This window comes from Pipistrellus hanaki (genome assembly GCF_964339955.1).
Source record: "Pipistrellus hanaki genome assembly, chromosome: 1".
NCBI classification, from domain to species: domain Eukaryota; kingdom Metazoa; phylum Chordata; class Mammalia; order Chiroptera; family Vespertilionidae; genus Pipistrellus; species Pipistrellus hanaki.
In genome coordinates, this window is record NC_140503.1 from 25,194,578 (window position 1) to 25,252,717 (window position 58,140).

General features: G+C 40.5%; 2 protein-coding genes across 2 annotated transcripts; one reads left to right on the plus strand and one right to left on the minus strand.

Moving 5' to 3' along the window:
• Positions 1 to 6,391: 6,391 nt before the first annotated feature.
• Positions 6,392 to 46,698, minus strand: SLC39A9 (solute carrier family 39 member 9). The gene is made up of 7 exons (XM_084867148.1): positions 45,869 to 46,698; positions 37,977 to 38,085; positions 27,012 to 27,212; positions 21,224 to 21,292; positions 19,373 to 19,458; positions 18,248 to 18,382; positions 6,392 to 10,310 (listed from the first exon to the last, which is right to left on the minus strand). The coding sequence occupies exons 1-7, from the start codon at positions 45,962 to 45,964 to the stop codon at positions 10,080 to 10,082; spliced, it is 927 nt and encodes a 308-aa protein (XP_084723274.1). The 5' UTR covers positions 45,965 to 46,698; the 3' UTR covers positions 6,392 to 10,079.
• Positions 46,699 to 47,074: 376 nt separating this feature from the next.
• ERH (ERH mRNA splicing and mitosis factor) lies at positions 47,075 to 57,867 on the plus strand. Its single transcript, XM_084874035.1, has 4 exons — positions 47,075 to 47,184; positions 50,205 to 50,292; positions 53,223 to 53,343; positions 57,377 to 57,867. The coding sequence occupies exons 1-4, from the start codon at positions 47,182 to 47,184 to the stop codon at positions 57,477 to 57,479; spliced, it is 315 nt and encodes a 104-aa protein (XP_084730161.1). The 5' UTR covers positions 47,075 to 47,181; the 3' UTR covers positions 57,480 to 57,867.
• The last annotated feature ends 273 nt before the right edge of the window (positions 57,868 to 58,140 follow it).

Sequence of the window (58,140 nt, forward strand, 5' to 3'; positions counted from 1 at the left end):
AGATCAGGAGCTCCAGGACTGTACCAACTCAGTTTAAAGTTGCAGGTGACAAATATGAGGAAAAACCATGCCCAGGCAAAAGTTTTCTTGGGGGGAGGCAGTACTAAAGGCATCTGACTTGCTTTGGGGGCCAGCTGTGGCTGCAAGGTTGTGTTCCCAAATGCAGCAAGCAGCGTGTGCATTGACTGCAGTAGCAACCTCCAGTAGGTGGGCTCCTGGCTGCACACAAATGGCAGCTCTAGTGCTCTGTGATGGCAGTGGCATGGTTTTGGGTAGCATTCCTGGAAGCTTCCCCTTTGGTCAGGCACCTGGTTCTCTAGCCCTGCTAATAGCCTATATAATAAAGAGGTGATATGCAAATTAACCCTCACACCCTCACAAGATGGCTGCCTATGACCAGGCCAGCAGGAGGGTTAGTGAGGGACAACCAAATGACTGAACAGCAGGCTGTGTGGGGCAACCAGGTTGGCGGGTGGGCCCTGAGGGGCCACCAGGCTGGCAGCGGGACAGTTGAGGGCAACCAGGCTGGTGGGGGTGTGTGTGCAGTTGGGGGCAATCAGGCCAGTGGGGGGGGGTACAGTTGGGGGCAACCAGGTCAGCAGAGGGGTCAGTTAGGAGTGACCAGGCTGGCAGAGGGGAGCAGTTGGGGGCGACCTGGCCAGCAAGGGGGGCTGTTAGGGGTGACCAGGCAGGCAGGCAGGTGAGCAATTAGGAGCCTGTGGTCCAGGATTGTGAGAGGGATCTGGATTGGAGAGGGTTCAGGCTGGGCTGAGAGGACACCCCTCCCTCCCCAATGCATGAATTTAATGCATTGGGCCTCTAGTCCTTTTAATAAATTAATTCCCTTTCTGCTTAATCAGGTCAATACCAGCTTTGCTGCTTGGGATGTAGGGTTAGGGATGAGCTCATGAGCCATAGATGGGAGAAAGGTAGGATACTGGGAAAAACCATTTCCCAAGCAGAAGTGAGCCCAGATGGTTCCTATAAAAGATTCAGTGTCTTCAATAGAGAAGAAATAGAGCACAAGTTTCTTCAGTGGCAAAGAGAAACCAAGCTTGCCCATCTCCACTGCATACAGAAGAATATCTGAACTGACCTTAACTAATGGCAGGTAAGGCCGGTGGGAAGACTGCTCTGAGGCAGACAGCATGGGTGTGAAGGAACACTAGATACTTAAGTGGTTTCTGCTTTGCTCAACTAATCAACCCGGCGATACCAACGCAGGCCTGGGAGACACTGCCTCTGCTTCCATGTGCTCTCTGGCCCAGCTGGTGGGAGCGCCAAATGCCTGGCATAGTTCTGGAAAGACAAAACAAGCTGGGTGCCAGTCCAGTGCCTCAGACCAAGTGGGGGCCAGGGCTGCCTTATCTTTTTTTTTCTTCTTTTTTAAAAAAATATATTTTATTGATTTTTTACAGAGAGGAAGGGAGAGAGATAGAGAGCTAGAAACGTTGATGAGAGAATAACATTGACCAGCTACCTCTTGCACACCCCCTACCAGGGATGTGCCCACAACCAAGGTACATGCCCTTAACCGGAATCAAACCATCAAACCCGGGACCATTCAGTCCGCCAAACCGGTTTCGGCATGGGCTGCCTTATCCTATTGGGAATTAGATGAGACCACAGGGATGGAAACTCAGGGTCCTGAGAGCCCTACAGGCTCAGACACAGAGCTGATGTTGTATATATTATTTACATCTTGTTTCTTGAGATATGTATTACTTTTACTTTTTCCAGATGAGAGAAATGAAGTTCAAAAAGGTTGTCAGGTCACCACTCAGCTCGTCATTTCCTGGAACATGACAGACAGGCCCTCAAGTGTGTTGAATGAGGGAAAGTGGCAGGATCAAGATAGTTACTTGATTTGGTCTGAATCCTAAACCCATGCCCATCAAGCTGCATCATAGTGCCATGTGAAGAGCAGTCTAGGAAAATGCTAGACCGCTTTCAGACTTTCCCTTCTTTTCTAGTAATTTCTCTCACCTAAGATTCAAAGTTTCTGCAGAACTGAAGATGCAATTCTATTTGCACCAGGACATTTCAGCCTCTCAGCTACTTAAGGATAGACTCCTAATAATGAACACACATTTTCTTTTTCTTATAGTCTTTATTTCCCCCACCTTTATTAAGGTATGATTGAAAATAAAAATTGTATATATTTAGGTTGTACAACATGATTTTTAAAAGGTATATAATGTGATGATTTAATATACATATACATTGGGAAATGCTTACCACAATCAAATAGTTAACACATCCTCATTACTTATTTTTGGTGCATGTTGGGAACACTTAAGATGTATTCTCTTAGCAAATTTCAGGTATACAATACAGTATTAACTGCACATTAGATCTCCAGAACTTATAACTGCAAGTTTGTACCCTTTGACCAATATCCCCTTATCATCTCTCCACCCCAACCCCTCACAACCACCTTTCTACTCTCTGGTTTTGAGTTTGATTTTTTTAGATTCCACGTGTGACATCATATAGTATTTGACTTGCTGTCTGACTTTTTTCACTTAGCTTGTGTTTATGTACTCTCCAGATTGAGCTCCTTGAGGAGAGTGTCCAGGGCATGTAGTAGCTGCTCAACAAATGCTTAACCAAACTGTCTTCACTGGGCCCTGTTCAGGTGTTGCAGTTTCTTGTTTCAGTTTGCAAACCCATGGAGACTGCCCTCTCAGGCCCTCAGCTTCCCTCATCTATAAAACAGAACCTGTGAGGTGGCTGCGAACTTACGTGAAGGCAATCTTTAGATGGTTGACTTGTCACTGCTTTTCATGTTAGGATAGGTTTAAGTCCAGGCTCTGCCATTAACTGTGTGAACTCAAGACAATCACTGAACTTGTCTGAGCCTTCCAACTTGCTTCATGTATTCCTCTTCTGCTTCCCAGATGCCTCTCCCATCTATCTACAGCAGGATCCACCAAGAAATCCTTGCTCCCCACCATCACTCATGTGATCTTTTCAAGACCCACACATGATGTGTGCTTCCTATTTAAAACCTTTATCTAGTCCTCCACTCCTTGACTCCAGAGTCCAACTACTGACCTTTGCCACACCCTCGACAATCTGGTCATGACCTATTGCTGGGGCTCTCTCCTGTTGCTCCCCATCCACTCCAGCCATGCTGGATCTAATATTTTGAGAAGCCACCATGTTCAAACAGCTGCATTTCCCAAGGCCAGGGTAGGCCTTAGGCTCCTTTAACTGTTGCAGAGCCTGGCTGCACCCAGGGCACCCTGAGAGGGAGAGGAAGTGAGGTAGAGGACATCATATGCAGGTTTGAAGCCAGTAGGCTAAAGGATGAAGGAGGTGGAGGGTCAAAGGAGAGCATGTCCCCTAAATAAAGGAGAACAGAGGATACAGGGAGAAGCAAAGGATAGAAGGGGAAAGTGGACATCCCTCCCAGGCCAAGGCTGAACCTCTGTATACAACTGCAACACAGATGTTCAGACGTAGAATAAAGGGAGTCCTTGGGCCCCAGCCAGGAAGTGAGGAAGAGAAGGAGGGGTAAGGGACGAAGTCACTAAGCTCCACCTTGAGGTGCCAGAGAAGCCACTGGTGCAAGGATCTGGAAACTGACCTACCATGTCCATGAGTCATCCACGTGGTGACAGGACCTCAGAGGTCAGTCAAGACTACACTTGAGAAGGGGATCCAGTGGGGTTGAGTCAGGAATTACAAAGACCCTTATTAGGCCCAATTCTCTGTTGATCTACAATTTTAAATCTGGAAACTTAGACATCATCCAGGGAACTGACAAATCTTATTCACCTCTTCCCTCCCCTCTCCCTCAGCCATAGGCACTTTTATGCAGAATCCACATTCTTGTGTCACCAGGCCTCAGCCCACAGGGGTTCTCTTGGTCGGAAAAACCTTCTTACCTTCTTCATTAGTTCATTCTACTCAGCCTTTGAATTTAGCTCTGGTCTCATCTCCCTCCTCTCCCTGAAGACCCCACTCTGTGTTTCTTGCCCCCACATGTTCTCTGAGCACCCTATGCTTTCTTGTCTCCAGTCCTTACCTATTGGCCACTGTGCTCTCTTGTTTGAATCCTTCAAGAATCACAAGCTCTTTAAGGACTGGCACTAACCCCCACTCCCTATAGAAGTGCCTGGCCCATAGGAAGGGCTCAATTAACTGAGTAAGAGGTGAACAATAGTAAGTGGAGGAGATGGCGCTCAATGTACTTCACATTCTATCCTCTGGAGAATATAGCATCTATGCTCTCCTGTACCTGACAGACATTGAGTATCTGATGACAGTTATCAAATTCTGCCCCCAAGAGCCTTCCAGTTATAGGTAAACTGTCCAGTTCCTTCCAGGCCTCCTCAAGGTCCTAGTTTCCATCTCCTCCCACTGGGCTTCCTTCTCTGGTGAGTCCTGAATATCAGGATCCCTCTATAAATGAGGCAACCAGAGTGGGACATATGCTTTCACTCACATTCCTATGCAATATTTATAAAACTGAGCAATGGCTAACACTGCAACAGAAATCAGTAGCTGAACCAAGAATGGGATCCAGATTTCCCGGACCCTAAATCAGTCACACAGGACTTTACTAAAATTAGATAGAACTGGATTAGAAACCTGAACACTCAATCCCATTTGTTTTCTGACTCCAACCTCCTTGTTAATACCCTCACTGTATGAGACAAAGGTGGAGATACCACTAATGCCAGCAGCTGGTTCTGCCAGAGATCAGGGCAGCAGCTGGTGGAGTGTGGGAGCATAGATTAGAAAAAAAAAAAAAAAAGTGCCTCCTCAGGGCAGACCCATTAACATACTTAAAATATATATATATATATATATATATATATATATATATATATATATATATATATATATAAATTGATTTCAGAGAGGCAGAGAGATACAAACATCAATAATGAGAATCATTGATTGGCTGCCTCCTGCACGCCCCATGCTAGAGGGTATGGAGTCCTCAACCCCCAGCACGTGCCCTTGGCCCAAACCAGACCGGGGCCCTTTAGTTCACATGCTGACGCTCTATCCACTGAGGCAAACCAGCTAGGGCAACATAGATTTTTGAGAACTAGCTTCCAGGAGCTCATATTTTATCAAGATAGAGGGACAACGAGTATTTATAAAGCAGATTAAAAAGCCATTAGCGCTATTGAAACACAAATAGAACAGGGTGAGGGGCATTGGGGTGGGAGTGGAGCAGATTAAAATTTTTAAAAAGGCAGGCATGGGGGCCTAACAGAAGACGACTTTGTATCCAGACCTAAAAGAGGGGAAGGAGCCAGGGGAAGGGCATTCTAGACACAGAAATAAGACACGAGGTCATTTGTTACTTACATTATAGAAGCCACACTGTTATGATGGCTCTAGCTTAGAAGAATTAGAAACGAAACCAAACAGAATAAGGATTGCTGGCTATTTGGGCTAAACCTACATACTGTATATACATTTAAAAATATATTTTTATTTCTTTCAGAGAGGAAGAGTGAGATAAAAACATAGAAATAAATAAAAAAATATATATTTTTAACCCAGGACCCTTCAGTCCACAGGCCGATGGTCTATCCACTGAGCCAAACCAGCTAGGGCCTGTATTTACATTTTGACCTCAAGGCAGCAGGACAAAAGGGCCATTATTTAATGTTGACTCTCTAGATTTCAAAGGCACAGGAGGTACTAGGCACTTTCCCCAAAGGCTTGCATTCATAGTGCAGGTCCTCTTCGCCTATTCATGAGGAGAGGTTCTAGAAAACGTACCTCTGGGCACAATCTTTGTAACTTACTGTAGCACACGTGATATATCAAGAAAACCAGCACAAAGTGGACAGTAATAAATGATGGAATCTAATGACTAAACATACAAACTGCATATTTAGGAGATACATTGCTGTATATAATGCTAATCTGTTTATGAATTAAAAAATAAGCTTCAGTACTAGAGCCCACAGAGAAAGAAAACATCGTTTACAGATTGCACTACTACATAACCTCTGCTCCCAGGGTCAGTTGTTCACAGCCCCCATGTCCTCAGGGAGCATATCTTTACCCTTTGAAATGAGCCCCTGTGATTGGGACTTGTTGCCTGCTTTTCCTTTCTGGGGGTAGATAACTACCTTCATAAATAATATTTGCTAACAATAGCAAAGCCAAAAAAAAAAAAAAAGAAAGAAAACTGCCAATGAATTGGTATGTTTGGGGGCAGATGGTGTATGGAATCCTTAGTGTCCCCTCCCCCTTTCCTTCCCTCCTTCTCTAAAGAAGATGCACATAGTGAGTACATCTTTCCTCTGCCCTTCAAAGCTCTCCATTACCTTTTCTGCTGTTCAAATGTGGGTCAAGTCTGGTCATCAAACAGAAAAAACAAACTGCAGAATTAATGAGTTACTCACATAAGGTATGCACTAATAAAATTTTAATATCAGAAAACAGCAAAAAAAAATTTTAACCATTCACAATTAAAGTGGAAAGAGACAAAATTATAAGGCAGCCATACATGGAATGATTTCATGTTTACAAAGGACCCAGAAAATGGGACATTTAGAATCACTCTTCTGGCCACTGCACCAGGGGAATTGCAGTATAGCTCACGAGTTTCCCAACTTGCTAGAAGATGCTATCACAAAAAAGATGAAAGCCACGCTCCTTACGTTAGGCTGAGCATATCCCTAATGGTTGTTCTGTCCTTTCCTACAAGTCACAAGTTTCCCTCAGGTCTCTGGAGATGAATCTAGATGTCTCAGGTAAGGGGCCTCAGAATTGGTTTTAATTTCAGAAGGTTTTAATTTCATAGCATCTCCAACAGTGCTCTCTGGGTGATGCGAACCATTCTGTAGTGAGCAGAAATTCCCCTGCAGAACATCCACAGGGTTCTCACCTGGCACTGTAGCAGTTTTGGATGAATCATTATTCTCCATCTATCAAGGGGCCCTGGGGCCCCATATGCAAAAACATTCTTTGGGGTCTTGTGCTGTTGACATACAGTTCCCATGTTTAGTACTAGCTACCATGTGTCTAAGGGGCTTAATACACTCGATGCTGGTGTGTCCTCCTAGTTCTAATCCTTGAAAAGGAGAAAAACCAGGCAATGACACTTCATAGTAGGCCGATAAGAAACGCAATTACATTTTCTTTTTTGTATAAAAATCTGACCACTCAAAATGGCCACCTCTTTTTTCTAAAGATGATTCAAAATATAGGAACAGGGGTGACTCAGCTGATTTGAACAGGGAAAAATAGAGGTGATTTGGGGTGGGGTGGGAAGAGAGAACACAGTCTCTGTAGATGGTACCATTTCTAACCCTACACTCCAGTGAAAAACCTAAAGAAAAGAAATCGGGCACTAGTGTGCACAGGAAAGCCACCAGACCTGGAACATTGCTGCTTGGAGAACTAGGGCCTGAGAAGCAATTCACTGGAGAACAAGTGACGGGAATGGATCAGTAGTATTTTTTCAATTTAATTTGCCAATTAAAAGGGTATGTAGAATCTGAAGAAAGTCTATCCCTACCAAGGAAAGGGAGTCAAATTGCAATTAAGATTAACTTTGGTTATGAGGAAGGACTACACTTTTCATCATCAATTGCATCTTTGGTAGCCAATAATTCCATCTGTGATCATGGCAGCCACTTAAGTATCGCAAATGTTTTCAAATGTGTGAGAACATTAAGGCATCCACATCTAAGGAAGCAGTTTAAACAAGACAGAAACGGAACTGAAATGTGTCAGTAAGTGATCATCAATGTGGCCTCTCCTGAGATACTGCCCCCATGAACAAGTTCCTCCCCCGGGAAGGGAGGCCTCGGCCGCGCTGCTCGGTTCCGTGCTGCCGGAAGATGCATTTGAGCCCTGTAAGGTTAGTATGGCTATTTCTGTCTGCTGACCAGGAGAGAAATGAGTAGTTCCTGAGGCAGCAGCTTTAAAATCCGGGAAAGCCCACAGGTTCGGAGAGCTGATAGGCCTTGAAAGGTTTGCCTGTTAATGTGAGGTCCAGCGAGGAAGGCAAATTTGGAAGTTAGATGGTTCAATCCTTGCCAGAGTTCAAGGCCTTAACCAGCAAGATATTCTAGCCAAACTTCGAAGTGTGATGGCAAGGCACTGCTGAAAGAAGCTTTGGCCAGCAGAACACATTTCTCATCACTGCACACCAAAATATGATAGAAAGTGCTACCATCCAAACCAGACACTAAAATACCCTACTCATTTAACAAAGTAAGTATCCAGGGAGAATCAAGGCGACCATGTCATTCTGAAGGACCAGGTGAAACCCCATGACTCTCATAAGTCACTGGTATCAGGAAAGTCACTTAGACTTTCCATACCGTGCCTTCTGTTGGTTTTACGATTGTATGCAATGGTTGCCAGCCACTATACAAAACCTAATCGTATTTATACTACTTTGGTCTACAGCCAGCAGAGGGCTCACAAGTTCTACAGCTGCTGACCCAGTGACAAATCTAGGAAGGAAAAAAATCATAGGCATGCTGGCATATGCGTCATATAAAACATTTTACAAACTCCTAAATCCATTGCCCTGAAGAAAATAGTATGGTTCCCTCTTTATGCAATGTGTTTTGAAATGGTATAGAAAATCAAAATAAATAATATAATATTATTATACACTTGTTTGCTAACATAAGGTTTACAGGGATATTGGCAAAGACAAAAAAAAAAAAAAATCATCCTACTTTGTTAAACATTTTTACTATCTCAATTGTTTAAGTCACCAGAATAGTGATTGTGTCATCTCATCCAAGAGAAAGTGCTATTTTAAGGGTTTAACAAAACTGCATTTGACACAAAGGAACTTCATTGAAGGGAGTTAAGAATAGAGACAATATCATCTTCATTATCACAGCTCGAGAAGTGGTTGTCCTTTTGAGAACTGAACTCACACAAACACTAACATCGCCACCACCAGTAAGCAGCAAATTGTAGGGAGGAGGGACTGGAGGGGAAAGTTAAGAGGAGAAAAATATGGAAAAGATGAAGAGACAAAAGACATTATTTCAATAAGTTTTAAATGAACGGGCAAACATTTCTGTTTGTGATACACCCTGACTTTCTTCACTGCCGCAGGTGCTGAGGTGACACTGACTGAGCAACCCCAAGAGAAACCCAGTATTTTGCCAGAGGGACTGCTGGTCTGCTAAGATCAATATTAAAAAAGAGAAAAAAGGACAACTTAGATTTTGATAATCTTACTTTTAAAAAGGTTGTTACTATCCAAATTCATTTAAAATTTAACACCACTTAATTTCCAAAGATACTTTGGGATCTGACTGTTCTGGAAGGAAAGCCTCAGCCTGAACCTGCTAGAACTTGGCTCCTCAGAAGAATGTGTTGGAGGCAGGTGTTCTGCAAAGGAGAACTTGAAAAGAAATGCTACTAAATACGAGTTACCTCTTTAGAAGCCAGTCCACTGCTGTTGCTCTACGGCAGGCTCTCTTCAAAGAGGCATGTGTAAAGGAAGTTAAAAGTCTTCTAGACATTCCCTTTGCAGGAGATAGCTCTTGAGTATAAAGTTAATTTTCAATGTGTCTTGCCATCATTTTTTTGACTTGAGCCCCAAATTAACTGCAGTTATCTTTAGCATCTAAGACAACAGGCATTATGACCTTCTATCAAGGCATGTGGCAGAGATGCTAAAGCACCAGTTTTGCACGGTGAGACCCATCTTAAAAATCAATGCATAAAGTGGCAGAGCCTCCAACTTAAGATTTTGCTTAATTACAGAACACTGTACTGTCATAATTACTATTTCATTGTGAGTATGAAGTTCTCCACTTTTCCTTAGAACTGCATTCCATCTTCCCTGAGAATAGGGTTAAGAGAAACATCAAAACTCAAAATGCCCAGGGCCTTTTAAAAGACAACACAATGGAATGTCTATATCCACTTGCAATGTGTTGTTTCTACTCTAAAAGCTTTCCTTTACTCCAGGTTTTAATCTCACCTCCTTCCAGACTCTAGGAATACAGGTGGAGAAGGGCAAGGTGAGACAAGAGACTGAGAAAGTGAGCAGCTGTCGTGTCGGCTGTTCTCACTGGACGGCAAACAGCCATGGACTGAGGCTGGGACCTGAACATTTAATGCTGGTGTCCTATTGACAGGATGAGCGGGATGATGCAACCCAGAACCAGGGCTGCCACCTCCAGGCGGCTGAGGCCTCTCCCTCCAGTGGCATCGGATTTGTGACTGTGTCCCATTCCTCCCACCTCAGGGAGGACATGTACTGTGGCAACATAAAGAAATGTCCCGGCAGAGAAAAGCATGGCCACTCCAGTGGCATTGACTTCTGAAAGGGCTTCTTTACTGCTCTGTGAATTCAGAAAGAGAAAGAAGAAAAAATTAGTCAAGTATAGCTCAGGGTCAGGAAGAAGTCCCAATGAAAAACCATTCAATATTCACATCATCTTGAGATGAGATGCAATTTTACGTTATTTATGGGAAGCTTCCAAAGACGGTTTTAAAGCTATAGGTGATGTACACACTTCAAGCCTGGTTGAACATGGTTAGTCTGTATTATTCATAAGATGAAATCAACAGTATTAATGCTGATATTAAATTTCATACACTCAATTCATTTACTAATATTTAACAAACTAGTGGCCCAGTGCACGAAATGTGTGCAGGGGAGAGGTTGTCCCTCAGCCTTGCCTGCATCCTCTCCAATCTGGGACCCCTCGGGAGATAACCAGTAGTCAGACATCTCTCTCACAATCCAGAACTGCTGGCTCCTAACAGCTCCCCTGCTGGCTTGATTGCCCATAACCACCTATGCCTTGGCCCTGCACCTGGGACGCAGGATTCCCTCCTCCAGCAGACCACAGGCGCCTAGGATCCGTGCTTCCTTTCCTCTGGTTAGCCATAGGCACCTTGGCTGACTGCAGCCACAGGGGATGGTGGGCAGGTGGCTTCACCTGGGCTGCAGCCAAAAGTGCTGGCACCTGGGACCACGGGATGGTCAGCTTCTCCATCTACCAGGCTTAGCCAGCCTTAGGTGCTGGCAGCCATTTTCTCCACCTCCCCCAGGAAGTGAGGCAGGCAGAAGTGAGGCTTCTGCAGCTGGCTGCGGCCTGGGATCACAGGGCAAGAGGCTTCTTTGTCTCCCAGGCCACACCCAGCCTCAGGCGCAGGGGGCATTTCTGTCTCCCCCAGGACACGGGGCGGGCAGATGTGGGGCGGACGGCTTCTGTGGCCTGGGATCATGGGGCAGGCGGCTTCTTGGTCTCCCTGGCCACAACCATCTTCAGGCACTGGCCGTGACTTCTCCAACTCCCACAGGCCCGTAGCGGCTGGGGGGTGGGGCTGCCTCCATTTTTGTCAGGTTAATTTGCATATTCACTCCTGACTGGCTGGTGGGCATAGCAGAGGTATGGTCAATTTGCACACTTCTCTTTTACTATTGTAGATATTGCCTATGTACTGGGCAGTAGGCCAGATGCTTGAGATACAGTGGCAATCAAGATGCGTACCTGCCCTCACAGAACCTAGAAACATCTCATAAACTAATTTTAGCTTTTCTATTTCAAAAGTGGACCTATGGGAGAATCCAAGATGGCTGCTCGGGTAGGCAACTAGCCGCAGCCGCACACAACAATTTTAATAAAATACAACTAAAATATAAAATGGACATTACCCAGAACTACAGGAAAGTCGACTGACTGGAAATCCTACAACAAGAAGCAAGGAGAAAACCAGAAGGAAGCACGGAGGAGCTGTAAAAGACGGAGACACGCGGCGCACGCGAAGAGGTCGGAGCCGGAGAGGAGGGAGGCCGAGTGCCTGGCGGGCGTTCCCTAGCGGAAAGGAGATAAAACTCCGACTGTGCTGGGCCTCCGACTGCTCTGAACCCCAGTTCCCCAGACCCCGGGGAACCAGGCTCAGCCATAGGGAGCCGGGCTGTAAGTCGGAACCCCGGGGTAGCGGAGAAAGGAGGTCCCGGAGGCGCGCACACTGCCCCCAGAGAAGGGACGGTCGGCTGTGCCGCGGGATTGCCCTGACGGGAAGGAGACTGGGGCTCCAGACTGCTCTGAACGCCACCTCCAACTCCACTTCCAACTGAACTGAACCCCAATACCGGGCTCATTGTGGGAGAGCATAGACTGTTTGGCAGCAGGCGAAAATCGAGGGCACCTTTCTCTCAGAGGCGCTGGCAGCGAGCACTGAAGGACCCGCATAGGGCGGGGCTGACGGAAGCCAAAGCTGCAGGCTCCACCCTGAAACCCCGTCCCATCTGTAACGGCGAAATGCGACAACAAAATAGATCACAAACGAAAGAAATGGAGGACAAAAAGTGTCTGGATATAGAGTTCAAATCTACGCTTATAAGGTTTTTCAAGAATTTCCTAGAAAAGATGGATAAGGCCTATGAGGATATGAAAAGAGATCAACAAGAAATGATCAGGGATCAACAAGAAATAAAGAATACATTGTCTGAAATAAAAAATATTCTACAGAGTCCTAAAAACAGAAGGGAAGATCGCAAGAATCAAGTCAAAGATTTGGAACATAAAGAGCCAGAAGACACTCCTCCACAGAAGCTAGAAGGCAAGAGAATCCAGAAAATTGAAGATAATGTAAGAAACCTCTGGGACAACTTCAAGCGAACCAACATCAGAATCATGGGGGTCCCAGAAGATGAGAGAGAGCAAGATATCGAAAACATACTGAAAGAAATAGTGACAGAAAACTTCCCCCACCTGGTGAAAGAATTTGACTTACAAGTCCAGGAAGCGCACAGAACTCCAAACAAAAGGAATCTAAAGAGGACCACACCGAGACACATCATTATTAAAATTCCAAGAGCAAAAGATAAAGAGAGAATACTAAAAGAAGCAAGAGCAAAGAAGGTAGTAACTTATAAAGGAGCACCTATACGATTGTCAGCTGACTTCTCAACAGAAACCATGCAGGCCAGAAGGGAATGGCAAGAAATATTCAAGGTGATGAATAGCAAGAACCTACAGCCAAAAATAAGCTACCCAGCAAAGCTATCACTCAGAATCGAAGGCCAGATAAAGAGCTTCACTAATAAAAAAAAGCTAAAGGAGTTCATCACCACCAAACTAGAATTATATGAATTGCTGAAGGGGGTTCTTTCAGAAGAGAAAGTAAACAAAGATAAAAATTATGAACAACAAATACGTAATTATCAACAAGTGAATCTAAAAACCAAGGAAATTAAAAAAATCTGATGAACAATATTAACTGTTGAATATAATAGAATCAGAGGTATGGAAGGGGAGTGAACTGACGATTCTTGGGGGAAAAGGGGAGAGGGGGGAGTGGGAAGAGACTGAACATAAACTGTGCACCTATGGATGAGTACAATGGGGAGAGGGGAAAGGGCAGAGGGTGGGGTGGGAACCTGGTGGAGGAGAGCAATGGTGGGGGGGGGGGGAAGGAACATTTGTAATAGTATGAAAAATAAAAACTTATTAAATAAAAAAAAAAAAAAAAAAAAGTGGACCTATGGACTGAGACAATTAATTAAAATTTTAAGAAAAGATCATGCCATAAATACAACTCCATGCCTCCAGAATTATCCTACATTTCTGTCAGAAGTTCTAAAAACTTACACTGATCAATTAAGTGACAAATAGGGTACCATTTTAAAAGAAACTATATATTGTTTACGGGCTGAAAAAGGCTCTTCAGGTGAACTGAAAGGGGTTTTATAGCATCTCATTTGATGGCACACCATCCAGACCAACAAATTCTTGATTAACAGAGCTTAACCACTCTTTAACCATCTCATTTCTCATGTTCCTCTTAATACAAGTTTTACTATATCAAGTATGAACTGAATGATACTCAGAAGACTCAATGACCTTCAGAGAGTACATGGGAGAAAGTAGTTACCATGAGCCAGCCGTAAGTCAATTTGGTTCTAAAATTTTCTCCTATTGTCTGTCAGTTGACATTTCAGTAAAAAGGGGAAGGTTGCTACTAATAACTACATCCCTAATAGACAGGATTATAAAACATGGGAAGGTCCATCTTGAACAACAGAGTCTGAGCTGACAAATGACTCATGCCACTTCAGGTGATAAAAAACTGGATATTTATTTATTTACTAGAGGCTCAGTGCACAAATTTGTCACAGGTGGGGTCCGGCCAGCCTGACCTGATCAAGGCCAGATCAGGGCCAGATGGGTCTGGCTGGGCTGGGGGAGACAGGGGACGCAGGAGGTTGGCTGGCTGGCCCCTCCCCTTGGTTAAACTCGGGGACAAACTCCTAGTAGAGGGGGAAATTTGTATATTACCCTTTTATTATATAGGATTATGTATCATTGGTGTCTAATATTGTGTTAGTTTCAGATGTACAATATAGTGATTCAATATTTATATACTTTACAAATGTGATTGCCTCACCAAGTCTAGTAATCATCTGTCACCATGCAAACTGATCACATTATTATTGACTTTATATTCTCTGTCACTTTTTCCAACCATCCCCCCACTCTCCTCCTCTCTGGCATCCATCAGTTTGAGCTGTTTCAATGAGTCTGTTTTTATCTTGTTTGTTCACTTGGTTTCTAAGATCCCAAGGAACTGGATATTTAATATTCAGTTGTATGAGAACTGGGAGTAGAAGAATCTGAATCTTAGCTAAATGTGGATATCTCTGCTCATCTCCTACTCTTCTCAAAGCTGCTGCATGCTTATCACTCACACTTCATGTGCCTACTTAAACATTAAATATGCATTGTGATTTATTATGTATCTGTCAAATAAAATTAGCATATTTGGTTAAGTTTAAGTTATATTATTATTATTATTATTTTAAATCTTTATTGTTCATATTATTACAGATGTTCCTCTCCCCCCCCCCCATTGCTCCCCTCCACCAGGTTCCCATCCCACCCTCTGCCCTTTCCCCACCCATCATTGTCCTCATCCATAGGTGCACAGTTTATGTTCAGTACCTTCCCATATCCCCATTTCCCCTTTTCCCCGAGAATTGTCAGTACACTACCCTTCCATACCTCTGATTCTATTATATTCACCAGTTAATATTGTTCATCAGATTAAAAAAAAATTTTTTTTTGGTTTTCAGATTCACTTGTTGATAGTTACATATTTGTTGTTCAGTTTTTTTTTAATATATTTTATTGATTTTTTACAGAGAGGAAGAGAGAGGGATAGAGAGTTAGAAACATCGATGAGAGAGAATCATCGATCAGCTGCCTCTTGCACACCCCTTACTGGGGATGTGCCCCCAATCAAGGTACATGCCCTTGACCGGAATCGAACCTAGGACCTTTCAGTCCCCAGGCCGACACTATATCCACTGAGCCAAACCGGTACCGGCTGTTGTTCATGGTTTTTATCTTTATTTACTTTCTCTTCCAAAAGAACCCCCTTCAGCAATTCATATAATTCTGGTTTGGTGGTGATGAATTCCTTTAGCTTTTTTTTTTATTGGTGAAGCTCTTTATCTGGCCTTCGATTCTGAGTGATAGCTTTGCTGGGTAGATTATGTTTGGCTGTAGGTTCTTACTATTCATCACCTTGAATATTTCTTGCCATTCCCATCTGGCCTGCATGGTTTCTGTTGAGAAATCAGCTGACAATCGTATAGGTGCTCCTTTATAGGTAACTACCTGCTTTGCTCTTGCTGCTTTTAATATTCTCTCTTTGTCTTTTGCTCTTGGAATTTTAATTATGATTTGTCTTGGTGTGGTCCTCTTTGGATTCCTTTTGTTTGGAGTTCTGTGGGCTTCCTGGACTTGTAAGTCTAATTCTTTCACCAGGTGGGGGAAGTTTTCTGTCACTATTTCTTTCAGTATGTTTTCGATATCTTGCTCTCTCTCATCTTCTGGGACCCCCATAATTCTGATGTTGGTTCGCTTGAAGTTGTCCCAGAGTTTTCTTACATTATCTTCAACTTTCTGGATTCTCTTGCCTTCTTGCTTCTGCAGAGGAGTGTCTTCTGGCTCTTTATGTTCCAAATCTTTGACTTGATTCTTGAGATCTTCCATTCTGTTTTTAGGACTCTGTATAATATTTTTTATTTCAGACAATGTATTTTTTATTTCTTGTTGATCCCTTATCATTTCTAGTTGATCCCTTTTCATATCCTCATAGGTCTCGTTTATTTTATCGGCCTTTTCTAGGAGATTCTTTTTTTTAAAAAATATATTCTATTGATTTTATACAGAGAGGAAGGGAGAGAGATAGTTAGAAACATCGATGAGAGAGAGTCATCAATCAGCTGCCTCTTGCACACCCTCTACTGGGGATATGCCCACAACCAAGATACATGCCCTTGACCGGAATCGAACCCGGGACCTTTCAGTCCCCAAGCCGATGCTCTATCCATTGAGCCAAACCGTTTTCGGCTCTAGGAGATTCTTGAACAACCTTATAAGTGTGGTTTTGAACTCTATATCCAATCGCTTTTTGTCCTCCATTTCTTTTGTTTGTGATCTACTTCGTTGTCTGGGCATTTTCGCAGCTTCCCTGTTGGGGAGGAGTTTCAGGGTGGAGCCGACAGCCTTGGCTTCAGTCAGCCCTGCCCTATGTGGCTCCTGAGTCTCAGTATTCCTTCAGGGTCCTTCAGTACTCCCTGCAAGCACCTCTGAGAGTGAGGTGCCTCGAGTTTCGCCTGCTACCAAAGAGTCTAGTCTCTCCCCCAATGGGCCTGAAACTGGGGTTCAGTTCAGTTGGAAGTGGGATTGGAGGTGGCGTTCAGAGCAGTATGGAGCCCCTGTCTCCTTCCCGCCAGGGCAATCCCATGGCACAGCCAACCGTTCCTTCTCTGCGCGCAATGTGCGTACCTCTGGGGGTTCTGTCTTTCGCCGCTCCCCCGGTGTTCCGCCTTACAGCCCAGCTCCCTCTGGATGAGCCTGGGTCCCCGGGGATTGGCCTAGAACTGGGGTTCAGAGCAGTTGGAACTGGGGCTCAGCACAGTCCGGAGCTTTGGTCTCCTTCCCGCTAGGGCAATGTAGCAGCAGAATCAACAGTCCGTCTTCTGCACGCAATGTGCGTGCCTCTGGGGCTCTGCCTTTTGCCGCTCCCCCGGGGTTCCACCTCAGCCCCGGCTCCCGCTGTACGAGCCTGGGTCCCCAGGGTCTGGCCTAGAACTGGGGTTCAGAGCAGTCGGAACTGGGGCTCAGCACAGTCCGGAGCTTTTATCTCCTTCCCACTAGGGAATGCCAGCCAGGCACTCAGCCTCCCCCTCCTCTCCGGCTCTGTCCTCTCCGCGCGCGCTGCGTGTCTCTGTACCTTAGGCTTTTACAGCTCCTCCGCTCTTCCTTCTGGTTTACTCCTTGCTTCTCGTTGTAGAATTTCCAGTCAGTCGACTTTCCTGTGATTCTGGGTAATGTCCATTTTATATTTTAGTTGTATTTTATTGAAATTGTTGTGTGCGGCTGCGGTTAGGTGTTTACCTGTGCAGCCATCTTGGATCCTCTCTATTATTATTATTTTTATTTTATTATTATTATTTTTTTCTATGTGATTTTTCTTTTATTGGGACTTAGGGGGTGGGTAACTTGGTGGTTATACCCCATCAGGGTTCTGTCCATTCTAATCCTCCTGGGCCAGCTTTAGCTTTTTCTTTTTCTTTGAGCTCTTATTATTATTTTAAAAAATATATATTTTATTGATATTTTACAGAAAGGAAGGAAGAGAGGTAGAGAGCTAGAAACGTCAATGAGAGAGAAACATCGACCAGCTGCCTCTTGCACACCGCCTATTGGGGATGTGCCCACAACCAATGTACATGCCCTTGGCCGGAATCAAACCCGGGACCTTTCAGTCCACAGACCGACGCTCTACCACTGAGCCAAACCGGTTTCGGCTTAAGTTATATTATTTTAAAGGTCATATATTTGTGTAAATATTTTTGGAACTAATGGGGAAAATGTTTTAAAATTAAATGAATTAAGGCAATGCTCTAAATTTATGAAGAGACTTGGAATTAAGACATTTACCTTGTACAGGTTTTTACTTCTAATTTTATCTTTCTTTCTTCCTTTTATTAATTTTGTAAAGAGAGATAGGGAGAGAGAGGGGGAAACATCTATTGGTTGCTTCCCATATGCACCCAGACTGGGATACATGCCCTGATAGGGAATCAAACTTGCAACCTTTGGTGTACAAGACAACACTCCAACCAACTGAGCCATACTGGCCAGGGCCTAATCGTACCTTTAGTTTGAGGAACTAATTTAATTAAAAATTCAATGTAAGGGACCCTAAGTTCTAGTACATAACAAAAAAAATAGGAATGAGTTAGACTTACCTTACTTAGTCCTAGGAATGTCACCATGGACATAACTGGTGCTGCCAGTGCAAAGACCAGTAAGTGCTTTCTGATTCGATTCCGCTCTAGGCCAGCATGCATTAAGAACGAAACCAGCCCAAAAGCAGCTGGTGCCTGGAAAAGAAAATTTACCCATTACTCCCAAAGTGTGGACTGCTTCGACATTAAGAAGCACATGTCATTTGACTCAATTTTCAGACAAAAAAAAGACTGACTCTGCCTTTTAAGAATTAATGTTCTAACCTAAGAAAATATCGTGTGCGTGTGTGTGTGTGTGTGTGTGTGTGTGTGTGTGTGTGTTTGGGTAGCAGAAAAAGAGAAATAGTCAAGAAGAAAGTATAAAAAGATATTTATAAACCAAAATTACTATAAAATATAGAAATCTAGAGAGAATTTAACAGTTTGTATAAGATCATAATAAATAAAACCCTTTTGCCCGGCCAATGTGGCTCAACGGATTGAGTGTATTCCCATGCACCAAAAGGCCCCAGTTCAATTCCCAGTTCACATGTCCAGATTGCAAGCTTGATCCCAGCAGAGGATTTACAAGAGGCAACCAATTGATTTTTCTCTCATCGATTTATGTTTCTCTCTCATCAATATTTCTATTTCTCTCCCCCTTTCTCTTCCTTTCCTCTCTATCTAAAAATCAATTAAAAATATTTTAAAACTCTAGCCAGTTTGGCTCGGTGAATAGAACGTTGGCCTGCAGACTGAAGGGTCCCAGGTTCAATTCTGGTCAAGGGCACATGCCTGGGTTTCGGGCTCAATCCTCAGTGGGGGGCGTGCAGGAGGCAGCTGATCAGTGATTCTCTCTCGTCATTGATGTTTCTATCTTTCTTTCCCTCTTCCTTCCTCTCTAAAATCAATGAAATTAATAAAAATATATTAAAAAATATAAATACAAATAAAACCGTTTCAAGTGAAAGTTTAAGAAAATGATAGCAAAAATACAGTGAGGACAGACTTATTCAATTCTTTATAATGAACTGCAATCATGAAAATAACTAAAAAAATTTTCCAATCCAGAAAAACATTATACCAACAAGCAATTTTAATTATGAATATATTCAATATTCAATGTGACACCAAAATTTTGCTTACCTTATGTAGCATTATTGCCACAAACACAATTAACTGGACACTAGTCTGTGAAGTAGAAGCTGCTGCTCCCAATGCAACACCATCAGCTAAATTTGAAAAAAGCAAAATATAAAGCACCATATATAACAACAACTATAAATATCAACAACAACTATACAGTGTAGTGGTTGACTGTGTGAACTGTAGAATCAAGTAGAGCTGGATCTAACTCTAAAGTTTACTTAACCTTTCTAAACCTTAGCCTTCTAATCTCTAAAATGGGTTCAATAAAGTATATATGCTTAGGGTTTTCATGAGGGTTAAATGAGATAATATATGTAAACAGCGTAGCACCTGGCCCACAATATTTGATATGTCAGCCATTACTGTTTTTGTTTGTTTGTTTTTTTTTAAATATATAATATTTTATTGATATTTTACAGAGAGGAGGAAGGGAGAGAGAGCTAGAAACGTCAATGAGAGAGAAACATCGACCAGCCGCCTCTTGCACACCCCCTACCGGGAATGTGCCCACAACCAATGTACATGCCCTTGACCGGAATCGAACCTGGGACCTTTCAGTCCGTAGACTGATGCTCTACCACCGAGCCAAATCGGTTTTGGCTATTACTGTTGACGTTATTGGAAAAAGTAAAAAAATCCACTGATAAGCCCTGACCAGGTAGCTCAGTTGATTAGAGTGTCATCCTGAGACACCAAGGTTACAGGTTCAATTCCCACTCAAGGTCCATACAAGAATTAATAAATGCATGAATGAGTGGAACAACAAATCAATGTTTCTCTCTCTCAAGTCAATTTTTAAAAATGTAATGATAATCAAATTATAATAACATAAATATCAAAGAATTTCAAAGGAAGCATCTCTGTATCTTGCAGATCCAAAATCAAAGATACAAGATTGTGCATAGTTGATATATACATAATGAATAAATATTGGTTGAATGGATAGATTTTTTGTTAGAAAAGCATGTGATACTAGAAAGGTCCAGATAATAGTGTGTCACCTTCCAGTCTTGTTTGTCACTGACAGAATCCTACCATCGGATTGGTTTTGTGTTATGATTCTAAGGCATGCCCAGTCAGCAATGCTGAGATTTCTGCACTCTACAGCCTACCTCTGATAAACTGACACTTTGGGTATATACTGGGCAGCAGTGCTGTTCAGTATAAAAGTGTTGCCCTAACTAGTTTGGTTCAGTGGATAGAGCGTCGGCCTGCAGAGCGAAGGGTCCCAGATTCGATTCCGGTCAAGGGCATGTACCTTGGTTGCGGGCATATCTCCAGTGGGGGATGTGCAGGAGGCAGCTGATCGATGTTTCTCTCTCATCGATGTTTCTAACTCTTTATATCCCTCTCCCTTCCTCTCTGTAAAAAATATCAATAAAATACATATATTTTTAAAAAAGTGCTAGGGCTCTTTCAAGATGAGATTCTTGAGCAAAGATCAGCAACCTTTTCATAAAGGGCCAGATAGGAAATATTTTAGGCTTTGTGGGCCATTTGGTCTCTTGCAACTACTCAACTCCACTATTAATTGTACAAAAGCAGCCACAGATAGATGATATGGCTTTGTTCCAATAAAACTTTATGTATGGCACTGAAATCTGAATTGTATGTAATTTTCATGTGCTATGAAATAATCTTTTTTTCTTAACTATTAAAAAATAAGAAAATAAACACTTTTAAGTTGTAGACCTGCCACTGAGTATATAGGGCTTGTGCTTGTGGTGGGGGGCTTCATTAAGTAGCCCTTTCCCTGGAGGCCAGCCCCAGAGCGGTCCATGTGGATGGTCCCTGTGATGTAAACGCTAAGTGTTCCACTATGCAACAGGAAAGAAAAGGGTTCCTTACCTGCAGCATGGACGACCAGACCCAGCGTGGTGGTGATTTTGGAATTGCCAGGCCTTGCTGCTTCTGGATCTGAAGAAAAATAAGCAAGGCAGGCATTAAGCAATGTGAAACAAAAACAGTTAGATGCCCTCTAACCCGGAAATAGATGAATCCTTTGAAAGCTCTTAAAGTAGATTATTTTTCTCACTACTGTCTTTTTTCTTCTGCTTCAAACACTTAGAAGATTCCCCTGTCCTGAAGAGGTGGATAGAAGGGAAGTCTTCATTTGACCCAGCTACCTCCCAGCGGTTGTTGGCTGCTAAACGCAGTAAAAGCAGGAACTCATCTACTTTCAAGTGTTGACTAGAGAGTTAGAATTTGCCTGCTTTAGGTCATTCTCCTATGTCTTTAGAAAGTGGTTTTTTAAATTTTGTTCCGAGTTTAGTCATCTGTAGGGAGGTTGGTCTGATAGGAACTTACTGGCCTACACCAAGAACACAAAGCCAATTCCATTAATTTTGATCATCTAGTCAAGGAATTGTCTAATTTCTTCATTTAGTTACTTCTTTTTTCTTTGCAACTAAAAAGCAAATAAAAATGTACCCTCCCTGCCCTAGCCAGTTTGGCTCAGTGAATAGAGCACCGGCCTGCAAACTGGAGGGCCAAGAGTACATGCTTGGGCTGTGGGCTTGATCTCCAGAAGAGGGCATGCAGGAGGCAGCTGGTTGAAGATTCTCTCTCATCACTGATGTTTCTATCTCCCTCTTCCTTCCTCTCTGAAATAAAAATATATGTAAAAAATAAATTTACCCACCCCCTTGATTTAACATTCAACTGATGATACCTGCCTGAGACAATTTTTACTATGAAGGCTGCAAAAATGATAATTTTCCAACTCCAGCGTTCTTTCTACATTTACCAGTTGGCATTGAGCATTCCACTGTAAGTGCCCTCCCTTCTCCTTTTATTTTCTTTCTCCTACCTCTCCCATCCCCCACCTAACCTTCTTACCTACCCCTCACCCCTCAGATGGGCTCATCGATGCCCATTTTTTCAATGCTTTACATTTCATTATTATTCTTAATTATTTTGGTGCTCTAATTGTCTTATATCTGGCCAGTGGGAACCCCTTCCAGCTGGTTCATAATACATCCTGTGACATGTTTCCAACTTCTTCCTTCCTGCTTTTTTTGACCCTTAGATGTCCCAAGCTCATTTTGTAGCTACTTTGCTGCTGTCCTGGAATTAGCCATTTCTCTGAAAAATAGCAATACTCATTGCTATTGGGGTATCTTTTTTTCTAGGCCCTCCTGCAAACAGAGCTAGGAGACACATACATACATGTATATATAAACGCTTTGCACTCCGCTGTCCCCAATCAGGGGACATCGGAATTCTAGCATATCACTCGGATGTCCCCGCTCAGGGGACACAGCAGTTTATTAGTGATTACCGGGAATTGAGTTATTTCAACGCAACTTTTTGAGACTTGCATGTTTCCCTGAAGTTTTATCTTGAAATGGCACAAGAAATTAAATCAAAATATCGTAAAATTACTAAGATATATACAAGAAATGTCAGTGGGTTTTGTGTCAGACGAGAACGTGAGATGCGTGCTCACGACGGTCCGAGCACTTCGCGACACCACTTAAAAAGAGCGATAAGGGGAGTTTGTAGAAGAAAGGTCGGTTTTTGAACATAGTGAGCACTACATAGTGAGATATATAAGTACAAATAAACAAGTCTACATCTGGAGGAAAAGATTTTCAAAGCTGAGCTCATTTTGGTTTGAAGCTTCGAGCAGTGCACATAGATCTAACGAGTGAGAAAATCGGAAAAGTAATTCTTTTCTTAGTGAATAAATTGTTTGGTGAAAGCTATTTTGGTAAATATCATCTTGTCAGTTAGTAATAACAATTAGAAACTTATCATACTGTACAAAATTATAAACAATAAAATATTGTTTTTTTTGCAAATATACATTCCTCGATGTCACCCAATTCATATAAGTCCAATATCATTATAATACGTTACTTGGTTCCAAAATTATACTAAATAATACAAGGGTCTGTAAATGCACGTTTCCGCCGCAAAGTACCGTCGAGAGTAGCTGGTAGCCAATGTCCAGAATGGTTCGGAGTGCAAAGGGTAAACAAACATATATATATATGTAGGTTGTTCCCCAAAATGTATATATACTAGTACTTTAAAGCTGATAACTCAATTTCCACTCTGTTTCAAGTTTAACTGATTTGAAATAATGGGTGAAGCCAGATTTAGCTTTGAACAAAGCAAATTTATCCTAAAGTGCCACTAGGATAAGTGAAAGATATAAAACGGACAATAGTTGACGAGTTGAGGGCACACAGATACCGAACGAAATGATTCTTGATGTTTGCAATTTCATTGTCTCGAGTTTTCAGCAGTTCCTGGACCAATGCCTGAAAACAGGCATTGACTAAAATATTTTTCATTTCTGTAGATTCTTATAAATTTTGAAAATGAACTGTATGTTAACAAACACTGACATTATAATCATTCAAAGTGTGTATACCTTTTGGGGGAACACCCTGTGTGTGTGTGTGTGTGTGTGTGTGTGTGAGAGATTTCATTTTATTTTTTTAATATGGAGAATATTAACATGTTTCCAAAAGTCATAAAGGCATGCCCAGGAAGTGTCACACCTTCCTAAAACCATTCTGTCTTATCATGCCCTCCCACCCTACCCGACCCGACCCCTTACAGGTAACCAATTATGTTTTCTATCTGATCCTATGTTCCTTTTTTTTGTAAAAATAAAAACACATATTATTATTTTCCTTCTTTCTTACACAAAATATAGTATGTGATAGAAGGGAATTTACATTTTTGCTTTCTTATTCACTTAATAATATCTCTTAGAAATCTCACCCTCTCAGTTCAGAGATCTGATTCCTCATTCTTTTTCATAGTTATATAGAACTCCATTATATGTACACACCACACTTCATTCAACCAAACTCATTATTAGACATTTATGTGGTTTTACAATAATAAACAATCCTGCATTGAATAATCTTGTACATAAATATTTTCGTATGGGAGCCATGTTATTGGAATAAATTCCTAAAGTGAGATTTTTGGGTAACTACATATGTAGTTTTGTTATATATTGCCAAATTCCCCCTCACAAGGACTGTGCCACTTTGCATTCCCACAGCAATAAATGAGAGCCTCTGTTTCACTATAGCTTTGCCAATAAAATGTATTGTCAAGCTTTTAAGTTTTTGCCTGACAGGTGAGAAATGGTAACTCAGAAGTTTTGATTTGCATTGTTCTTATTTTAAATGAAAGTGAAGAATATCTCTTCATATGCTTAAGGACCATTTTTATGAACTGTTTGCCTGATTCTCTACAGTTATTTTAGGCCAAGGATTCGTAATCTGGGGTCCACAGAGGAGAGCACAGATAGAACACAGGGGACTGTGACCTTACCTTAAAAAAAAAAAAAAAAAAAAAAAAGCATTTTTATATTTACTAACCTTTAATTAAAAATCAGCATTTCCTTTAATTATGAATGTAGACAATAAATTACAAAATTTGCACTACTTATATTTTGCCAGAACCCAGATAATTTCATATTAGTTGCAGATATCTTGGTATTACTGCTCTCACTCATCACTACTTTAAATTAAGCACGATTAGTCTTCCTATCTGTAGATGCTCATGTGACAGAGCTGGACAACTATCAGGCATCTCTGTACCTAACAGTCATTCAGCCGCCAAATGGTAAAAATCATGGGATCGCTGCTCACTAGGGACCAAAATATCTATGCTGCTTTCCAGCAGTTCCTATCTGCAAAATTCTGTGAATGTATTTGAAAAGAGATATCTGTAAACCCCTATGGCTATTACAAGTCTTTCAAGTTTATTTCTATTATGATGCCTTCAAGGTTGTATCATGGATCAAAGATGTTGACCTCACCAAAGATGAATTTGGTGATCTTAAGACAAAAAGGTTACTATGACTGGAATCACATTTTAAAAGTCTTAGAGAATTCTAGTTGTTCTTAAAAGAAGCTTATTTTTCCTTGATAAGCAAGCTGCCAATGTGCCTATATATATTTGTAAGAAAATATCTTTGTGAATCAGGACTTTTTAAACTAGTGACCATCAAAACAAACATCCAAATAACTTGGATGTTCAACTTAACACTCATATTGCCTTGATAAAGCCCATCTCACAATTTAATGTTCTTAGTCAAGCTAAGCAACAGTAGCTGTCACACAGATTTCCTAAAAAATAAAACTTAACTCTGCTTCTGATTTAAATGCATTACCTCATTATTAAGGAAGACATATATTACTAGATCACAAATCTGTTTTATGTTTTGGTAACCATAATTCAATATAATTGGTTTTCTCTGCACCCCTACCCACTATGATTTACATCACATGTGTCAAACACAAGGCCCGCGGGCCAAATCCAGCCCGCCAGGCCTTGCAATGTGGCCCGCACCGCGCTGTCATCACTGCACTCCGCTGTCAGTTTATGACATTGTCAGTTTATGACTGTTCAGTAAACCATTCGGCCCGCGATTTAGGCTGGATTTTAGATTTTGGCCCCTTCTCTGATTGAGTTTGACACCCCTAATTTACATAATAAAACCCTAATATGCAAATCGACTGAATGGCAGAAAAACTAGTCCCTATGATGCGCGCTGACCACCAGGGGGCAGACGCTCAATGCAGGAGCTGCCCCCTGGTGGTCAGTGCTTTCCCACAGGGGCAGCACTGCTCAACCAGAAGCCAGGTTGATGCTAGAGTAGGGGTGTCGAACTCAATCAGAGAAGGGGCCAAAATCTAAAATCCAGCCTAAATCGCGGGCCGAATGGTTTACTGAACAGTCATAAACTGACAATCTCTTAAACTGACAGCGGAGTGCAGTGATGACAGCGCGGTGCGGGCCACATTGCAAGGCCTGGCGGGCTGGATTTGGCCAATGGGCCTTGTGTTTGACACATGTGTGCTAGAGAGTGCAGTGGCAGTGTCGGGAGTCAAGAAGACCTAGACTGCAAGAGGAATGTCTAACTGCCTAAGCTAGTAGGCGCAGGTCAGGCTGAGGGAGCCCGCCCCCTCAGTGCAAGCATGTCGTGCACCAGGCCTCTAGTTCTTTACATAATTAAAAACATTATTCCAAAAAAGGTCCACGGGCTTTTTTGAGCTCCATGGCACAAAAAGGTTTAAGAACTTCTGCCCCAGTATGCAATATGCATATCCTATGCACACAGACAATAGAGTGATGAAAGCCTGGGATAAGGGGGAGAGGGTAGGGAGGGTATCAGAGGGCTAGAACTAGAAGGGGTCAATGGGGGAGGAGGAAAGAGGGACATATGTAATACTTTCAACAATAAATATTTTCACAAATAATTAAAAAAAGAAAATTGATGAACCACTGTTACATGTAACTAAATGGATGAATATTACCAACATATGTTGAGTGAAATATGCCAAATAAAAAAATACAGTATTTAAAAATAAAAGACTCTGTCCCAGACTCTTAACTAAACTTGCAAGTATTAAGATAACCAGGGCAATAATCAATAAACACTCTCTTGTATCACATGTCACAACTCACCAGCTCCCCCAACTGAATAAAATGCTCACACAACTCACTAAGTTCCCCAACCGAGTAAAAATATTCACAGGAACCTGAAGAAGGCAAGTTTTAGCACTAAATCAGGCCAATGACACATTAAATTATTCAATCATTTGTGATTTTCTAAACTGCAAATTTAATACACTGCCCAGAAAGCCTTGGAATCACTTACCATCAGTAGCATACACGTGGGAGCTGCCAATCTGGTCCACCAGCAACATGAAAACAAAGCCCAGTACGAGGGAAACACCAATGTAAGCATGCAGCTGTGTGTGGTGGTCATGGCTGTGCTCATGTTCATGGGCAACTGGTATTACTGCTGCTTTGTCTGATGCGATCACATCCTGTGTTTCACTCCCTTGGTGGTGTTTTCCTAGAGCAGAATGAACCATAAAGAGAAAAAATGTTTTCCTCTTAAAATGTTTTCACATGGAAGCTTTCATTCTTCTGTATTTCAAGCTCTACTTACTTTATTGCAAAATCATCCATTTCCTATATTGTAATCCAGCCAAATTCCTTCAACTTAAAGTTGATGATGAAAAAATTCCCAAGTGTCTTCTGCTTTTGGCATGCAGACCTTTTACCTGACTTTTATCTCAAAACCTAGGAAATGGAAGCAAATCACCAAGCAAGAAAGCAATCTTAATCCCAAGGGATATGGTCTCCAAATCTTCCTCTTAAGCTGAGGAAGTCATGCCAATCTCATCATAAACCACAGTAAGTTTTATTCTGATGAAAACAGATGAGTGAAGAGCAGTAACAAAAAATAGTTACAAACTTATCTAGTTTTATATCTGTCAATATAAAAGTTGCAAAGAGCAAATTGAAAATAAAATTTAGCTTTAAAAAATATCAGGGGGCAATCACTAACTAGAAACCAAAAGAGGAAGAGCATTTAAAAGAGGCACATCCTGCCCTGAACGATGTGGCTCAATTGGCTGAGCGCCATCCCGTCCACCAAAAGGTAACCGGTTGGATTCCCGCAGGACACATGTACGGGTTGTGGGCTCCATCCCCAGTAGGGGGTGTGCAGGAGCCAGCATCTCTCACATGGATATTTCTCTCTCTCCCTTTCTCTCTAAATTCAATAAAAACATATTTTTAAAAAATAGAGGCACATCCTGCATTCTAAATTCATTTCTAGAATTATCATGAGATTCAGAATTACAGTAAATAACACCTGCTAAGTAATACCACGTTTATATGCACATATATGACACACGAAACAGAAATGTGTCAAGGCCAGAATCCTTATCTTTGTTATCACGAATAGAGGCTAACATATTAGACATTTATTGTTTATAATTAAAGCATTTTTAACTTTAATTAAAGAAACTAGCCTATTGTAATATTTTAATTCTTTAAAAGTCATTTAAAAAATGTATTTTATTGATTTTTTACAGAGAGGAAGGGAGAGGAATAGAGAATTAGAAACATCGATGAGAGAAAAACATTAGTCAGCTGCCTCTTGCACACCGCCCACTGGGATGTGTCCGCAACCAAGGTACATGCCCTTGACTGGAATCGAACCCGGGACCTTTCAGTCCGCAGGCCGATGCTCTATCCACTGAGCCAAACCAGGGCTAAAAGTCATTTTTGAGGGGCACAAAGCACATGTCATCTGAAGATAATAAAAACCTACCGTGTTTCCCGAAAATAAGACATCCTCCGAAAATAAGACCTACTTACAGGTTTCCTTCTGAGTGAAATATAAGGCATCCCCGAAAATAAGGCCCCCCTAGGCTAAACATGAGAGATTTGGTCCACTGATTCTGAAAGAAATGGAGTCACAAGAAATTCACCAGGAAATTCAGGAATTGGATTGTTACGATGATGTTCCAGAAGATGATGACATGATTGTCATTGAATAAATGAGTAAATTCTTGATACTGTAGGATTCACAGTTTGTCTGGTTTGTGTTGACAACTACCGAAATACCGTACTGTATACAGCTAATAAATTCCCTTTATTTTCATTTAACAATAAATGTGTACCATATTCTTCTTCATGGAAAAATAAGACATCCCCTGAAAATAAGACCTAGCACATCTTTGGGAGCAAAAATTAATATAAGACACTGTCTTATTTTCGGGGAAACAGGGTATATATTTTTTTCTAATTATTGAAAGATTTTTGTTTGTTTTTATAGTTTTTAAAGCTTCTTTTGATGTGGTAAATATACATAACAAAATTTATCATTTTAACTTTTGTTGTTAATCCTCACCTGAAAATATTTTTCCATTGATCTTTTAGAGAGAATGAAAAAGAAGGAAAGACAGAGAGAAACACTGATGTGATGAGAATTTTTGCATATTCTGTCTTTATTAGATAAGATGAATGCATCACATTTATATTTAGGTCTTTGACCAAACGGCCTGCTTTCCTAAACATGTTGCAAAGAATTAGGATGGTTTCAAATTTTAGCTGCACAGTAAACAAGCACTGAAGTACTCAAGAAACAATGTTCTTAAAACTTGTGTCTATAAAAAGACAATTTTCTCACATGAATGCTGATAATCACCTCATTCCAGTGATTTTAGAGCTATAATTATAGGATAACAGGTGACTCTTTTTTACATCAATTAGTACTTAATAGTGCTTATTAAAGTGTCAGAGAGCTCAATTAATTAACATGGTATACTGAGCTCTGAAAAAACATGTTAATTATCATAATTGCAAGCTCCACAAAAGAACTGAACCATGGCTGCTATAACATGTAAACAAACTCCTTTTTTGAAATTTAGAGAAAAGTTTGTTTGATCTACAAATAAAAGAGAGAGAGAAAAGGTGGGAGGGGGGAGATAAAATAGCAGAAACAAATTATTGTGACTAAACTCATCAATATGAACAAAGATGTGGAAAATTTGGAGATAATTTAAATAAGCTGACATCATGGTTGAGCTACCTCAAAACATTTTCATGGAGTAGAGTATTAGTATTTACTTTTTATAAAGAACTAGAGGCCCAGTTCACAAAAACTCATGGCCGGGGGGTGGGGGGAGAAGGGGGCCCCCCTCAGCCCAGTCTGCATCCTCTCCAATCCTGGACCCTTGGGGGATGTCCAGCTGCTGGTTTAGGCATGATTAACTGGCAGTTAGACATCCTTCTCACAATTCTGGACTGCTGGCTCCTAATCGTTCACCTGCCTGCCTGCCTGGTCACCCCTAACTGCCCATCTCCCTGCTGGCCTGATCACCCCTAACTGCCTCTTATGTGCCAGCCTAATCTCCCCTAACTGCCCTCCTTCTGCTGGCCTAATGGCCCCTAACTGCCCCCCCCCTTGCCAGCCTGATGGCTCCTAACTGCCCCCTGCTACAGCTAGGTCACCCCCAACTGCCCCCTCCCTGCTGGACTGGTCACTCCTAACTGTCCGTCGCCCCGCTGCCAACCTGGTCACCCCTTACTGCCCCCCCATCCCCGCCAGCCTGGTCGCCCCCAACTGCCTACCCTGCCGGCCTAATCACCCCTAACTACCTCCCCGAAACCCCCCCCCACCAGCCTGGCTGCCTTTTACTGCCCTCCCTGCCAGCCTGGTTGCCCCCAATTGCCTTCCTCCCCACCAGCCTGGATGCCATGCGCAGCCTGCTGTCTGGTCGTTTGGTTGTCCCTCACTAAAGCCCCTGCCGACCTGGTCGCCCTACGCAGCCTGCTTGTTCAGTCATTTGGTCATCCTTCACTAACTCTCCTGCTAGCCTGGCCGTCCCATGCAGCCTGCTTGTTTAGTCATTTGGTCGTCCCCCCTGCGTAGGCAGCCATCTTGTAAGGGCGTGAGGATCAATTTGCATATTACCTCTTTATTATATATAGGATGATGGGACTTATGGTGCTAGACAAAATGTAGTGAAGTTACTATAAAGAGATCAACCAATGAAATTATGTATAGATGCATAATCCGGGACACAGACAATGGGATGGTGAGGAAGGGGGGTAAAGGGGGGGGAAGCGGGATGGATGAGGTTAATGGGGGGAGGGAAGGAGGAGCTATGTAATGCTTTCAACAATATAAAGTCACTAGAGCCTTAGTCATGTAATGATTAAAATAAATATCCCGTTCAAAAAACATCTAACTACCTGAAGACTACATAAAGTAAACAATATCAACAGGAGAGAGGGCAGCAAAAACTTCAAAAGAAACCCTGTCCTTCGGGCCAAAGAGGCTGCTGAAAGGTATAGTGGGGAAGGGGATTCTTCTTCCTCTCCCATCTTTTTCTTTCCCAGCCTGATTTGAAGGCAGTCCCAGTTGCAGAATTGCATGGCAGTAATGTAGTAGTTAAAACTCCAATAAAAAAACAACAAAAACACCATCTTTCTGGCACAATAACTGGAAAAAATAGCCCCAGTGGTCTAAGAAGTATGAGGAAAATTCAGTTATTCTGTTCTCTTTTCTCCTGTCCTGAAGGCAGCCCAAGTTACATGAACTATGCAATGACATTATAGGCAGCTAAAATTCCTACAGAAACTTCTTTCTGGCCAGAGAACTGAGTGGGGGATCTTCTGGGAACCAGAGAATATAAGAGAAATACTGGAAAGAGCTGGGTAAGGAAAGCGATATTTCCCCTAATTCTGTGTATAAATGATACAAGTCCAAGACGCACCCCACCCCTGAACTCAGTAGGGACATGACAGACCCAAGTCAATATTGCAAAGGCTTTAAAAACTGAACTAAGTCCGGTGGCTTGGCTCAGCGGTTGAACGTTGACTTATGAACCAGGAGGTCACGGTTCCATTCTGGGTCAGAGCATACACCTGGGTTGGGGGCTCAATCCTCAGTGGAGGACAGGTGGGGGGCAGCCGATTAATGATTCTCTCTCATCATGGATGTTTCTACCACTCTCTTCCTCTATGAAATCAATATATATATATTATACTGATTTATATATATACATATATACATATAATTTATATATATATAATTTATATATAATTATATATATAATTTTTTAAACTGAATTAAAATTAGAACCATCACCCAAAAAAGGCAACAGAGAACTGGCAGTCTGACCGAACCACATTAACTGCCTGCTAAAACGAAAAAAGAAAAAATCTTCAGAGGATTTTGAGAGGACCCAGAATCTCAAATTATAATATTAAAAATGTCCAGGATACAACAGAAAATTACTTGACATATAAAGAAAAAGGAAAAAATGGCAAATTACCAATGAAATAGATAACCAACCCAACCCCAATATAGCTCAGATACCAGAATACTGTACTCAAAAGACTTTAAAGCAGTTATAACTATACTCTCTGAGGTAAACACCTTTCAAATGAGTAGATGTCCTCAGTAGAGAATTAGAAACTATAAAAAAGGATGAAGTAGCAATTTTAGAGCTGAAAAATATAATATCTGAAACAGTAAGTTCACTGGATAGGTTCAATAGCAGAATGGAGATGACAGAGGAAAGAATCAGTGAACTTAACCACAAGGGCAGAGGTGAACAGTACCAATAGAGAGCACACGGCTCACAAAGTTTAAAATGTTTACTATCTGCCTCTTTACAGAAAAGGCTTGCCAACCTCTGGTTTATACACACAAATTAGGCCCTGGTCAGGTAGCGCAATTGGTTAGAGCATCGTCCCGATACTCCAAGGTTGCAGGTTTGATCCCATCAGGGCACATATAAGAATCAACCAATGATGCCGAAGCCGGTTTGGCTCAGTGGTAGAGTGTCGGTCTGCGGACTGAAAGGTCCCAGGTTCGATTCCGGTCAAGGGCATGTACCTTGGTTGCGGGCACATCCCCGGTGGGGGGTGTGCAAGAGGCAGCTGGTCGATGTTTCTCATCGATGTTTCTATCTCTCTACCTCTCTCCCTTTCTCTCTGTTAAAAATCAAATTAAAAAAGAAAAAAAAAAAGAAAAAAAGAACCAATGAATGCATAACTAAGTGGAATAGCCAATCACTTTCTCCCATCCCCCTTTCCTTTCTCTCTCTCAAATCAATCAATCGGTAAATTTTTAATGAAAATAAATAAACACACCAGTGAGAGATTATCAAATTCAAAAAACATGATCCAACTGTGTGATATTTATAAGAAACCCACTTTAAATATAATGAATGACAGATAAACAGTGAAAGGATCAAAGAAGATATACCATATAAACACTCATCAAAAAAAAGTTAGAGCCTAGCTGGTTTGGCTTAGTGGACAGAATGTCAGCCCGTGGGATTGAATGGTCCTGGGTTCGATTCTGGTCAAGGGCATGTGACTTAGTTGCAGGCTTGAACCAGGCCCTGGTCAGGGTACGGGAGGCAACCAATCAATGTGTGTCTCTTACATTGATGTTTCTCTCTCTCTGTCTCTCCCCCTACCTTTCACTCTCTAAAAATTAATGGAAAAATATGCTTGGGTGAAAATTAACCAAAAAAAAAAAAAAAAAAAAAAAAAAAAAGAAGAAGAAGAAGAAAGCTGAAGTGGCTATATTAATATTATATAAAGTAGTCTTGAGAACAAGGAATATTACCAGGGATAAAGGAGGATATTACATAATGATGAAAAGGTCAATTCATCAATAAGACACAGTAATTCTAAATGTGTATACACCTAACCAAAGAGCTTCAATATTCATAAAGCAAAAACTAATATAACTGAATGGAGAAATGTACAAATCCACAATTGTACTTGGAAACTTCAATACTCCTAATTGCAATAATCAATAGAACAAGTAGAAAATCAGCAAGGATATAGAAGACCAATATTACCAACCAACTTAACCTAATTGACATTTATAAAACACTCTACCAAATAATAACAGAATATACACTCTTTTAAAGTATACAAGGAACATTCAGCAAGATAAACCATATTTAGGACCATTAAAAAAGTATTTACAAATTTTTAAGCATTCAAATCATATTAGATATGTTCTTAGACCATAATATAGTCAAACTAAAAATCAGTAACAGAAAAAATCTGGGGAAAGAACTGGAAATTTAATAATACACTTCTAAATAACACATAGGTCAAAAAAGAATTTGGAAGGGAAATTAGAAAATATTTTGAACTGATTAAAGATAAAAATATATCAAATTCCTGGGATGCAATAAAATAGTGCTTAAAAGGAATTATAGCAATAACTGCTTATACTAGAAAAGAAGAAAGATCTCAAATCAATAAGCTTTTACCTAGAAAAACTTGAAAAAGAGAAGTAAATAGGAGGAAGAGGGTATGGGGGAATAAACAATGGTGGAAAAATATTAAATTTAAATTTCAAAAAAGAAGAGCAAATAAAGCCTAAAAGGAATAATAAAGAGCAGAAATCAATAAAATGGAAAGCAGAAAAATCAACAGGAAAAAAAAAAAAAATCAATGAAGTCAAACGTAGTTCTTTGAAAAATAAAATAAAACTGATGAACCTCTAGCCAGAATGACTACATTAAAAAGAGAAGACAAATCAATATCAGGAATGAAAGAGAAATTACTACAAATATTAAAAGGATAATAAAAGATTACTATAAACAACTTTATGCCCATAAATTCTTCACCTTAGAAGGAATGAATCAATTCCTTGAAAGACACAAAGTTCCAAAACTACTAAAGAAGAAATAGAGAACTTGAATAGTCTCATATCTATTGAAGATATGGAATTTATAGCTAAAAGCCTTCTAACATAGAAAACTCCAGGCCCAGATGGTTTCATTGGTAAATTCTAGCAAACATTTTAGGAATAAATATTTGTAACTCTATGCATTCTCTTCCAGAATACAGAAGAGAGAACACTTCTCAATCCTACGGGCCCCACATTATTCTAATAACAGAAACCATACAAAGACATGGTAAGAAAGGAAAAGCATAAGCCAATATTCCTCATGAACTGAGACACAACAATCCTCAACAAGATAAAAACTTTCAGCCAAGTAGGAATAGGAAAAAATTTCCTTAACCTGAAAAGGGAATCTATAAACAACCTACATCTAACATCACAGACAATGATGAAAGATTGGCTGAGATCAAGCGACACTGTCCACTCATTCCTAATCAACCTCATAATGGATGGTATAGTCCATGCAATAAGGAAAGAAAAAAAAAAAAAACATATTGAAAGGAAAACTCTAAATTGTCTTTATTCACAGATGACATGCTTATTTATGTAGTAAACCCCAAAGAATCTATAAAAAACTTCTATAAAGAATAAGTGAGGTTAGCAAATGTCTAAATACTAGAATACTGAAAAGAGAACAATCTTAAAAGTATCATTTACAACTGTACTAAAAATATGAAATATTTAGATATAAATCTAACAAAATATCTATAGATCTGTCTATTAAAAATAACACTCACTAAAGAAACCAAAGAAGAAGTAAATAAATGGAGAGATATATTATGTTTATGGATTAGAAAACACAAAATTCTTAAGGTGTCAATTCTCCCCAAAGTAATCTACAGATTTAATTCAATCTCAATCAGAATCCCAGCATGATTTTTTTGGTAGATATTCACAAGCTCATTCCAAAATTTAAAAAAAAAATTTTTTTTTTTAATTGATTTTTTACAGAGAGGGAGAGGGATAGAGTTAGAAACAGCTGCCTCCTGCACACCCCCCACTGGGGAAGTGCCCACAACCAAGGTACGTGCCCTTGACCGTGCCCTTGACTGTAATCGAACCTGGGACCCCTCAATCCACAGGTTGACACTCTATGCACTGAGCCAAACCAGTTTCGGCCTGTTTTGTATTTTGATTGCAGGGGAAATAACACAACTCTATGCATTTGCCAAAAGTCATAGAGGTGTACACCAAAAAAATTGAATGTAAAAATATGTAAATAAAAATAATAAAATAAATTTAAAATGATGGCTTAGGGCTGGAGACTAATCCATGATGAAAGGTTAAAGAGACAGGAATGCTTATTTTTGGAAAAGTAGGTTTATAAAGCTTGCTTATCTATTTTCAGATAAATCCACAGAAGTATTCTGAGTCAAAATCAGAAAAACTGAAAATAAAGGGATATAACCCAACACATAATAAACATTAAAACTATATCTGAAATATGGTATGTGAATTCTCTCTCAATAAAACTGTTATTAAAAAAGAACAACTTACACCTAGCTCTTCTTCTTTTACCCCAGTGTTTCCCAAACTTGTCTACTAAGAATTATTTGGCAATTTGTTAAAAATAGATATTCCCAGGTCTTTTCTTTGGGGAGGCCAGGAAATTATATTTTCAAAATACACCCCGCTAAGGAAATTTTATTATCAGACAAGTTTAGAAAACAACCCATAATTCTTTCTTAACTAAAAAGCCATGAAAAAAATTTTAATTGTCTATTTAGTCATGGTCTGAATGTTTACTAATATACCAGGAATATAAATCTTAGTTTAAACTTTTCTATAATTTTAGGTATGAGTTTTATAATGAATACAATATATTAATAGAATAATACATGTATATCTCATTCCTCAATAGGATGTGTGACCAAAAAAGAGTAGGACCCCTGCTCTAAGATTCCTTATTATTTTTCTCCCCTAAAGCTTACAAATCCTCAGCCTGTTTTATTTTGCAATAAGACCCCCATAATCCTTACTCTTTACCATTTTGCCCCTATGCATACCCCAGGTATAGGAGATATGAATAACTATTATATTTGTTATAATGTATCTAGTTAAAAATTCGGAAGGTGCATACCTCTTTATACTATTCTTAAAGTCCAGTCAACTCTTGGCATTAGAAGATTCAGCTCACCAATTTAACAGCTGTGGTTCCTAATCCTTCACAGGTATCTGTGAAGTTTCATGACAAGTAGCAATCTGACTTTGCTGAACCACAAATTTGGATCAAGTTATGTTTTCAAGCTGGTGTGAAGGACCAAATGATTTAGCAGGTGAGTGAACTGAGCCAACTGTCCAGCATTTGTTTTTACACAGGTATACCGTTCTCTGCTTGTTATTAGTGTCAGGAGAGTCCTCTTTCAGATATTTAGTTGTCCTTTATTGCAGGGGTCCTCACCAATTATCTTCAGCAGGCATGTCAAATTCTTGGCCCACAATGAATATTTCTGCAGCCTAGCCAATATACTCATATGTAAGAAACATTTTAACAAAAATTTTGTAACTTAATTTTTATAATATCCTTTATACATAATTATTAGTAACGAACTATAATGTTCGCTAATGACTGACTACTATAATTGTGTTGCATTCATTTCCCTTACACGCCTTACACACAGGCGCACCATTTCTCTCTACTAATACTAGTAGCGAGTATTTTAGCAGCTGATTGCCATGTAACGCAAATAGATTTGCATTATGCTTATTAATTTATGCAGTTATTCAGTGTCTGGTAAGTTAATGTTAAAGGAAAAAAATATTAATTTTAATTAAAATGTTCTAGTATTTTATGTTAACGATTACTCATTTATTTCAGCCGTTTGTGTTCAGCATGTCTCTATTGAAATAAACCTACGTTTCTATGAAAATTACAGCTTTTGTTTTTTTGTGGCCCACATAAATTTAAACCTTGCTTATTTGGCTCGTGTTAGCCTTTGTGTTTGACAGGCTTGATCTACAAAGTTTACTATAAAGAGTCCTTAAATCCAAATATGTACTAGTAGAACTACATAGCTTTTCAATTAAAGAACACTAAAAATATTCGTCATATAGCATCTGGGAAGTTGGTTTTTTTGTGTTTTTTTAAAATATATTTTTATTGATTTTTTACAGAGAGGAAGGGAGAGAGATAGAGAGCTAGAAACGTCGATGAGAGAGAAACACCGACCAGCTGCCTCTTGCACACCCCCTTCCGGGGATGTGCCCGCAACCAACGTACATGCCCCTGACTGGAATCGAACCTGGGACCTTTCAGTCCGCAGATCGATGCTCTACCACTGAGCCAAACCGGTTTCGGAGGATTTGGGAAGTTTTTAAGTGGGCATTAAAAAAGGTCGGTCATACTTTGAAAGACTAAAATTCCTGTATTATTGCAAATAAATCTTAAGTGATACTCATGAATTGGGGCATTCAAATCACACACTGCTAAGGATGTGTTCAATGTGAAAGATGTTAAAAAGATGTATTTTAAGAACTCTTTTTAGGGTAGACTTCTATGGCAAACATCCACTGAGTTCAGAGGAAATACCATTAAGCTCCTTTCAACCCACCACATCACTAACATATTTCAAAGAAGGCCTTTCTCTCTCTCACCCTCAAGAATATCTTCATAAAGTGCGTGTACGCCTTCAGGCACGATGACTGCCAGCGCAGTTCCACAGAGAAGGCCGGCGCCCAATACAGTCACCAGCTTTAGTCGCTCCTGGAAAGAAAACAAAACAAAACAAAACAAAAAAATTGTTGAAAAGATTGATGAAAGAATGGAAAAAAGTTTCTGAAGTATCTAATCAAGACTAAGCTCTGCTCGTTTGTGAGACCAAAATCTACAATGGCTAGTGAAAATAAAATAGGGCCCGCTTCATGAATAATCAATGCCAGTTAAAACACAGAGATGCCATTTTAAAATTTACCAGCTTTGCAATGATGTAGGAAAACTTTTCTACTATCCATGACAGAGAGAAATGATCATACTTGTCTAACACTGGCAGGAATGTGAATTGCCACAACCTACCTGAACCAGAATGTGGCAATTTAAAGTCTCAAAATGTGAATTCTTTGACTCAGCAATTTCACTTCTAGAAATTCACCCTAAGGAGTTATGCCCAGACAATGTGGCTCAGTGACTAAGTGTGGACTTATGAACCCGTAGGTCAGTTTATTTCCCAGTCAGGGCATGTGTCCCCGGCTCAATCCCCAGTGGTGGCAGCTCATTAGTGATTCTCTCTTATCATTGATGTTTTTATCTCTCTCTCCCTCTCCCTTCTCTTTGAAATAAATAAAAATATATATTTTAAAAAAACATCATTGCCATGGGTTATTTCATTTTTTTCTTAATTTCTTTACTACCTAAATCATTTTAGTTGCAATCAGACTTATTTTAAGCACTACGTATGTGGCTCCATGTTATTTGTATAGATTATTTGTTCACATAATTTCACAGCTTGGGATTCAATCTCAAAACTGTATGTTAGAATTAAAACCTGACAGGGTCTCTCTTTTGCTTATGGTAAATCACAAAAAAGGTGTATTTGAAGGAAGAACTACATATTCCAAGTGTAGTTCACGATGAAAAGTGAGTTCCCAAAGTAATAGTTTTTGTCAGAGAAATGAAATATTTGCTCAAGAGAGACATGAACTCCGCAATGCATTGGTTTTATGCATCTCATTTTACAATTTCACAGCTGTAGTCTGACTGAGTCAAAGGATTGACCAGACGTATTATTTAAAACAACAACTTGTATTCATTGCCATTAACTATCAGCTCAAAGCTTTGAAGTCAGTTTAATTTTCTTGGCAGACACCAGGACAATTAAGTGGTTTTTATTTTATTGTTCACCGAAACAGTCAACAAATTGTTTGGTCACACTAAATGTAAGTCAATAATTTTTAAAGCTCTTAATATTGAAGATAGTTTATTCCAACCCCCCTTGTACCATACTTTCAGTAGTGAACTCATCAACTGTAGTTTCCTAAAAAACTAAAGATGCATGCTTGTTATAAAACTAATCCCTTCAAAGCTCTATGCACTGAAGAGATGAAACTTTTAGGGTACAGACTAAACTCTTGTTCAAGCAACAAAAGCTTTCTCCACATTCTTACAAACAAACCTGCTTCAAGGAGATACTTCCTAATGTCAACCTAACTACTACACTATCTACTAATGAAGGAAATGAAGGAAGCTCAAATACGACCTTTGTTCTTCAAGTCCTTATAACTGATACAAGATGCCAAAAAGTTTCCTGCCTCTGAGTAGCAGCTTGTGTGACCCTGAGTAAATTCAGTTGCTCACTGGTTAGAGCATCGGCTTGATGACCAAAGGGTCTCAGGTTCATTTTCAAGGCAAGGGCACATACCTCAGTTGCAGGTTCCATCCCTGGCCTTGGTTGGGCATGTGTGGGAGGCAACCAATTGATGTGTCTCTCTCAGTTATATGTTTCTCTCTAAAAATCAATGGGAAAAAAATATCCGTGGGTGAGGATTAAAAAAAAAAAAAAAAAAAAAAAAGGAGCAGAGATGACGAGTACTATTACTACTATTATCATGTAGGAATAGTATATTAGCACACAGCACAGACTGACTGCCATTATTGCTTACCTTTAACAGCATCAGTAGCATGCAGAGGAAAGCTTCTAAGCCACAAAAATAACAAAGTAAAACCCAGATACCTGGCTAAATGTACAAGTGAACAATGCTATATTTGCCAGCACCATATAGGCTTTCCATGCCCTAATGCAGCGTTTTTCAACCGCTGTTCCGCGGCACACTAGTGTGCCGCGAGATGTTGCCTGGTGTGCCGTAGGTGCAGACAAGACAAGAATTTTATAATTTTTCACTATTTTGTTTACTTAATATTTCATAATAAAGTAATTATAAAATACTTTCTTTGTGTTTATTTGATTCCTATTCAAGAGAATTACTTTATATATAGTCAATATAGGCACAGAGTTAAATTTTTTAACATTTTTAATGGTGGTGTGCCTCGTGATTTTTTTCATGAAACAAGTGTGCCTTTGTCCAAAAAAGGTTGAAAAACACTGCCCTAATGCATCTGACATAGAGGTAATAACAAGCAATACTTTATTAATGCCACTTCCTCTAATCTTGGAAAACAAGACTAATTCCTTTTCTTTTTTTGTATAAGAGTCCTTTCTAAATATAAAAGAACTAAACAAAAGTGGAAATCCTATAAGACTGTTCACTGTGACTACAAAAACAGAAACAAACAAAAGCCCGTTGGGAAGACAATGGGAAAGCATTGGCAATAAATACTGTTATTACTATATAAGATGTTCAACTGAGCCCTAGCTGGTTTGGCTCAGTGGATAGAGCATTGGCCTGCGAACTGAAAAGTCCCCAGTTCGATTCTGGTCAAGGGCACATGACTGGGTTGCGGACACGATACCCAGTAGGGGGCATGCAGGAGGCAGCCAATCAATTATTCTCTCTCATCATTAATGTTTCTATCTCTCCCTCTCCTTTCCTCTCTGAAATCAATCCTATATAATAAAACCCCAATATGCAAATCAACCAAATGGTGGAACTAGTTGCCGTGACACATACTGACCACCAGAGGGCAGATGCTTAACGCAGGAGCTGCCCCCTGGTGGTCAGTGCACTCTCACAGGGGTAGCACCACTCAGCCAGAAGCCAGGCTCATAGCTGGCAAGCGAAGCAGTGGTGGAGTGCAGCAGCAGTGGCAGGAACCTTTCCTGCTTCTGAGGCAGTGCTAAGGACCCCTCTGGGGATTTCCAACTGCTGACTTAGGCCTACTCCCCCGTGCAGGCCAGGCTGAGAGGATCCCCCCAACAAGTGAATGAATGTCGTGCACCAGGCCTCTAGTAAAATACACTAAAAGTTTTCAAAATCAGTATTGAGAATAATCTCAACATTAAAAAAAAAATCTTTATATTCTAAATACAGTGTTAAGGCCTGTGCTTATATTATTTCATTAAATTCTCAAAACAATCTTATAAGGTCATCTAACAGAGCAGAGTTAGATGTTCAAGTAGTGACACTGATTCTGAACTATATTACCTGTCTCAATTCCTTTTGAAATTAGTGGCTATTATTAATCATCTTAAGTTCTTTATTGAAGTTATCTGCATACTTATGGATTTATACTATTTTAACACATAAAAAATGTGCCGAAACCAGTTTGGCTCAGTGGTAGAGCCACGTTTCTAGCTCTCTCTCTCTCTCTCTCTCCTTTCCTCTCTGTAAAAATCAATAAAATATATTTTTAAAAAAAGTGTCATTATAATCCAAACTAGTCAGCAATGAGGAAAGTACAAAACTAAGAGAAAGCCTTCAAAATTTTTTATAGCAATACGGTCATTATAATTACTAAAGGAGTCATATGTCTCTTCAATTTAATAGCACTGCATTTGGGCGAGTATTTTGTATGTCCTCCCCCCCACTTCAATTTCTAAGTATTTCATTTTTACAAATATATTGCATCTTCAATGGAATAGAAACTAAAGACAAAAACTGGTCATTTACCAGATAGTTTGAGGAATATTGCCCTAGAGATCTGATGCAAACGTAGCTTGTCCTCTCTTACCAGCTCTGTGATAAAAAGAAGACATGCTCAGGTAAATAACAATCCTCAGGTAACTGATCTAAAACCCCACTTTATTTTTTTTTAATTTTTAAAAAATATATTTTATTGATTTTTTACAGAGAGGAAGGGAGAGAGACAGAGAGCTAGAAACGTCAATGAGAGCGAAACATCGATCAGCTGCCTCTTGCACACCCCCTACTGGGGATGTGCCCTCAACCAATGTACATGCCCTTGACCGGAATCGAACCCGGGACCTTTCATTCCGCAGACCGACGCTCTACCACTGAACCAAACCAGCTTCAGCTAAAACCCCACTTTAGCCATTGTTAATATCTGAACTTCATCATCAATCAGAGCACCTGTTAAGCTAGGCAATGTTAAGTTCTAGGCTCTCAAAACACACATATAGTATTTAAATTTAGAGCCAAAGAAAACTGCTCATTAACAACTGAATCTAAAAAACATAAGATAGTACACATTAAAGTAGTGTGTCCAACTCTTTTACCAGACAGGAGTAAAGCAGGGGTGGGGAACATCTGGCTCAAGGGCTGTGTACAGTCCTTGAAATCTTTTGGTCTGGCCCTGCAGGTTTGATTTCAGTTAAGGAAACGTACCTTGGTTGCAGGCTCAATCCCCAGCAACCAATGTGTCTCTCTCACATCAATGATCCTCTCTTTCTGTCTCTCCGTCTGTCTCTGTCTCTCTTTCTCTCCCCTTCCCTTCCACTCTGTCTAAAAATCAATGGAAAAAAATATCCTCTAGTAAGGATTAACAAAAAGTAAATTAAAAAAAAGCTAGGGATCTAGGGAGCTATTTTCTAAGGGTAGAAATTGTGCTTCCCATTCCCCATGAGGGAAGTTTATTTTTACATACTAGTATTTATCATCTCACTAATTTCATAATACTTTGGTCGATAATAACAGTATAATTTATCGAGAAAAAATGCTTAATTACTAGGAGATAGGAAACACCAGTTAAATTCTAAAATGTCTCTAACATATATAACTTTCATTTTATTCTAACAGCTCAAAATGCATTGTTCTCTATGTAATTAACAGATATTATAAATGTCGATTTATAGCAATTTATAACCTAGAGTTGGAAAAGATGACAAGGCCATCAATTTAGAATGACATAACATACTAACTATCTTTATTACACCACTATGTACACATTTCTTTTCAGTGAAAAACAAAATAGCATATATATGCATATTGCAAAAATCACCCAAGAATAGTTTGAGAAAATACAGAATTTGGAAAAGTCCTAAGCATTTTATAGGAATAAATTTTATCACTTTCTTATTTGAATTATAATTCTTGATAAATGTCACCTTATCCGTTTTTAAGTATATGAACTATTGCCCAGCCCAGTGGTTGAGTAGTGACCTATGAACCAGGAAGTCATGGTTAGATTTCCGGGTCAGGGCATAAGCCTGGATTTCAGGCTCCATCCCCAGTAGGGGTTGTGCAGGAGGCCAACTGATGTTTTATCTCTCCCTCTCCCTTCCTCTCGAATTCAATTAAAAATTTTTTAAATATATATTGCCGAAGCCGGTTTGGCTCAGTGGTAGAGCGTCGGTCTGCAGACTGAAAGGTCCCGGGTTCCATTCCGGTTAAGGGCATGTACATTGGTTGCGGGCACATCCCCGGTGTGCAAGAGGCAGCTGATCGATGTCTCTCTCTCATCGACGTTTCTAGCTCTCTCTCTCCCTTCCTCTCTGTAAAAAATCAATAAAATATATATATTTAAAAAAAAATCTTTAAATATATATGTGAACCAACTTAAGCTTACAAATGTAAGTTCTATTAATATCAACTCAATTCTAATGTAGTTTTAAGAAACTATAGTTTAGCTTGGCTGGCACATGGCTCAGTGGTTGAGCATAGACCTATGAACCAGGATTTCAGGTCAGGGCACATGCGTGGGTTTCAGGTTCCATTCCTGTGTGGGGCGTGCAGGAAGCAGCTGATCAATGATTCTCTCCCATCATTGATGTTCCTAGCTTTTTCTCCCTCTTCCTCTCTGAAATACATATATACATACATACATACATACATACACACATACATACACACATACATACATACATATTTGAGGAAAGACAGCAGGCTCACAAAGTACTAGGCAGGCAGGTAGTCAAAATGAGTTCGGTACCCAAGGACATTGACAATCTACTGCTACTCAGCTCTAGCCAACTGTTGCCTTGAGGGAATATAGACAATGATAATAATAATAATAATAATAATAATAATAAAAAATAAAAACCACTCTGCTAATCTAACAAAATAAGTCCACTAGCAAGTTTCATATGTGGGCTACCAGTCTGCTACATTGGCCACAATGGACAGTGGCTACAAACTGCTCTGTCTGAAAAACTTAGATTTAAAAAACAGCTCCAGAAGGAAACTTGACTCGGAGTGATGAACACACACTACAACACACAGATAATGTATTATAGAACTGTACACCTGAAGCCTATGTAATTTTATTAACCAGTGTCACCCAATACAATAAGAAAGAAAGAAAGAGACAATCTTCATTAATTTTTCCAAGTTAACATAATCTGAGTCCTAATCTGTATCTGAGATTTTAAAACAAAGTTAGGTAATGTATGAGCTCAAAAAAAAAATTAGCTCAATGTTAGTATTAGATACCAAAAGGAAACTGAAAAGCAGCAGCAGCAGCAGCAACTCCAGCCTCCCTTACCAGGCTGTGGCTTTATGTCTCACACTCATCAGGCCTAGTCTCACCTTCTTTCCCCTCCACAGGCTATCCAGGCCTATCTCACATCTCAGCTATAACTTTTCTACCTCAGGCCCTTCTCCTTTTCCCTATCGTGTGAAAGCACTTTCAGGACTGGCAGTAAAATGGCCTGTTTTACTCAACTCCAGGTCATTCTTATGAGGTCCTGTCGCCCCCAATGTAGCAGTTTTTCTCCCTAAATCTTTGAGCGCTGTGCACGTTTCCCACTCTTTATGGCAACCTGAAGAACTTACAGTATCTCAATTTTTCTTTTTCTTTTTTAACATTGTTATTGATTTCAGAGAGGAAGGGAGAGGGGGAGAGAGTGAGAAACATCAATGATGATAGAGAATCATTGATGGGCTGCCTCCTGCATGCTCCCCACTAGGGATCGAGGCCACAACCCAGGCATAAGCCCTTGAACGGAATCGAACCTGAGACCTTTCTTTCAGTCCACAGGCCAACACTCTATTCCCTGAACCAAGCCGGCTAGGGCAGTATCTACATTTTTCATTAAACAACGCTTTCATCAGACTTTCTTTCCCCAGTTAGTTAAGGTTTGTTCAAGTAATGACAATTAACCAAAATTTAAAGACATATTAACAAAAATTTCATTCCTAAGCAAACAGATTTGAAAACAACTTCAAATATCCATTCCAATGCTCTTCTTTGAAAGGAAATGTGAGTTAAGAACAACCTAATTAAAGTTTTTTAAACTGTTTTTTTCTTTCTCCATTCTAACACAGGCATCCAAAAATCTACCTCTCTTTTTGAGTCTCAAAAAAAAAAAAAAAAGTTATATTGATATTAATTCATATGAACAAACAACATTCTCCATTTCTATTTCTTCATAGCAATATGAACCTTCATTCCTGGAAACTTCTGAGAACCAAAAGAATGTTAGTGCCTCTCTCCAGGAAAATGCACAGAGCTCGTTCTGCATAACTTTTTCTTCCTGATTATGCTTCACAATCTTATTTTTCTGTTGTGGCAGATATATTTATATAAATATGTGTTTCTGTTATTAAATGTTATGCATCTTTTAAAAAGAATAGTCTTCCTTAGTAAGACCTTTAGCTCTGAGATGAACTTGAGGAAGCAGCTTTCCTTTACAACTAATCACTACTTTCTAGCAGCCATCGATCGGACTGTAGCTGACGAAAAACTGCGAATTGCTTACCTCCGAGAAATTAACAGCCAAGGGAATGATCCCAGCCACGTAACATCCCGCCAACATAGCCAGGGACAGCAGACTTATGGAGATGAAATCATCCATTCTGCCCTCCTTGGTGCACCCACCACCACCGGACTGCAAATTTTCAGTGGCTTCAGAGGGTTCTTAACCGCGTGCAGTGATTCCAAGAGAACAAGAGGGACTTTCCAGTTCTTTCGTGCTCCCTACCAGCAGATGTATTCACGGAGCACCTTTCTCTTGGACGTACCTGGAAACAGCCCCCTCTTTCTTTTTTTTTGCTGATATTAGCACCAGAGAGAACTTTCAGCAATCTTAGGCCGCCCAGCCCCTGAGTTTTCAGATTCCAGTCATTGGATTCCGCTGGGTTAACAGAGATGGGAGAAGTCAATGGGGGAAATACGCGAAGAAGCGATTTCTTCAGTGGTCGGAATGAGAACGGCACGATGGGCCCAATCTCCCCACAGACAACGTTGCAGGTGGCAGCGGGAAAAAGGAGAAAAACCCAAGCGACACTTGGTCGTTCTCCCGGCACCCCTAGCTCTTTGGGGCACCGCCGGTGATCCCCCACCCCCAGCTGGAACTAGCCCACCAGTCCCGGCAAACTCTCCTTCGAGTTTCGAATGAGGAAAGGAGTCCCGTAAGTCTCTAAACGAAGAGACTGGAGTTCAGCAGCGGATCCGACACAAAGCTCTCTCCGCCCTTTCCCCGGTACTCCCCATATTACTCATCTCCGCTGGGCTTTGACCCGGAGCCACAGATACTACAGCAGCCATGGCCGCCAAGTGGCAACTCTTCATTATATCCACTTCCGGATTGCCTCATCGCCCCCTCCTTTAAATGGGTTCTTCCGGGTTACAACTGACCTATGGCCCGGCATTCTTACACTGCCGCCATTTTTGAGCAACTATTCCCGCCCCCCATCCACCTTTTCATTCTGTGCTCTGCCTTTTAAATAGCGACTTGTGTCACTATTTACACCTGTGATCACGTTAGCCGTGTGTCTCACAACGAGAGTACGGAAAGAGTTTTGAGGGGGGAAACATTATTTTTCACGTTCCAAAAGATTATCCGTGTATCTTATCGCGCCCTTATCCAAGATGGCTGAAACAGAACCGGAACCCGCTCTGGTTGCCGGAAATGAGTGAGATTCTAGGGTTCCAATTGGCTCTTTCGCGCTGCGCTTCTGACGACTTCCGGCAGCTCCTCTCGCGGGGTTGGCTGTTGGCGGCGTTGTGGTTCAGCTCGTGTGTGGCTGTGTGGCGGCGGCGGCGGCGGCTGCAGCGAAAGAGTTTGGCGCGATGGTGAGAAAAGTCTTAGCGACTCCCCGAACCCCCAGCCTCCGGGTGGCTCCAGCCCCCGTCCATCTTCTACCCAGCCCCTCGAGCGCGAGCGTGCTGCACCCCGGCCCTCCGGCTGGTGGGTCGACCCTCTCCCTTCCCGCCGCGGAAACGCTGGGCCTGGCTCTAGGCCCCGAGCCCGGGGCCGCCCAGTGGTTGCGCGCCCTCCTGCTGGGTCCGGAGGGGCGTGCGGGGCCCAGGATGCGCTTTCTGAGGAAGGCGGCGTGGTAGAGTCGCATGTAGGGATGCCGCTCCTTCCCTTCTAACGCCTCAGCCTTCTGTGGGAACAATGGCCGAGGGAACGTCTGAAAACCTGTTTCCAGAGCTAACAGTTTGAATTGATTGCCCCCGGGGTTCGGGCCAGGAAGGGTGGTCTTTGCTTTGTGTAGTGTGCTTTCGCAACTATTTCCCCCCACCCGCTTTTTTATTCTGTGCTTTGCCCTTTACAAAATATATGTAACTCTCTTCCCAAACTCTTGGTGTTTGGTGCCTGGTTTGGCGTTACTCTCGGCCCTCGAGCCTGTTCTTGTCCGCATTTACATTCTGTTAGAAATGGAGGCCGAAAAGATAGGCTCAGCCTGGGGCTCCAGGTTCCTTAGAATTTGGCCCGGGTAATAGAGGAGTGGGTGGGAGGGTAGGCGGGCTTTTTCTTTTCTCTTTTTTTAATCCACTAAAGAGATGCTCACAGGGATGAAGAGGCTACTTTAAAATAAAATAAAAAAGAGGCTACTTGGACTATCCTTTTCTGGTTGTTTTTTTAAAAATTATATTTTATTGATTTTTTTACAGAGAGGAAGAGAGAGGGATAGAGAGTTAGAAACATCAATGAGAGAGGATCATCGATCAGCTGCCTCTTGCACACCCCCTACCGGGGATGTGCCCGCAACCAAGGTACATGCCCTTGACCGGAATCGAACCCAGGACTTTTTAGTCCGCAGGCCGACGCTCTATCCACTGAGCCAAACCGGTTTAGGCCTTTTCTGGTTGTTAACAGGTTATGCAGCTATTTTTTAAGCAGGCACTTTTTCAGGTTGTACTTTTATGAATTAAGATATTTCAATATTTGGCCCAACATAGTCTCCCAAGGAGGACTAATAATTAGAAAATTGGGTTTCCAGTTCCTGTTTTGTCATAATTAGCTATGTGACCTTGGGCAAGTCGTTTTTATTTTAAAATATGTATTTTATTGATTTTTTTACAGAGAGGAAGGGAGAGGGATAGAGAGCTAGAAACATCGATGAGAGAGAAACATCGACCAGCTGCCTCTTGCACACACACACACACACACACACACACACCCACTGGGGATGTGCCCGCAACCAATGTACATGCCCCTGACCGGGATCCCTCAGTCTGCAGACCGACGTTCTACCACTGAGCCAAACCGGTTTCTGCGGCAAGTCGTTTTATCTCTGAGTTCCCTACTTTCTCTGCCTTCTATGTCACTGTTTGGTAATGTGTTACAATGCTTAGCTTAAAATCTGAGAAAGTGGCAACAATTAATATTAGCCCGTTCTTGTTGGATAAATATCAGTGATAATTCCTTATAAAATTAAAAATTAGAATTCATATTTAAAATGAATGACTGCTTCGAAAGCCTTAAATACTTTTGCTTTTTAGTTTCTTTCAAAGCTAATGAACAAATTGTATGTATTGTAGTATTTCTCCCTCCATAGAATTACTGATAATTTAGGGTTCATGTCTGTTAAAGTTGGAAAAAAAAGTAACACAGCCAGATTAACATTAGAGTGAATCACAGATGCTTGGTAATCAAATAAAAGGGATTTTATTAAAGGTAATTCTGCATAACTTTTCCTTCCTGATTATGTTTCACAATCTTATTTTTCTGTTGTGGCAGATATATTTACTTAAATATGTATTTCTATTTGCTCAAATGTAATGTTAATGTAAAAATCATTCAAACCTGTAAAGAATTTTTGTAAGTTTACTTGAGCCAAATTGTTGACAATTGCCGGGAAGCAGAATCTCAACATAATGAGATAATGCTCTGGAGCAGGGCAGTTTTTCACCTTGTTTTAAGGCAGGGGTCTTCAAACTACGACCCGTGGGCCACATGCGGCCCGCAGAGGAGTCTGATCCGGCCCGCCAGGTTTTTTGGGCAGTGAGCGCAGCCGAGGTGTTACAGTAGGAATTAGTAGTTCATATAGTCCGGCCCTCCAGCTCTCTGAGGGACCGTGATCTGTCCCCCACTTTAAAAAGTTTGAGGACCCCTGTTTTAAGGTGTATGTGGGTGACAAGAACTCCATTGGTGATAGATCAGAGAGGCTGCAGACAGCAAAGCGGGGATACCTCTGGGATTGGATAAAAAGTAAAATGATAGACACATGCTTTTTTTTACTTAGGTGGGTGCAGGATACAACAGTAATTACAATGAGGGGATTTCTGGTCTCTGTAGAGTGGTGCCTGTGCTTTGAGGGGTCCGGAAAAAAGGAAATTACTTTGACACTCCATCGATATGTTAGTGTAGATGCAAAAAGGCTTGATCCCCAATGGGGGCCCGTGCAGGAGGCAGCCAATCACTGATTCTCTCTCATTATTGATGTTTCTATCTCTGTTTCCTCTTCCTCTCTGAAATCAATTAAGATATGTTAAAAAATAATCATCATTTTGACTACAGTTGTAAATTTGGTCATTTCTTAGTAATTTAAAAAAATATATTGATTTTTTTTTTTTTTTTACAGAGAGGAAGGGAGAGGGATACTGATGAGAGAGAGACACTGCGATTAGCTGCCTCCTGCACACCCCCTACTGGGGATGTGCCGCAACCAAGGTACTCTGTCCCCAGACTGGAATGGAACCTGGGACCTTTCAGTCTGCGCTCTATCCACTTAACTTTTAACCCTTGCTTTTGAGCAGTAAATATTGAAAATAGTGAGATTTGCCATGAAGGACTTTATATCATACTCTGAATCTCTCAAATGTTAATTAGAACCTTATATTGAAGTCACATTTTTCCCTTGCAGTCTCACACCATTTTGCTGGTACAGCCTACCAAGAGACCAGAAGGCAGAACTTATGCTGATTATGAATCAGTGAATGAGTGCATGGAAGGTGAGTTTAAACACTAATCAAGGGGTAAAAATCATTTTCCCCTGACATTCACTACTAAAATATATCTCACTTAGGAATTGGGTTTGTTTTGTCCTTCAGATTTCTTGGATTCTTCCTTTGTACAGTGGAAATAGATACTTAGGGACATTGTCAGAAATAAAAATTACCTCAGAGAATTAAGGCAAATGGAACCAAATCAGTGTAATTTGTTGTGTATTTGATAAGTTTATACTACTGTGAAGAGAACAGTTAGCAGCCCTTAGTGTTTCTTTACTTGGTAAACCATTAGATGAGAGCATGTAGATTACATCGTCACTAATTTTTATTATATTTAACCATATATATGGTTAAATATAATAATTTGCAATTGACAATGTGTGTGTGTGTGTGTGCGCGCGCGCGCGCGCGCGCGCCTTATATGCAAATTGTCCACTTGGGGATTTGGCTGATGGGGAGTTTGATCACTCACTATGATGTGGACTGACCACCAGGGGGCACTGTGGAATGAAGGAAGGCCCCCGGCCAGCAGCTGCTAGGGACCTTACCCTTGCACGAATATTATACACTGGGCCTCTAGTTGCATCATGGAAACCAGCTGTATATGCCCAGTACCCTTTCTAGTAAGTTGTTCATTGTTTTCCTATATAGAGTTTATAGTCACTGTTTTAGTTGCTGCTAGGCATGCCCCCGGATTTGTTGCTATCTAATGCTAACTGGATTCTAATTAAAATCTGTTTGTTGGGGTTCAACAATGGGTAGACGTATGGGAAAAAAAGCTACTTATAATAATTAGAGTCAGCTTCTAGGTAGCTGGTACTGTGCCATTCGCCAATTTTTTGAGTTGTTTTCTTATTGAGTCTTAGGAGTCCTTTGCATATTTTGAATAACAGGTTCTTTATCAGAGACTAGTGGCCCAATGTACGAAATTCATACACTTGGGTCAGGGGGTGAGGGGTCCCCTAGCCTTGCTTGTGTCCTGTCACAGTGCAAGAGCTTCACAATCCATCGCCCCAAAGAGGTAGGCCCCACCAACCCATCCCAGGCTCTTTGATGGATTGCCCCAAAGAGGTAGGCCGGAGCTGGGGGTGAGGGAGGGTCCTGCCTCCGAGCCTCATGGAGCCCAGGGATTCCCCCCACCCCCGCCCAGGCCTCACTGCGGAGGCCTCCACCAGGCCTTCTGGTGATGGATTGTGAATGCATGACGCAAGTCCCCAAAACTGCAAGTCCCTGCCTACCCACACCTGCTGCGCACACAGCCTGCTGATTGGTCATTATATGTGAGGGCTGCCTGACCTTTTGCCTATTGCCTTTTTATTGGTATAGGTAAGATTTTCAGTTTGTGACTTGTCTTTTCACTTCTTAAATTTTTATTGATTTTAGAGAGGAAGGGAAAGAGAGATAGAAACATCAGTGATGAGAGAGAATCATTAATCAGCTTCGTCATGCACACCCCACACTGGGGATTGAGCCCATAGCTAGGGCCATGTACCCTGACCTGGAATCAAACCATGACCTCCTGGTTCATAGGTCAACGCCCAACCACTGAGCAATGCTGCCCGAGTCTTTTCAATTTCTTTTTTTTTTTTTTTTTTTTTATAATTTATTGATTTTGTACAAAGAGAAGGGAGATAGAAACATCAATGAGAGAGAGTAATCGATCAGCTGCCTCTTGCACACACCTTACTGGAGATATGCCCGCAACCAAGGTACATGCCCTTGATCGGAATCGAACCCGGGTCCCTTCAGTCCCCAAGCTGATGCTCGATCCATTGAGCCAAACTGGTTTCAGCATCACTTTCTTGATAAGTGTCTTTGAATCACAGAAGGTTTAAATTTTGAACTCTGGCTAGCAACTTCAGTACAATGTTAAATACAAGTAGAAAGAACAGATATTGTAATGTTCTTCCTCATCTGAGTGGGAAAGCATCTAGTCTTTCACTGTGAATTATAGTAGCTGTGGGTCAGTGCAAGTATTTGAAGTGGAAATGGACTTGAAAAGGTTATGCTGCATTTTGTAGAAACGAGAGGAGTATGTCACTGAATAAAAAATTAATGTGCCTTTTAGATAATTGTTAATGTAGGCTTACTATCAGTGATTTTGCTTGTTTTATTGTCTTTTTATTATATTTGAGTAGTTACGTGCTTATTCTATGTGCTAGTAGTGCTTCTTATGCGTTATTTCATATACTCTTCACAAGAGCTCTATGAAGATATGTTATCTCCATTTGAAAGAGTTCAGGAGATTGAGTCAAGTCTGAATCCAGAGTCAAGGATATTAAATACTCTGTTACGATAATCTCTTCCTCGTTGCCAATTTTGTTTTGTTGGGGGTTGTTTTTTGTTGTCTGTGGTGCCTTTTTTTGCATTGTATCAAATTTTGAAAAGCAAAATAGAAAAGCATATGTTTGTCATCTATCATTCATTCCTAAGTGGTGATTTTCTTTACTCTGAGGCTTTAGGAATGTTTATTTATTGAAAAGCCTGATAAGACCCTTTATTTAGTTCTCACTTGTTGGAACCATCATATGGCAAGTCTTTAAGTTCTTTTAGATCCAATTGGTACTGTGCCTTTTGCCAGGTACCAATTGTAGTTACCATTTTATTAAAGCACAAAACATCAACATTTTGATGAATTTATAAATTTTTTGAATATGGACCATTTCACAAATTTGTGTGTCATCCTTGTGCAGGGGCCATGTTAATCTTCTCTGTATTGTTCCAATTTTAGTATAAGTGCTGCCAAAGCGAGCACTACACATTTTTTATTTTATTTTTATGAAATAGCCAGTGCAACAGTTAAAACAAATGTGGCCAACTTATTTTCCCAGCCCAAGTTTATGAAAATAAGTATTGTGATATCATATAACACTTTGTATTCTAAGTTTAAGCAATTGTAATATCTTGGTTTCCTTCCTCCCCCGTTCTCTTAGGTGTTTGTAAAATGTATGAAGAACATCTGAAGAGAATGAATCCCAACAGCCCCTCTATCACATATGATATCAGCCAGTTGTTTGATTTTATTGATGATCTGGCGGACCTCAGCTGTCTTGTGTAAGTATTTACCACCATGTATCTTAAGTTGTATTTTTCTGATGTTTATTCATCTGTTTGAAGTGGTTTATGGTGTTGGGAACTCACTCTGTGTCTAACACTGATCTTTGTATTTTGACTGCTAGGTAGTAACTAATATTTCCTGTACATATGGTTCATGAGTTATGTTGGCAATATAAAGACAGGAAAATATAAGAACTTTGCTAATTTGATACAGTTTAGTATGCAGAGAGGATGCTAACTAAGAGGTTCAAAGTTGTGATTCTTTTGTTCCTTAAACAAAACAATCTTTTCTCTTAGTCGTCGTCGTATCCCCCCCCCCCCGTCTTTATCCTTAAAGGCTTTGGATTAAAACTAAGGTTATTTTGTCTTCATAGCACTATTTAAAAAAATGTAAATATATGCAGGATTGAAATGGAATTTAATTTTAATTCTACCCAATGTTAACCATGTATATTTTGGTATGTTAGGATGAGATTTTTTTAGAATCACATTTTCTATTCTCACATTTGTCAAATTTTTTTCATGCCAGACAGTATAGTAGAAGTAACTTTTTCAGTGGTGAAAAATATGTAGGCCCTAATTCTAAAATAAAAAGCTCAGAATGCTATAAGAGGCCAACAAAGCTGCAGGTATGCTGACAAGAAAAGAGGAATTGTAGGCAGCCAACAAGGAAAGCTGAGCACTGATGACATGACCTAGTTGAGAATGAGAAATTGATGGCTTTATGTTAGGATCATGGACAGTTCAGTAACAGTAAAGTAAGGAGTGCATGCAGATGTAGAAGTTTAGGGAGATTGTTTTCATGTTCTCAGGAAAATAGGAAGCAGGGACACCATTTAGAGTTGAGGTTGAGGAGAAGGTATTGAAGGTTTATGAAAGGTAGGAAATAATCCAGGAGGGTGAAGGGGTTAGAGCAGTGGTTGGTAAACTGCGGCTCGTGGTTTGCCGCTCTGTTGACTAATGAGTCTGCCAACCACTGGGTTAGGGAAATGTGTGACTTACAAGGTATCTAGTAATAAATTTAAAAGGAAATAAATCATTGTGATAATGGGTCTTTTTCTAGTCTTTTAAAAAAAAATTTTTTTATTGAATTTAGGTGGAGAGAAGGAAACATCAATTTGTTGTTCCAGTTATTTATTCATTCATTGATTGATTCTTGTATGTATATGTGCCTTGACAGGGGATCAAACCCAAAACCTTGGCATATTGGTATGACACTCTAACCAACTAAGCTATCTGGCTAGGGCCTGGTCACTTTTAACCTGATAGTTACAGGTAGATAATTAGTAAATATATTGTTACAAGTTGAGGGTATATGTGAGTGAGTATTATACAAGGGACCGAATGACCATGAAATAAATGTCAGTGCGGTTTGGGGTGGTGTGGAGACAGAAATAGGATCAATTAACTATAGGTCAGAGTGGAGTCAAAGAGTTGTTGAATGAGATGCTTGAAATTGGTTTATTGATGTTGATAATAATAAGGTAAAGTCAGACCTCTTTCTCCAACATCTACTATCTGGAACAATTTGGTTCTCAACCAAGTTCTTCACAAGACAGAATAAAATGTCTCCTTTGGGTTTGACAATCTTTTCAAGCTGATGCATCTCTTGGGCACCTAACTAAAATAACAGGAAATTGTGCTGTGAATATTTTTGTGGGTTTTTTTGTTTTGTTTTGTTTTTTGCTTTTGTTGCTGGCAAAATGTACAATTAGCACAATTTTAAAACATAAAGAGGCCATCAAGAGTGCTAATGTCGCTAAGAGTGTGAAGTGCTCTGAAACAACTATCACAAGCAATTGAATAAGTAGAAAAACTGTTGTTATGACAGTTAGTACATCCTACCCCTCCCCTTTTCCTGGATTCTGACTTGGGCTGTTTCATCATTAGGCCAGGAATTTAGTCCAATTTTCATAATTTTTTTTAATTTTTATTTTTAGAGAGAGGAAGGAAAGGAGAGAAACTTCAATGTGAAAAAACATGGGTTGGCTGCCTCCTGATCGCCCCCTACTGGGGATAGAGCCTGAACCAGGCATGTGCCCTAACGGAAATTGTACCTTCAACCTAGCAGTGCACAGGAGGACACCCAACCAACTGAGCCACAACAGCCAGGGCAAGCCTAGTTTTGATTTGTAAATTACTGTACTCATTAAGTTTACTTGGCAGTGACAGGACTTTTTATAAGATGAAAGTAACAGCTTTTAAAATATGTAGGCTGTTAGTTTGTTTAAAGACAAAAGGGACATTTTATTCTTAGTTATTGTAATGAGGAGGCACTCATCCGAAAGACAACCTGATAGCAGTGATGAAGACACTGACTGATTTCACCTCTCAACCCATAGCTTCTGTTCTATAAACCTGCAGTCTGAGCATAACATGAGGCTAAATGATTCGTCTATGCCAACAACTTGGGATTTTATAAATGTACTTAAGATTTAATTGTCTCATTTTCAAGCACAGCTTTCCATAAAGAAAGCATTATTACTTTTTCTTGAGTTGGAAAATAGCCTATAAGTTGATAGATTCCTAAATGTTCACTATGAAAGAGATCTTGTTGGGATGAGGGTGTAGTCTAAATAAATAAGGCTGTTCCACCCAGATATTATAGTTCTGAAAATTTCTATTTCTTTTTTAGTTCTTTTCCAATGTTAATATAAATATTTTAGTCAATTCTGCCAAACTTTGAAGTAGACCAGATTAGTACTTAATTAGAAAGGGGGGTGGTATTCAGCTCGCCTGCCGGGGCTCAGTGGTTGAGCATCAACCTATGAATCAGGAGGTCACGGCACATTTTTAGAGAAGAAGGGAGGGGGAAAAGAAGGATCAGGGCACATGCCCAGATTGCGGCTCTATTTCTGATGTGGGGCATACAGGAGGCAGCTGATCAATGATTTTATCATTGATGCTTTCTTCCCTTCCTCTCTAAAATCAGTAAAAATATATTTTAAAGAGGATATTCAAATAAAATTGTTTTACTTTTTCAAATTCTCTCATTGTAACTAACGGACATTAATAAAAAGTCAAGTGTTTATTTTTATTTGGTTAAGCATTTTATAAGAGAAAGCCTGTTCATTTTTAATAAACCAGGGAAAGACTATGTCAATGCCTTTGGAGTTTCTCTTGCCAAAAATTGGAGTGCAGGGCTACTAGTGAGGACTCTGCTCTCACAGGATTGTAAAAAGGATTAAATTTATTTTTTTTTGCCAACCTGACAAAAAAAAGTATAATTTAGATTCATTCACACAGGACGGCTGTTGGAGTGCTGGCTGTTGTCGTGTTTTTATTTGGGGCATACCAATTGAAAATTGATATCCTAGGGTATCCCTGAGGGGTTTTTTTTTGTTGTTGTTGTTGTTGTTGTTGTTGTTATTGTTTTTAGGCAAACTGCACCTTCACATCTTTTAGATGCCATGCAGTTTTTCTACCAGATGGTACACATGGCTTAAAAATTCAACATGTAATCAGCTCTTCTACATTTTTAAAAATATATATATTTTATTTATATTTTACAGAGAGGAGGAAGGGAGAGAGATAGAGAGCTAGAAACGTCGATGAGAGAGAGACATCGACCAGCTGCCTCCTGCACACCCCCCACCGGGGATGTGCCCGCAACCAATGTACATGCCCCCAACCGGAATTGAACCCGGGACCCCCCAGCCTGCAGACCGATGCTCTATCCACTGAGCCAAACCGGCTTCGGCATCTTCTACATTTTAAAAAAATGTTTTTATTGATTTCAGAGAGGAAGGGAGAGGGAAAGAGAGAAACATCAATGAGAGATAATCATTGATTGGCTGCCTTCCTCTCACCCCTACTGGGAATCCAGCCCGTAACTCAGCATGTGCCCTTGACTGGAATTGAACCTGGGACCCTTCAATTCACAGGCTGATGCTTTATCCATTGAGTCACACCAGCACTCACATTTTCATTAAGTTCATGTATGACCATTTGTGTATCTGCCAGCATTGGGTAGTTACAATTTGGAGTTTAAAAAGAAATTACAATAATTAATTACTTTTCTGTTCCTCAGTTACCGAGCTGATACCCAGACATACCAGCCTTATAACAAAGATTGGATTAAAGAGAAGATCTACGTGCTCCTTCGTCGACAGGCCCAACAGGCCGGGAAATAGTTGTGTTGGCAGCATTTGGGGGTTGGGGGTGGGCTTGGAACACAGGTGTGTACAGCAATCTGTAGTGAAGTTTTGTATTATAGTAATCCTGTTTCCATTTTGGTACACTCTAGCCAGGATTGAATGTGTTAGATGATATGTGAGAATCTTGTTCAATCTGAACTCCCATCACACCCCCCCCTTCTCTCTTTTTTTACTTAAACATTGTTATGATGATCTAGAAGGAAGTTTTTCTTTGTCAGTTAATGTTGACTCCAATCCTTCATATCTGCTTTATAACATTCACTGTACTAACCCTTCTTCAAGTTGGGGTGGGGGTAGTGACACAGTTTAATTATGTGCTAAGATAAAGTCTTAGTGAAAAACAAATAAATGTTCTTTAGTTATATTTTTCCCATGGTTGATTTTTTATTTATTTTACAGTTTTTTTTGGTCTCTAAACAGGAACATTGAATTTTCTTGCAAAGCATTAGTGTCAAAACCAATAGACTGCTTTAGAATTTGAATTGAATTTTGATGTGATTTACATAACAAACTTTTACCTTAGTATTTTTCTAGCCTTGTGAGTCTCATTTGTAGATCCAAGGTTTACTGTGGATGCAAACATGGAACACTTTCTGGTGACATGGCTCATCTGTAGCAGCAGGGCAGTTAGTTCCTT

What these genes read in the sequence shown, in the direction of transcription:
- SLC39A9 (XM_084867148.1), bottom strand. Translation starts at nt 45,964, where the DNA reads ATGGATGATTTCATCTCCATAAGTCTGCTGTCCCTGGCTATGTTGGCG. An exon ending in CCACGTGTATGCTACTGATG is followed by an intron (nt 21,293 to 27,011) that starts GTAAGTGATTCC and finishes ATTTTTCTTCAG; the next exon opens with ATCCAGAAGCAGCAAGGCCT. An exon ending in CATTCCTAGGACTAAGTAAG is followed by an intron (nt 10,311 to 18,247) that starts GTAAGTCTAACT and finishes CTGAATTCACAG; the next exon opens with AGCAGTAAAGAAGCCCTTTC.
- ERH (XM_084874035.1), top strand. An exon ending in AGTGAATGAGTGCATGGAAG is followed by an intron (nt 50,293 to 53,222) that starts GTGAGTTTAAAC and finishes CCGTTCTCTTAG; the next exon opens with GTGTTTGTAAAATGTATGAA. An exon ending in GCGGACCTCAGCTGTCTTGT is followed by an intron (nt 53,344 to 57,376) that starts GTAAGTATTTAC and finishes TCTGTTCCTCAG; the next exon opens with TTACCGAGCTGATACCCAGA.